The sequence below is a fragment of the Aegilops tauschii genome, chromosome 2 (genome assembly GCF_002575655.3).
Source record: "Aegilops tauschii subsp. strangulata cultivar AL8/78 chromosome 2, Aet v6.0, whole genome shotgun sequence".
Classification (NCBI taxonomy): Eukaryota; Viridiplantae; Streptophyta; class Magnoliopsida; order Poales; family Poaceae; genus Aegilops; species Aegilops tauschii.
The window spans coordinates 230,381,706-230,453,794 of NC_053036.3; the positions used below are offsets into that span (position 1 = coordinate 230,381,706).

Sequence of the window (72,089 nt, forward strand, 5' to 3'; positions counted from 1 at the left end):
TTAAATAATAATTATTTAATTAAACACTAATTAACCTAAACAGTGAATGACAGGTGGGTCCCACTGGACCCACATGTCAGTTGACTTAGTCAACCCCTGTTGATTGCTGATGTCAGCATGACATCATGCTGATGTCATAAATCCTAATTTCGAATTAAATTAAATAATTAATTAAATTCAGAAATTAATAAAATCTTTAGAAAATCATATCTTTTAATCCGTAACTCGGATTAAAATATTTTCAACATGAAAGTTGCTCAGAACGACGAGACGAATCCGAATACGCAGTCCGTTCGTCCACCACACCTCCCTAACCTATCGAACTAGCAACTTTCCCCCTCCGGTCCGTCTGTCCGAAAACGCGAAACATCGGGAATACCTCCCGGATGTTCCCCCCCTTCACCGGTACCACCTACTGTCGCGTTAGGACACCCCTAGCACCGCTCATTGTCATGTCACGCATCGTCATGCTTATGTTTGCATTGTATTTACTGTTTCTTCCCCCTCTTCTCTCCGGTAGACTACGAGACCGACACTGCTGCTGCCCAGTTCGACTACGGAGTCGACGACCCCTCCTACTTGCCAGAGCAACCAGGCAAGCCCCCCCCTTGATCACCAGATATCGCCTACTCTACTCTCTACTACTTGCATTAGAGTAGTGTAGCATGTTACTGCTTTCCGATATCCTATTCTGATGCATAGCCTATCCTTGTTACTATTGTTACTATCTTTACCTGCAATCCTACATGCTTAGTATAGGATGCTAGATTTCCATCAGTGGCCCTACATTCTTGTCCGTCTGCTGTGCTATACTATCGGGCCGTGATCACCTGGGCGGTGATCCCGGGTATATACTTATATACTATATACATGACATATGTGATGATTAAAGTCGGGTCGGCTCGTAGGAGTACCCGCAAGTGGATATTTGTGGCGGAGCAACAGGGCAGGTTGAGACCGCCTAGGTGAGAGGTGGGCCTGGCCCTGGTCGACGTTCGCGGATACTTAACACGCTTAACGAGATCTTGGTATTTGATCTGAGTCTGGCCATTTGGTCTATACGCACTAACCATCTACGTGGGAGTAGTTATGGGTATCCCGACGTCGTGGTATCAGCCGAAGCTCTTTTGACGTCAGCGACTGAGTGGCGCGCGCCGGATTGGACTGGAACGCCACTAGGCTAGGTCTGCTTCCGGCCGCGTACGCAACGTGCAGGTGTGCATAGGGCGATGGGCCTAGACCCCTGCGCGCATAGGGTTAGACCGGCGTGCTGACCTCTCTGTTGTGCTTAGGTGGGGCTGCGACGTGTTGATCTTACGAGGCCGGGCATGACCCAGGAAAGTGTGTCCGGCCAATTGGGATCGAGCGTGTTGGGTTATGTGGTGCACCCCTGCAGGGAAGTTTATCTATTCGAATAGCCGTGTCCCTCGGTAAAAGGACGACCCGGAGTTGTACCTTGAGCTTATGACAACTAGAACTGGATACTGAATAAAATACACCCTTCCAAGCGCCAGATACAACCCGGTGATCGCTCTCTAACAGGGTGACGAGGAGGGGATCGCCGGGTAGGATTATGCTATGCGATGCTACTTGGAGGACTTCAAGCTACTCTCTTCTACATGCTGCAAGATGGAGATGTCCAAAAGCTTAGTCTTCGACAGGACTAGCTTTCCCCCTCTTATTCCGGCATTCTGCAGTTCAGTCCACTGATATGCCTCTTTACACATATACCCATGCATATGTAGTGTAGCTCCTTGCTTGCGAGTACTTTGGATGAGTACTCACGGTTGCTTCTCTCCCTCTTTTTCCCCCTTTCCTTTCTATCTGGTTGTCGCAACCAGATGTTGGAGTCCAGGAGCCAAACGCCACCGTCGACGACGACTCCCACGGCACTGGAGGTGCCTACTACTACGTGCAGGCCGCTGACGACGACCAGGAGTAGTTAGGAGGTCCCAGGCAGGAGGCCTTGCCTTTTCGATCGTTGCTACTTTTGTGCTAGCCTTCTTAAGGCAAAACTTGTTTAACTTATGTCTGTACTCAGATATTGTTGCTTCCGCTGACTCGTCTGTGATCGAGCACTTGTATTCGAGCCCTCGAGGCCCCTGGCTTGTATTATGATGCTTGTATGACTTAATTATGTTGTAGAGTTGTGTTGTGATATCTTCCCGTGAGTCCCTGACCTTGATCGTACACATTTGCGTGCATGATTAGTGTACGGTCAAATCGGGGGCGTCACACAAACCTTCGATCGCCTCACTAACATCTCAAATGAGCTTCAAGCACTTGGTGCCACTGACATCATCGACCATGAGGTGGTGAAGAAATTGCTGAGATCACTTGATTCCTCATTCGATACACTTGCATTGATGATTCAAGAACGTGGAGACTACAAGTCACTAGATCCTGCTGATATCCTCCAGAGGCTAAATACTCATGAGTTCCAACAAGCTGAGAAGAGAGACCTCTATGGGCCAAGCTATGGAAGATCACGTGCTCTGAAGGCCAGGGCAGTTTCTGAATCTGAAGGAGCAGATTCTGATAGCAGCCTTGGTAATCCTGAAGAACTAAGCCAGGAGCTAGCAATGCTCGTCAGGAAATTCCAGAAGTTCTCAAGACGTGGTCGCTTTGGAAAATCTTCAAGAGGTGATGACATGAGATCAGATTCCTCATCCCGCGGTTACAAGAAGAGGACTTGCCACAAATGCAAGAAACCTGGCCACTACATTACTGATTGTGCTCAGTGGGTGAAGGAATCAAAGAAGAAGAATTACAAGGATGACAGTTCAGATGACTCGAAGAAGAAGAAATCTTCAAAGTCCTCATCGTCAAAATCTTCAAAGTCTTCATCTCACAAGAAGAGCAGTCCCAAAAAGGCTCGGGCATTTATTGGCAAGGAAATGGACTATGAAGCTGAATCTGAGGAAAATGAGGAAGAGGAATCTGAGGAGTCAGACTCTAGTGTGGCGAGCCTATCCCTCACTACTGCTTTCGTCAGCAAGTCCATCTTCAACACTGAGGAAAATGACTTCCCCAACACTGCTGACGACGGCGAAGATGACTACGCTCCCATCTATTGCTTCATGGCAGAAGGTGCCAAGGTACTCAAATATCCCTCCTCTGAATCAAGTGAGGATGATTCTGATGAAAATCTCAAACCTAGCTACTCCAAACTTGCTAAGATTGCCGTCAAACAACAAAAGGCTTTTGAAAAGGTTCAAAATCTGCTAGACAAAAGCAATGACCTGTTGGGTGAGGAAATGGATCGAACTCAAACTGATAATCTTCAGCGACTACAGTCTAGGTTTGATAACCTTCAAAGTCATCATAACACTCTCTTAGCCGATCATGAGAAGCTTTCTTATGAATTTCTTCAAAGAAAGCAAGATCCTGAGAAGCTAAGGGTGAGTTATGAAGATCTTCAGAAGGAAAATGATTCATTGCTTGCTCAACAGATCAGTTCCGCTCGGGAAGAATTCATTCCACCATGTTTGAAATGCATTGAACGTGAATCTGCTAATTCTTCACCTGAAAGTTCAAATGCTTCTATTGCTGCAAATTCTTCAACTGCCTCTGTGGTCACAAATTCCTCATCTGAGGATACCTCAAGTATCACTGACGATAATGCAGGGTTGAAGGAATTGTATGTGACAAACATGTACAAAAGCCTCAAAGGGAATCAGGCCCTTTGTGATGTGCTTAAAAAGCAGATCCTCAACAAAAACCCTAGGAAAGAGGGTATTGCCTTTGAGAGGAAACTCAATGCTGATAGGACATACTGGAAACCTGATTATTATCCCAAAACCTCATGGGTTGCTGCAAAAGAACCTCCCGTAGATCCATACACTTTTATCTGGCTTTACATGTGAATCTTCATATTCATCTGATGAGTCATTTGACTCCAACTATAAACTGTTCAAAAATCAGAATGGTGAAGTATTTGCTAGATATGTTGCTACTAACTGTAGGAACGGTCCCCCTATAAAGAAAATCTGGGTTCCCAAAAGGTACCTTGAAAGTCTTCAGGTGAATGTCATCATGAAACCACCTGTGAAGAATAGGAACCCCAGATCAAATTCTTCATATGGACCAAAGTCTTCATATGGATCCAAGTCCTCATGTGGACCAAATTCCTCACATGGATCGAATTCCTCACATGGATCCAAATCCCCATATGAACATCATCGCGCTAACGCTTCTGTTTCGCAGGGAAAATCTAAGAGCTATGAATATGTGCATTATTCTTCAAATCATTATGTTCATAAGTCCTCGAAGAATTTCTCTGCTTATTCATATGCATACTCTAACCCCCCCTTCTATGAAACAAAGTGCACTGGCTTCAATGCCACCATTCTCTTATGGAGCTCGCAGAGTGATGAACTCTTTGCCACCCCTTCGGATGTGGGTGGTGAAGAAAAAGAACTAATCTCTTATGCAGGGCCAGGTCTCCAGACGAACTTGAACGTCTGAAGAATTTGCTGGAGACCTGAATATGCTTGAAAGGACGCAAGCTAATCATGAAGAACTGAATACTCATTTCTCATGTCCTTATATTGCGATATCTGTTGTACTGCTTGATGAAATTTAATCTGATGAATTTGATGTCATATTCTTCACGGATGAAGTATATGAGTTCGTAAGATGCACTAATTCATCTACAGGATGATCAACCCAAAGCTACTGAGTGGGTCCTCGACAGTGGATGTACAAATCACATGACCGGTGACAAGAACTTATTGATGGACACTGCTTTATCTCCATCGCATCTGAAGCATATCACCTACGCTGACCAAGGAAAAAAGCAAGGTATTGGGTCTAGGTAGGGTTGCGATCTCAAAGGATCAACACATGGACAAAGTCATGCTTGTCGAGTCCCTAGGATTCAACCTCATGTCTGTCTCAATGCTTTGTGATCTTGATATGGTTGTCGTCTTTGGCAAATATCGTTGCATTGTGCTCATGGAATCTGACAATTCCAACGTCTTCGAAGGCTTTAGGAGAGGAGACTCGTATATTGTTGATTTCTCGACAGGACCACAGCCTGCCACATGTCTACTTGCAAAAGCTTCAAAAGGCTGGTTATGGCATCGACGACTAGGTCATGCTGGCATGAGGAACTTACATACTCTTGAAGAAGAAGAAGCACGTCATTGGCATCGAGGGTGTCAAATTCCTCAAAGACCATCTTTGCGAGGCTGGAAAGATGACCAAGTCCAAGCATCCCTCGAAGACTATCATGACTACCACTCGTCCTTTTGAATTGCTTCACATCGATCTCTTTGGCCCTACTCATTATGCCACACTAACAAATGCAGCATCTCTATATGGCTTTGTTATTGTTGATGACTATTCTCGTTACACCTGGGTGCATATCATCACTTACAAAACTGAAGTGCATGAAGTCTTCAAACGATTTTTCTCAAGGGCCTCGACAAATTTCGGTGTGAAGATCAAGCACATCCGGAGTGACAATGGGACCGAGTTCAAGAATACTGGTCTTGATGACTATCTTGATGAACTTGGTATTACTCACGAGTTATCTGCCCCATACACTCCTCAGCAAAATGGCGTCGTGGAGCGCAAGAATAGGACTCTCGTTGAGATTTCTCGCACTATGCTTGATGAATACAAGAAGCCTCATCACTTCTGGCCTGAGGCTATTGATACTGCATGCCACATCATCAACAGGGTATATCTTCACAAATTCTTCAAAAAGACCTCATATGAACTCCTCACTGACAAGAAACCCAATGTGAGTTATTTCAAAGTCTTCGGTGCTAAATGTTGGATTAGAGATCCTCATCACAATTCTAAATTTGCACTGAAGCACATGAGGGTTTTATGCTTGGTTGCGGAAAGGACTCACACACCTACAGAGTCTTCAACACCTTTCACCACAAGGTTGTTGAAACTGTAGATGTGCGGTTCGATGAAACTAACGGCTCGCAAAGAGAGCACCTACCTCCTGTGCTAGATGAAATGTCACCTGACGAATCCATCAAGTTCAAGGCTACTGAGGATGTCATACCCACTGAAAAATCTGCTGAAGAAGTCATTCCAGAACGTGAAGAAAATCATGCTGGCGCATCTAAGGAAATTGGCTCTGAAGAAAATGCAGAGCCTAATCAACGTTGTCAACCTACTCATCCTGGCGTTGCAAATGAAGTGCAGATTGAGAAAATCATCGACGACATCAACGCACCAGGTCCTCTCACATGCTCAAGAGCTTCACATTTGTCTAACTTCTGTGGGCACTTTGCGTTTGTCTCTATCACAGAGCCCACCAAAGTTGATGAGGCATTTCTGGAGCCTGAGTGGATTCAAGCGATGCAAGAGGAATTACATCAATTCAAGCTCAACAATGTATGGGAACTTGTCAAACGACCAGACCCGCGCAAGCACAATATCATCGGTACCAAATGGATCTACCGCAACAAGCAAGATGAAAATGGCCTTGTGGTGAGGAATAATGCTCGTCTTGTAGCTCAAGGATACACAGAGATTGAAGGAATTGATTTCAATGAAACTTTTGCACCTGTTGCTAGACTTGAGGCTATTCGCATATTTCTTGCTTATGCTAACCATCATAATATCATCTTATATCAAATGGATGTGAAAAGTGCATTCCTCAATGGTAAGCTTGAGGAAGAAATATATGTTGCTCAACCACCAGGTTTTGAAGAGCCTAAGCATCCTGACAAAGTCTTCAGACTCAATAAGGCCCTCTACGGCCTCAATCATGCCCCTCGGGCGTGGTATGATACACTGAAGGAATTCCTCATGAAGAAGGCTTCAAACCTGGTTCACTTGACCCAACTCTTTTCACCAAAACCTATGATGATGACTTATTCGTGTGCCAAATATATGTTGATGATATTATCTTTGGCTATACTAACCAATGTTACAGTGACAAATTTGCCTATATGATGAGTGAGGAATATCAAATGTCTATGATGGGAGAACTGAAATTCTTCTTAGGTCTTCAAATTCGTCAACAATGCAACAACATCTTCATATCTCAAGAGAAATACCTCAAGGATGTGCTGAGGAAATTCGGCATGCAACATTCCAAAGGCGTCAAAATCCCTATGCCCACAAATGGCCATCTGTGCACCAATGAAAATGGTAAATACTTTGATCAAAAGGTATACCGCTCCATGATACGTCTCCATCGTATCTATAATTTATGAAGTATTCATGCTATTATATTATCAACCTTGGGTGTTTTATATGCATTTATATGCTATTTTATATGGTTTTTGGGGCTAACCTATTAACCTAGAGCCTAGTGCCAGTTTTTGCTTTTTCCTTGTTTTAGAATATCGCAGAAAAGGAAAACCAAACGGAGTCCAATTGACCTGAAACTTGACGGAGCTTATTTTTGGACCAGAAGAAGGCCTTGGAGTAAAAGAGTTGGGCCAAAAGAGTCCCGGGCTCCCCACGAGGGTGGGAGGCGCGCCCACCCCCTGGGCGCGCCCCCCTACCTCGTGGACGGCCCGGAGACCCCCATGACTTGTTCTCGATGCCAAAACCTCTTATATATACAGAAACCTTCGGGAATTAACCTAGATCGGAAGTTCCGCCCCTGCAAGCCTCTGTAGCCACGAGAAATCAATCTAGGCCCTCTCTGGCACCCTGCCGGAGGGGGCCATCATCACCGGAGGCCATGGAGGAGGATCCCGGAGGGGCCATCATCGCCATGAAGGCCAAGGACCAGAGGGAGAACCTCTCCCCATCTAGGGGGAGGCCATGGAGGAGGAAGCACAAGGGGGAGAACCTCTCCTCCTCTCTCTCGGTGGCGCCGGAGTGCCATCGGGAGGGGAATCATCGCCGCGGTGATCGTCTTCATCAACATCACCATCCTCATCTATTTTACGCGGTCCACTCTCCCGCACCCCGCTGTAATCCCTACTTGAACATGGTGCTTTATGCCACATATTATGATCCAATGATGTGTTGCCATCCTATGATATTTTGAGTAGATATCCTTTGTCTTTGGGTTGATTGATGATCTAGATTGGTACGAGTTGTATGTTTTATTTGGGTGCTGTCCTATGGTGCCCTCCGTGTCGCGCAAGCGTGAGGGATTCCCGCTGTAGGGTGTTGCAATACGTTCATGATTCGCTTATAGTGGGTTGGTGAGTGACTGAAACACAAACCCGAGTAAGGGGGTTGTTGCGTATGGGAATAAAGAGGACTTGATGCTTTAATGCTATGGTTGGGTTTTACCATAATGATCTTTAGTAGTTGCGGATGCTTGCTAGAGTTCCAATCATAATTGCATATGATCCAAGAAGAGAAAGTATGTTAGCTTATGCCTCTCCCCCATATGAAATTGCAATGACGCCTATCGGCCTTGTTAACAATTGCCTAGGACAATTCCGCACACCCATCCATCATTATTCCACACTCGCTATTTATAATATTTAGTAGTATATTCTAACTTTATGATAACAGCAACTACTTTTATATTTTAGCTCTCCTATATCATGCAAAGTTATCCTCTTCATACCCACAACATAGTTTTATTTCTCGTTTCTAGTTGGAAGCAAACGTTCGGTGTACGTAGAGTCGTATCAGTGGCAGATAGGGCTTGAGAGAATATTGATCTTACCTTTAGCTCCTTGTGGGTTAGACACTCCATACTTATCACTTCCACCTTTGGAAATTGCTATGATGATTCCCTGCACTTGGGGATTATCAAGCTCTTTTCTGGCGCCGTTGCCGGGGCGTGGGGTTGATATTCTCGTGTGTGCTTGTTTGCTTTCTTCACAAAGTAGATTTTGTTTTAACTTTTCTGTTTAGTTGTGGGTGAACGTACAAAAAAAATTAAATAATGAAAATACAAAAAAAATACTTGCCTCTCATGCCTAAAAAGTTTTTCAAAAAGAGAAGTGATTGGAAAGTTATGCATTGAAGAAGTGAGGGTCGACCTTGAGCACTTGTGTTCATGCTCATGGAAGCAATGTAGAATTTTTCATGGAAGTTTCTCTGTAAATAATTATCCCCTTGTGTATATCCTTTGAATTATAAAATTAATGCGCCAAGCTTTGGTTTTAGGATGATTAGATTGCTTGTTTACTATGTGCAGAACAAAAACAGAAACTTTGGCTGTAGCGCGTGATTTTAATTTTTTTACAGGAAAGTCAAGTGGGTCTGAAACTTTTTGAAAATTACTTATGTACAAATTTTTCAAATTTATTTCATAATTTTTTGAGTTACAGAGGTTTACTAAACCTCCAGATTACTACAGACTGTCCTGTTTTAGACAGATTCTGTTTTCTATGTGTTGATCGCTTATTTTGATGAATGTATGGGTAGTATCGGGGGGTATGAACCATGGTGAAGTTGGAATACAGTAGATATAGCTCTAATATGAAATTGGAATGAGTTTGAAACAGTACCTAAAGGTAGTGATTTGCTTTATTATACTAACGGATCTCACAAAGTTTTTGTTAAGTTTTTGTGGATGAAGTGTTCGAAGAACGAGGAGTTACCGATGTGACAAGAATAAAGAGAGGCAAGAGTTCAAGATTGGGGATTCCCAAGGCACCCCAAGTAAATATTCCAAGGATACTCAAGCATCTAAGCTTGGGGATGCCCCGGTTGGCATCCCATCTTTCTTCTTCAACAATTATCGGTATACCTCAGTTTTTGTATTGTTCACATGATTTGTGTCCTTTGTGTTTTTCTTTTTCTTTAAGAACCATGCTAGTATGAGATAGCCTTTCATTGATTTATAGAATACTTCATGTGCTTCACTTATATCTTTTAAGTACGATCTTATAGAATTGCTCTTTGTGCTTCACTTAAATCTTTTGAGTATGGTTTTATAGAATGCTTCGTGTGCTTCACTTATACATTTTGAGCTTGGATATTGGTTAGTCTATATTATTTGTAGAATGCTCCATGAACTTCACTTGTATGTTTTGGAGTATGAATAATACTATCATCTAAAGTGGGTTTGGAAGAGTGTCAACTTTAGGAATTAGTGATCCCACTATTCCGAATAAGAAGAATTTTGCTTATGTGGAGAGTAGAAAAATTTCTATGCTTGTAGATCATGAAAAGAATGCTTTATGTGATGGTTATATTTTTGAATTCATTCACGATGCTACTGAAAATTATTATGAGGGAGGAATATATGCTTGTAGGAGTTGCAATAATATCAAGTTTCCTCTCTATGTGCTTAAAGTTTTGAAGTTATACTTGTTTTGCCTTCCTATGCTAGTTGATTCTTGTTCCTATAAATTATGTGTTCACAAAATCCCTAGGCATAGGAAGTTGGTTAGATTCAAATGTGCTAGTCATATTCTTCATGATGCTCTCTTTATGTTTCAATTCTTATCTTTTATGTGAGCATCATTGAAATCATCATGCCTAGCTAAAAGGCATTAAAGAAAAGCGCTTGTTGGGAGACAACCCAATATTTACCCTTACTGTTTTTGTGTGTTTACATGATTAAGCTACTGTAGTAATCATGTTTCATAGAATTTTTTTCAATAAAGTGCCAAGTAAGACCTTTGGGAAGACTTGGGTGAGAGTTAATGTGATCTTGCTGTAAAAAACAGAAACTTTGCGCTCACTGGATTAGCTACCATTTTTTACATAAGAGTGATTTTGAGTTGATTCTTTTTGCAGAAGATTAATAGACAAATTCCTCACATACACCAATTTATTTCATAATTTTTGGAGTAGCATAAGTATGGTTGCTGTTCAGATCATTACAGACTGTTCTGTTTCTGACAGATTCTGTTTTCATTGCATAGTTTGCTTGAGTTTCTGTGGCTTATATTTCTCAATATAAATTGTAGAAATGATATGGTACAGTAGGCATTGTGTGAGAACAATTATGAACCTTGTCTTTGACAGTACCAAGGTGAATGGTTTACTCTTTATCATACTAACCTATCTCACGAAGTTCCATTAAGTTTTGTGTGATTGAAGTTTTCAAGCCTTGGGTGAGATATCGATATGAGGAAAATAAGGAGTGGAAAGACCCTAAGCTTGGGGATGACCAAGGCACCCCAAGGTAATATTCAAGGAAGACTCAAGCGCCTAAGATTGGGATGCCCCGGAAGGCATCCCCTCTTTCGTCTTCAAAACTATCGGTATACCTTACTCGGAGCTATATTTTTATTCGTCACATGATATGTGTTTTGCTTGGAGCGTATTTTCAATTTTACTTGATGTTTGAATAAAATCATTGGATCTGAATTATTGAATAAAAAGAATCCTCCCATGGCTAGTTAATTATTTGACTACTCAGTGTTCTTCACTTATATCTTTTGGAGTAGTTTGTCATTTACTCATGTGCTTCACGTATATCCTATGAATAAATGGTTGAATGAATTGAATGTCATAAATCTGAATTTATATATGTTTCATATGCTTATAACATGGGGAGTAATGACTTCACACATAATAAGTATAGGTAGTAAACTCATTGAAAGTTAGCAAACGTAGAATTGGTCACTTGAACAATTCATGAAAGAATATTGAAGGAAGAGAGATTTCATATATAAATATACTATCTTGGACATCTTTTGTAATTTTGAGCACTCATTAAAGTATGACATGATAAAATGTTGATGTTGGACAAGGAAGACAACTTAATGGGTTATGTTTTCTTATATCCGAAATAGTATATTGTCATGGACCATCCAACATGCTGAGCTTGCCTTTCCCTCTCATGCTAGCCAAATTCTTTGCACCAAGTAGAGATACTACTTGTGCTTCCAAACATCCCTTAAAACGAGTTTTGCCATGAGAGTCCACCATACCTACCTATGGATTGAGTAAGATCCTTCAAGTAAGTTGTCATCGGTGCATGCAATAAAAATTGCTCTCTAAATATGTATGATCTATTAGTGCAAAGAAAATAAGCTTTATACAAACTTGTGATAGGGAAGTAATAAAAGCGATGGACTGCATAATAAAGGTCTCTATCACAAGAGGCAATATAAAGTGGCATTCTTTTGCATTAAGATTTTGTGCATCCAACCATAAAAGCGCATGACAACCTCTGCTTCCCTCTGCGAAGGGCCTATCTTTTACTTTTATCTTCTACCTTATGCAAGAGTCATGGTGATCTTCACCTTTCCTTTTTACATTTTATCGTTTGGCAAGCACATTGTGTTGGAAAGATATTGATATATATATATATCCAATTGGATGTAAGTTATCATGAACTATTATTGTTGACATTACCCTTGAGGTAAAAGGTTGGGAGGCGAATCTATAAGCCCCTATCTTTCTCGGTGTCCGATTAAAACTTTGAACCCATAAATATCACGTGAGTGTTAGCAATTGTGAAAGATTAAATGATAGTTGAGTATGTGAAGTTTTCTGAATCAAAGCTCTAACATAGACCCTTCCTGAAAATAAGATGAATTGCAATTGTTTGATGACTAAGAACACTGTTTGATATTTTTCAAGAAAGTTTATGATCTATACTTTAACATGTGAATAGCTTGTTACTTGATCATGAAAAGTTGTATGAGATGAGCTACTGTTATGACATGTATTGATGCTAGAAAAAGTGATTGAAATTATCATTGATCAAACTTAAGCACTTGCTAGCATTCACACTTCATCAATTATTTCTTTTATCATTTACCTACTCGAGGACGAGCAGGAATTAAGCTTGGGGATGCTGATACGTCTCCAACGTATCTATAATTTATGAAGTATTCATGCTATTATATTATCAACCTTGGGTGTTTTATATGCATTTATATGCTATTTTATATGGTTTTTGGGGCTAACCTATTAACCTAGAGCCCAGTGCCAGTTTTTGTTTTTTCCTTGTTTTAGAATATCGCAGAAAAGGAAAACCAAACGGAGTCCAATTGACCTGAAACTTGACGGAGCTTATTTTTGGACCAGAAGCAGGCCATGGAGTAAAAGAGTTGGGCCAGAAGAGTCCCGGGCTGCCCACGAGGGTGGGAGGCGCGCCCACCCCCTGGGCGCACCCCCCTACCTCGTGGACAGCCCGAAGACCCCCCTGACTTGTTCTTGACGCCAAAACCTCATATATATATATATATATATATATATATATATATATATATATACAGAAACCTTCGGGAATTAACCTAGATCGGAACTTCTACCGCCGCAAGCCTCTGTAGCCACGAGAAATCAATCTAGGCCCTCTCTAGCACCCTGCCGGAGGGGGCCATCATCATCGGAGGCCATGGAGGAGGATCTCGGAGGGGCCGTCATCGCCATGAAGGCCAAGGACCAGAGGGAGAACCTCTCCCCATCTAGGGGGGAGGCCATGGAGGAGGAAGCACAAGGGGGAGAACCTCTCCTCCTCTCTCTCGGCGGCGCCGGAGTGCCATCAGGAGGGGAATCATCGCCGCGGTGATCGTCTTCATCAACATCACCATCATCATCACCATCCTCATCTATTTTACGCGGTCCACTCTCTCGCGCCCCGTTGTAATCCCTACTTGAACATGATGCTTTATGCCACATATTACGATCCAATGATGTGTTGCCATCCTATGATGTTTTGAGTAGATATCCTTTGTCTTTGGGTTGATTGATGATCTAGATTGGTACGAGTTGTATGTTTTATTTTGGTGCTATCCTATGGTGCCCTCCGTGTCACGCAAGCGTGAGGGATTCCCGCTATAGGGTGTTGCAATACGTTCATGATTCGCTTATAGTGGGTTGGTGAGTGACTGAAACACAAACCCGAGTAAGGGGGTTGTTGCGTATGGGAATAAAGAGGACTTGATGCTTTAATGCTATGGTTGGGTTTTACCTTAATGATCTTTAGTAGTTGCGGATGCTTGCTAGAGTTCCAATCATAAGTGCATATGATCCAAGAAGAGAAAGTATGTTAGCTTATGCCTCTCCCTCATACGAAATTGCAATGACGACTATCGGTCTTCTTAACAATTGCCTAGGACAATTACGCACACCGATCTATCATTATTCCACACTCGCTATTTATAATATTTAGTAGTATATTCTAACTTTATGATAACAGCAACTAGTTTTATATTTTAGCTCTCCGATATCATGCAAAGTTATCCTCTTCATACCCACAACATAGTTTTATTTCTCATTTCTAGTTGGAAGCAAACGTTCGGTGTACGTAGAGTCATATCAGTGGCAGATAGGGCTTGAGAGAATATTGATCTTACCTTTAGCTCCTTGTGGGTTCGACACTCCATACTTATCACTTCCACCTTTGGAAATTGCTACGATGATTCCCTGCACTTGGGGATTATCACTCCATGATTGGCTCTTTATTGTATCTATGTGCATCTAGGCCAGATATTATGCTTAGTGTTTGCATGTGTGCCCGTTTTCAAGCTACACCAAAGGAATCACACCATAAGGCTATGAAACATATTCTTCGATATCTAGCTCACACTCCAACACTTGGATTATGGTATCCCAAGGGCTCGGCTTTTGATCTCATTGGATATTCAACTCTGACTATGTTGGTGATCGAGTGGATCGCAAGTCTACATCAAGCACATGCCATTTCCTCGAACGATCCTTGGTATGTTGGTCCTCGAAGAAGAAGAACTGCGTATCACTCTCTACTGCTGAAGCTGAGTAGATTGCTTCTGGTTCTTGCTGTGCTCAATTGCTGGGAATGAAGCAAACCCTCAAGGACTATGGCATCAACATGAAGAATGTGCCACTCTACTGCGACAATGAGAGTGCCATCAAGATTGCTCATAACCCAGTTCAGCACTCGAAGACTAAGCACATCCAGATTCGTCATCATTTTCTTCGTGATCATGTGTTGAAGGGCGACATCTCCATCGAACATGTGAAGACTGAAGAACAGCTAGCGGATATCTTCACAAAGCCCATGGATGAGAAGAGATTTAGCAAGTTGCGGTGTGAGCTAAATATCTTAGAATTATCGAATGTTCTTTGAAAGGACACACATCCTAACACTTATGCAAAATTGATGACTTAGATGTGCAACACATGAAGTAACGTTTTTCTTCAATCAATGAAGACTAACCCTCTAAGTGTGAAGAAATTAATGAAGAATTTGATTCTCAGAGCCCTACGGCAGTTGTACGCGGCGTCTGAAATCATCATTCTTATACGGTGGGTCACGCCACCAACCAAAGTTGAAGATCTTCAAATTTGAGTTTTTCTTCATTTTGCAAATTCTTCAAATTTTCAAATTCCTCAATTGGTCAAATTCTTCAACTTTGCAATTTCTTCAACTTTTTGAATGATGCTCTTCATTGACTATATATATATATATATATATATATATATATATATATATATATATATATATATATATATATATATATATATATATGAGTTTTCATGTCCTCAACAGCATTCACTTATTGCTAATTCTTCAAGTTGATTTTCTTCTAAGTGAATGTGATCGGACCCGTTCCCCCTCTATGCTAAACTCAACCCAGTATGTTCACAAATTCTTCATGTGCGTTCTATTTGAAACCCGTTCAAAATCTTCACTGTGTCCTTGTCAGCTGAAGAATTTGCGAACGAAACGTTAAAATTTTCATATCTGAATTTTCGGTTTTTGCCGCTCAAACCGTTTTGCATCCGAGGACAGATTAAACAACTCACCCACGATCTACCATGATCTCCACCTCTCTGTACCTAGGTGACACATGTCGCTAGGATGGCAAGGGTCAGGGTCATGTTCGTCCATCGGACGGGTCAGGGTCAGGGTCATATTTTTATGAGTCCGGAAAAATTAACAATTAACCTCCCGCGCAAATTCTATCCCTAACACTTCCTTTCTTCCCCTTTTCTCCTTTCATATTTTCTGTTTTGGGAGAAAAGAAGGAAGAAGGGGAGAGAGCCCAGCCAGCCTCCCAGGCCGGCCCATCCTGCCCCGCGGCCATTTGCCCCTCCAAGGCCCAGCCCGCGCGTCATAACCCTAGCCCATCTCTCCCTCCTCTCGATCTCTCCCCCTCGTCCATCCTCCATTGCCGCCAGTGCCCGACCCCATCTCCCTCCTCGCGCCCGATCCCCATCTCCCTCCTCTCGCTCCCCTCACTCGTCCTTCCTCCTGCGCCCACGCCTTGCCTCCCATGGCGCCCGAAGCCCTGCTCCCGGTCACCCTCGCCGCCACACGCAGAGAGGAGCAGAGCCCCGCGCGTCGTCCTCTGCCGATGGCGTGCCCGCGAGTTCCTGACCCTGCCGCGGCCACCTCTCCTCGCCATGTACCCCGCCGCGGTTGCTGCTCTGCTCCTGCCCCGCCGGTCGCCTCTGCCTCGACCCCGCGTCCTCGCCTCCGGCGACCGTCACCGCTCCGTGCACCCCGGCCCCCTCCTGCCTCAACGGAGCAGGTCCCCGCGCCCCACGACTTTGTCTGCGTCGTCTCCTGCTCCTTGCCTCGAGCACCGACGCTCCAAGGCCGGCCTCCTGCAGTTCGTCATTGCCGGAGCTCCCCACCACCAGCAAGCAGCCGACCTCGCCGCCCGTCGCCATCAACCCCTCCACCTGCGTCCTGCACATCGCTGCCCCGAGCGCCCCTGTCCTCGAGCACCTGTTGACTTCGGTTACTATCAAGCGCTCTGACCCGTTGCTGCCATGGCCTTGCATCCATCTGGCCCTGTTGTGTTCATGGAGCCATTGTACCATGGCCAAGACCGAGACCCGTGAACGTCAAGTTCTTCCACGACGCCCGAACGATTACAGGCCGAAACGCCAAGTCCCACTTCAACAAGTGTACCTCTACTTCGGATTCACCAAGTACCCCTTCGGATGCGCCTAGTTCGACTACATGTACCACCAAGTTCCTCTACCGGCGACCCGAACATCTACGAACCGTGTACGTCTACCGTCGCCGTGGATCCGACAAGATCCGTGTACAACTACTACCCCTACGACACGTGAACAACTACTTCCACTTCGAACGCGTTCCGCCCTGAATGCACGCTTCGAAGGTATAACCCCGAGACGACGTCCGTGGACCGAATGCATGTGTGTTGTATGAGATGCTCGTGGTTGCACCGTTTCCGAGTTGTCATTCCATGTTCCTCCTCGATTGCCATGCCGCCGTCTTGTGGGACACCCGGTAACCGGGATCACCCCACCATCTTGCATGACACGCTCACGCCACGCTTCCTTTTGCACCGGAATCTCTGTGAGCTACCGGAACCGATATGTCGCCGTGGCATCATTTTCGTTATCGTTGCCGTGGCACCCTTTTTCGATCCACCACGGTAACAAATGCTTCATAACATGCTCATGTCCATGTTTTCATAAAATTGCTTAAAAACTTGCATATGTCATTCGCATCATGATAACAACATTTAAATGCCTATAATTGATGTTTGCATTAAAATTGCTAAATGACATGGGGATTTTTCCGGAATTGTCGTTTGTTATTTCCGGCCTCATTTAAACTTGCCTACATAGGTTGTTTAATTATGCTTCACCTCTTGCCATGTTAATCAACATGTAATATTGTTGGGTACATAACCGGGAGAACTAAACAATTGATGTGGTGTTTCGTCAATATGCAACTCGTTGCATATTGAGCTCCACTTAATTTGTAGTATCGTTTGTTGCATTTTCCCATGCCATGCCTCTTTAAACCGGACATGCATCATACTTGTTTGTGCATCATGCCATGTGTATGTGGTGGTTGTTTACTATGTTGTTTGTTTCTTTCCGGGTTGCTTCTCTCATTAGCTTCGGTTTCGTTCCGGAGTTGTGAGGATTCGTTCGACTACGTCCGGTTGTCTACTTCGTGGACTCGTTCTTCTTCCTTGTGGGATCTCAGGCAAGATGACCATACCCTCGAAATCACTTCTATCTTTGCTTGCTAGCTGTTCGCTCTATCGCTATGCCGCGCTACCTACCACTTGCTTATCAAGCCTCCCAAATTGCCATGAACCTCTAACCTTTGTCACCCTTCCTAGCAAACCGTTGTTTGGCTATGTTACCGCTTTTGCTCAGCCCCTTATAGCGTTGCCAGTTGCAGGTAAAGATGAAGTTTGCTCCATGTTGGATTATGTTTATGTTGGGATATCACAATATCTCTTATATTATTAATGCATCTATATACTTGGTAAAGGGTGGAAGGCTCGGCCTTATGCCTGGTGTTTTGTTCCACTCTTGCCGGCCTAGTTCCGTCATACCGGTGTTATGTTCCTTGATTTTGCGTTCCTAACGCGGTTGGGTGATTTATGGGACCCCCTTGACAGTTCGCTTTGAATAAAACTCTTCCAGCAAGGCCCAACCTTGGTTTTACATTTGCCTTACCTAGCCTTTTTCCCTTGGGAGTCGCGCATCCCGAGGGTCATCTTATTTTACCCCCCCCCCCCCGGCCAGTGCTCCTCGGAGTGTTGGTCCAAACTAGAGCCCTTTGCAGCGCCACCTCGGGAAAACTTGAGGTCTGGTTTTAGTTGTACGGACTGCTCATCCGGTGTGCCCTGAGAACGAGATATGTGCAGCTCCTATCGGGATTTGTCGGCACATTCGGGCGGCTTTGCTGGACTTGTTTTACCATTGTCGAAATGTCTTGTAACCGGGATTCTGAGACTGATCGGGTCTTCCCGGGAGAAGGAATATCCTTCGTTGACCGTGAGAGCTTATAATGGGCTAAGTTGGGACACCCCTGCAGTGTATTATCTTTCGAAAGCCGTGCCCGCGGTTATGTGGCAGATGGGAATTTGTTAATATCCGGTTGTAGAGAACTTGACACTTGACCTTAATTAAAACGCATCAACCGCGTGTGTAGCCGTGATGGTCTTTTCTCGGCGGAGTCCGGAAAGTGAACACGGTTTCTGGGTTATGTTTAACGTAAGTAGGAGTTCAGGATCACTTCTTGATCATTGCTAGCTTCACGACCGTTCCGTTGCTTCTCTTCTCGCTCTTATTTGCGTATGTTAGCCACCATATATGCTTAGTCGCTGCTGCAACCTCACCACCTTACCCTTGCCTACCCTTAAGCTTAAATAGTCTTGATCTCGCGGGTGTGAGATTGCTGAGTCCTCGTGACTCACAGATACTTCCAAAACAGCTGCAGGTGCCGATGATACCAGTGCAGGTGACGCAACCGAGCTCAAGTGAGAGCTCGATGAAGATCTTGTTCGTTGTGTTACTTCTTTTCATGTTGATCAGTAGTGGAGTCCAGTTGGGACGATCGGGGATCTAGCAGTTGGGTTGTCTTCTTTTATTTTGGTTCCGTAGTCGGACCTATGTGTGTATCTTGAATGATGTATGAATTCATTTATGTATTGTGTGAAGTGGCGATTGTAAGCCAACTCTTTATCCCATTCTTGTTCATTACATGGGATTGTATGAAGATGACCTTTCTTGCGACAAAACCACAATGTGGTTATGCCTCTAAATCGTGCCTCGACACGTGGGAGATATAGCCGCGTTACATTTATGTAGGAGTAGCAGAGATAGGAGTGAAGAGGCAGTTAGAAAATTGAATATCATTGGTCACCAGCGTTCCTTGTTGCACACCACCATCCCCATCCTGCCGTGCCGTCTCATACATACACCACCTTGCACCCGGGCACAGCGGCGCGCAGTCCGGATATATATACACCTCAGTACCTCACCAATGCTATACCAGGACTAACACACAACAGACATGTCTCGCCCTGTACTCATGTAACTGTACGGTCTCTACACACAACAGACATTCTTCATCATGCAACCAACGTCCGTATTCACCTTGGCCGGTCATGAGCTGCTCCTCAACCTCTCCAGTCTTTCAAGGTGAGACTTGAGCCATGCAAACTCGTGGCCCAGCTTCTCCATGTGCGCCTCCGCCATGTGCATCTCCTCGCTCAGTAAGCTCACTCGCTTCTGCAACCACTCTATGCTCTCCTTGCTATATGAACCCAAGCCGCTCGCAGAAGCCTCGGGACTGACCATGAGGACCTTGGGGGATCTACTGAGCAGAACGATGATTGTTACCTGTGATAAATACAGTGTCACAATAGAGCAAAAACTGAGCATTCCCCATGATAGGATAGGCCACCAAAAGCCTTGAATACTTGCCTGCATTAAGATAACGATGGCCACCAGCATCACTCCTAAAACCGGACCAAATTGACTAGACCTCATATATGAGGCGAGTGAGCCCCAGAATTCTTGTGAAGTGGATGCCAAAGTGCCTACGCTTTGTTGACGATGTTCAATGGGAGGAACAAGGCTACTCAAACCAGAATCGTATGGTGCCGAAGCCATGTATGCGACTGTATTTTCCAAAGGACCTTCAATGTTCAGACTAGGCCCTGATTCAACATCAGCGTTCATGGTGATGGAGGCTCCTGCAAGAATCAAGTCATTCAATTGTTTCAGAATTAGACATTTGCTGCGTGCGGCCTAGGATGTGATTTGGATCAAACAAGCCAAATCACGGCGAAAGAGTTGGTAAGTGGTAGAAACTGCAAATACAAACCTTTCCGAGAGATGCTATCCTGCTTCAAAATATCATGGGCCTAAAACACGCACGTGATGAGAAGGATTTTTACAATTTGAAATGTAAATACCACTGAATAGAAATATGTTCCAGGGATTGCAAGAGACGTACAAGCTTGATCCAGAGACCAAAAACCTCACGGCATTCATCCTTTGTTGATTGCTCTATTTTCCCTGTAATATGAACATGATAATATAAGAAGAAGCAATGTCTTGAATTCTAATAATGAAATGCTCTTGGGAGTAGAAATAAGCTAATCACACTACAGACACAAGAAACAATATCTTAGAACTAATTCCATATTTAAAGTAAAGATGTAATTAGGAAATAAATTTGATCCACCCTGAGGCATAGGTGTGTGTTGTTTGGGGTTTTAGTTGGCCTTTTCCTATCTTCATTATGGAAAAGCCCTTCTTCACCGCCCAGAACTCCGGTACATTATCTTGGTTTCCTGCTTAATAAAATGATGTGCAAAGCATTCGGACGTTCTCTAAAAAGAATCAGTACACAACTAAAGACATCTGTGCAGAGAAGTCTATTAGACAGCAATGAAGAGGCCTTGGTTTAACTGCCACCAGAAACATGATAATCCACCAACTTGTTAGATAATGTTTATACGTAGCTTCTGTGTATACTTTTTCGAGAAAACGCAAAAGCTTTGCGTTTCTTTTCATTGAAAAGGGGAAGGTTCAGTTACAGTCATCCGATGGTGCGTAGGTTACAGCCGGTTTTTAGTGTACATCCCAGGTTTGAGGCAGCACGAGTCGGAGGCCAGGTGCCCCAGCTGCCGCCCAAGAGCGGGCCTCGTCCTTAATGCTATCTAGAAGCGTGTTGAGGGATGGCGTCGCATTGTCGAAGACGCAGCTGTTCCTGTGCTTCCAGACCATCCATGGCATGAGCAACGCGACAGATTTCAGGGCCTTGCGTAAGATCGGCGGCGTGTCTTCCTTGGCATTTTTTCACCAGTCCGTAAGCGACAGTTCCTGCGTGGGGATCGGGGCTGGGATGCGTAGCCAGGCCAGAGTCTCGTGCCATGCCTGTCGGGCGAGGGGACATTCCATCAGCAGATGTCGCACCGTTTCCGGCTGCTGGTCACATAGGAGGCAGCGTGGGTGATGCTGGAGGCCGTGGCAAGCCAGCCTCTCTGCAGTAAAGCATCGGTCCTGGTTGGCCAACCAGTGGAAGAACTTGACTCGCGGCGGCGCCCAGCATTTCCAGATTAGCTTCCAGGAATAGCAGGCTGTTGATCCATGGAAGGTGGCCATGTAACAGGACTGCGTGGAGTAGTTGCCGCTCGCCGTCCATCTCCAGATCAACCTGTCCGGTGTGGCGGAGAGCTCGCTGCGCTGCATGATCTGCCAAAGCTGCAGATACTGACCAATCTCGCGGAGAGTTCTGTGTATACTCTGTATATTGTATTTGTACACTTCGTGTACCCTTATATATATGAGATAGCCACACCCGTATTGGGTGTCTGAGCAGTTTCCCACAAATCATAATTGTTTATCAGATTAGGTTACGAACATGTCTTCCGCCGCCGCTAGTGTCCCGATCCCATCTGCCGCGGCCGGTGCCGCACCAGCCGCCGCCGCCGCCGCCGCCGCCCCGCCCGCTGCTTCTGGTCCACGGCGCTCGGGCCAGCGCTGTCTCTCCGTTCCTGGCGTCACCCCCACTGGCCTTCATCGCGGGTGCCGCCCGCGACAGCTGCTGCGTGGGTCGCCTCGCAGGCCGCTACCTCCATGCATAGCCAGCCGTGGCTGATTCCCTACGAGGCCACCTCGCAAGCCCATGCGGCTCCCGCCGCGCCCGCGGTGCCATCCCAAGCGTCGCCCGCTGTCTACGGTATGTGGTCAGCAACCTCTTACGGCGCATGGCCTCCGGCTGCATACGGCGCAGCACCCGCGCCTGGGTCGGCTAACCTGGCTCCACACGGTGCGTCTTACACGGCTTCCTACAACGCAGCTGCCGCTGCTACGTCGCCCTACAGCACTGCACCGGCGATCTACGGTGGGTACCAGCCGGCTCCTCCGATCGAGCCGTACTATGGTTCTTCCCCGACACCGTATCCTCCACCAGCTGCGGCTCCTTCGACGGAGCTCGTTCACATCTCACTGACGTCTGGTGGTGGTCCGCATCAGGGCTACTACGCGGCTACTACGCACTGCCTCCGCCAGATCATGTCACCGCTGCTGCACCGTTTTACTTCACGCACCTAATCCTGGTGAAGCTCACGACGGATAACTACCTGTCGTGGCGGGCACAGGTGCGGCCGCTTCTCTACAGTCGCTACTTGGAGGGCTTTGTTGATGGTACTCTATCGTGCCCTCCGCCATATCATCCGGGGCATCATGCGTGGGTGGCTCAAGATCAAGCCATCCTCTCTGCCATCCAGTCCTCTCTCACGGAGGGAGTCTCGTCGCTGGTCATCTTCGCCGCTGCGTCTCGGGACGCGTGGACAGCTCTTCATACCAGTTTTGTTTCGCAGTCTCAGGCGCGGGCTCATGATATTCGCACTGCGCTTGGGGAGGTGAAGCTTCATGATCTCACCGTCACCGACTACTTCAACAAGGTGACGGGTATGTCTGACACACTTGCCTCCATTGGCAAAGCTCTTGGTCCAGAGGAGTTCACCTCTTACGTGCTCAATGGACTGAGTGACGACTATGATAATTTGGTGGAGAATATCAATGGTCGTGACACCCCCCCTCACCCCCATCCAGCCACGTGAGTTGTATGCGCGCCTTCTTGCCACGTAACAGCGCGTCCAGGCTCGTCGCTCTACGCCGAGTTTCCCTTCCGCCAACGCTGCAACGCATGGGAAGGGCAAGCCCTACAAGCCACCAACTGGTGGCAAACCTCCGCCGACCGCGCCTAACTCACGGAACACCACTACCTCCACGGGAGCTCGAGTCCGTGCCTGCTGCCCTTCATGTGGTGCTCAAGTCCCCTGCCAGCTGTGTGGACTTGACAGTCACCTTGCCTCTCAGTATCATCGTCGCTTCAAGCAGGATTTCTTGGGGATCGGGAACAATGGCAAGGGTAATGAGAAGCAGGCTGCCCTAGCGAGTCATGAGCAGGGGCATACTCCTTCCTATCCGGTTGATGCATCTTGGTACATGGATATGGGAGCTATCAATTAGGGATGAAAACGGAGCGGAAACGGATGGAACTGAGTGCTACCATATTTGTTTTCATATTTTTTTGCAGAAGCATAAACGAATACAGAAACCCCAAAAATGAATACGGAAACAGATAGTACCGGAAACGGACATGGAGCAAATACAAAGGGGACGCGGAAACAGAAGTGTGTGTTCACCGGAACTTAAAAAATCCTTGAATCATAGATAAATACACACAAAACACAACCAAATTTAATGAATTGTTAACATGGCTACAAAATAATATCATTATGTTAGCAACTTAGCATAGTATTGTAGTAGTACTGCACAATTGAGTATAGGGTCAAGCTGAGTACATGTGTGGTAGTAGAAGTTGGGCTCAAATGATCCATTCTACTCATTGTATAATTGTGTGTTGTTTGGTGGTTGGACTACAAAACAGCCATAGGTCCATAGTAACACAGGAAATTCCATATTCACGGAAATGGAAAGTTCCGTTTCCACGCCTGTTCCACCGGAAAACACCGTTCCGTTTTTGTTTCCATTTACACATTAAAAATTCCACTTCCACTTCCATTTTGCAAATTTCCGTTTCCAATTTCGTATTTCCTCTCCGTTTCCATTTTTCCTCCGGAAAAAGGAAAGTTTCCACTCCATTTTCATCCCTATTATCAATCACCTGACGAGTGAGATGGGCAAGCTCTCTACACAGGAGCCCTACCGTGGACACGATCAGGTTCACACCGCTAATGGAGAAGGTATGCACATCTCAGATATTGATGAGGCATCACTTCTTACACGTCGATCCACACAATTACGTCATCTTAATGTCCTTCGTGTTCCCTTGTTTCACGTAGTTTGCTTTCAATTCCTAAACTTACTCGTGATAATAATGTTCTTGCTGAATTTCATCCTTTTCATTTTTTTGTTAAGGGTCGAGACACGAGGGACGTACTCCTTAGAGGTCGACTGCGCCATAATGGTCTCTATGCACTTGATGTGCCACCAGTTCCTAGTGCTTTCAGTGGTGTTCGTGTGTCTCCATCACATTGGCATGTGCACCTTGGTCATCCTGCCACTCCCATTGTTCGCCATGTACTTCATTGTCATGAGCTTCCAGTCGTGTCCAATAAACATGTTGATGCAGTTTGTGATGCCTGTCAGCAGGGCAAGAGTCGTCAGCTTCCTTTTTCTGAGTCGAGTCGTGTAGTCAATAAACCGCTTGAACTTGTGTTTTCGGATGTATGGGGCCATGCCCAAACCTCTGTTAGTGGTCATAATTACTATGTCAGTTTCATTGATGCTTATAGTCGGGTCACTTGGCTTTATCTTCTTAAACGCAAGTCTGATGTGTTTAATGTTTTCTTACAATTCCAAGCGCATGTTGAGCGTCTGCTCAGTCATAAAATCATTCATGTGCAGTCCGATTGGGGGGGCGGGGGGGGGGGGGGGGGGGGGGTAAGTATCACAACCTCAATGCATTCTTTAATAAGCTTGGAATTACACATCGTGTGTCTTGTCCTCGTACACATCAGCAAAACGGTGTAGCTAAGCGTAAGCATCGTCATATAGTTGAGACTGGTCTTGCTTTGCTTGCCCATGCGTCCGTTCCTTTTCGGTTTTGGAGTGATGCATTTTCCACCGCATGCTTTCTCATTAACGGACTCCCTACACGACTCCATCGGATGAAAACACCACTTGAGCTCTTGCTGAATGAAGTTCCTGATTATACGTTTCTCAAGGTCTTTGGGTGTGCGTGTTGGCCACATCTTCGTCCATATAACCAACGCAGGTTGGAGTTTCAGTCTCAACAGTGCTTGTTTCTTGGTTATAGTTCTCTTCATAAAGGGTACAAGTGTCTTCATGTTCCCTCTAACCGCGTCTACATCTCACGTGTTGTGGTGTTTGATGAGAATGTTTTTCCTTTTTCCGCACTTCCGATAACCTCCACCACTCCCACTACACCTGAGAAATCTGTTTTACCTTTGCCTGGTCAATTTGTTGATGCTGCATATGCCCCCTTGTTGCTACCTAACCATGGTGCAGGTACCGGGCGTGGAGCACGCCTCAAGCTTCTGGATGAGCAGCCGCCTACGTCCCCTTAGACGTTCGCCGAGCCCGCTCACGGCGCTCCTCCGTCACCTGGCTTGCCGACGGGGCTGGTCGAGCCGAGCCCTGCTTCCTCGGTCCAGCATGGGGCTGGCCACGCGCTAGCCGAGTCGGCTGAGCCGGTCGAGCTGGCCGAGCCAGCTTCGCCCGAGCCCGCCTCTGCCGCCGGGGCCGAGCCGGTGTCCCCGCCCGAGCCAGCCTCTGCCAAACCAGCGTCCACGCCTTCCTCGTCGGGCCGGTCGCCTGGCGCGACTGGCTCTGCGTCTGGGGAGCGGTCTGCATCGTCATCGCCATCTTCACCAACCCCGTCTCCGCCGCCACCTCCGCCGCCTACCGCTATTCTGCGTCCTCGTACGCGCAGTCAGAATGGTATTGTCGAGCGCACTGACGGCACGGTTGCGTGGATTGTGGCGTGTATGGCACGGACAGATGCTAACCCCACGGTTGAGCCTCGGCATTTTCAGGCGCTCTTCGGATTCCTCATTGGCGCAATGCCATGGAGCAGGAGTTTCAGGTACTACTGAGGAACGATACTTGGCACTTGGTTCCTCTTGTGTCTGGTGTCAACATCATTGACTCCAAGTGGGTGTTTAAGGTAAAGAAGCATGCTGATGGTTCTATTGAGCGATACAAGGCACGGTTGGTGGCTAAAGGGTTTAAACAACGGTATGGTCTTGATTATGAGGATACCTTCAGTCCAGTTGTCAAACCTACCACCATTCGTCTGCTTCTGTCCTTGGTTGTTGCCAAAGGGTGGTCTCTGCGTCAGCTTGATGTTCAGAATGCTTTTCTCCATGGGGTCTTGGAGGAAGAGGTTTACATGCGGCAACCTCCAGGTTTTGTTGACCCTGCTCGTCCACACCATTTGTGTCGTCTTGTTAAGGCGCTTTATGGACTTAAGCAGGCTCCTCGTGCATGGCATGCCCGACTTGGCTCGGTTCTTCGACGTCTTGGATTTGCTCCGTCCACTGCTGACATGTCTCTGTTCATGTTCCATCGTCCTGAGGTTACTATGTCCCTGCTGGTTTATGTTGATGACATTATTCTTATCAACTCCTCAGTGACTGCCGCTGATCGTCTACTGTCTGCTCTGAGTGGTCATTTTGCTGTCAAGGATCTGGGTGCTCTCCATTACTTCCTTGGTCTGGAGGTTTCATGGTCCCCTGCTGGTCTGACTCTCACTCAGCATAACTATTCCTTGGACTTGTTGCGACGTGCTGGTATGTTGCAGTGCAAGCATGCTACCACCCCTATGTCTGCGACTGATCGGTTATCAGCCTTGGATGGTGCCTTGCTTCCTTCAGATGATGCTACAAAGTACCGCAGTATTGTTGGTGGCTTGTAGTACTTGACTATCACACGGCCGAACTTTTGCTCTCATACTGTCTCCATGGCTTGCATCTTCGGTCTTCCTCGAGTGCTCTCTCGGCGTTCTCTGATGCAGATTGGGCTGGGAGCCTGGATGACCGGCGATCAACGGGGGGCTATGCTGTCTTCTTTGGTCGCAACTTGATCACCTGGAGTGCGTGCAAGCAGGCCACAATATCTTGAAGTAGCACTGAAGCAGAGTACAAGGCGGTGGCCAATGCCACGGCTGAGCTCATCTGGGTACAGTCTCTGTTGAGAGAGTTGAGAGTCTCTCAAGAGCAGCCACCGGTTCTTTGGTGTGATAATATTGGTGCGACGTATCTTTCATCTAATCTAGTTTTTCATGCTCGTATCAAGCACATCGAAGTTAACTATCACTTTGTGAGGGAACGTGTTGCACATAAGCTTCTTCATATCAAGTTCATCTCCTCCAAAGATCAACTTGCTGACATCTTCACGAAGCCACTTTCACAACCTCGGTTTGAAGGTTGTAGGCGCAATCTTAACTTGCTTTGTACTTCAAGCCACAGTTAAGATTGAGGGAGGGTGTTAGATAATGTTTATACGTAGCTTCTTTGTATACTCTGTATATTGTATTTGTACACTTCGTGTACCCTTATATATATGAGATAGCCACACCCGTATTGGGTGTCGAGCAGTTTCCCACAAATCATAATTGTTTACACAACTCTGGGTCCACAAGGGATTTCATTTCAAGAATATTACCAAAGGGGAGTATCCCCGAAGGTGCTAGGAGCTAGTCTGCGGCAGACCGACACATAACACCTAAGCGTCTATTAGGCGGGACAAGGTGGGTCTAGGCAGAAGGCTAGGCAGACGCATGTTAGAACACTGCCAACAGGAGTCACTGCCCACCGCAGCAAATTTATTGGGTATCAAAATTACATTCAGGATTTAGAAACAGAAAAAAGTTTGAACAACCCCAGGAGAGACTAATTTAACATTGTGCTCATGCTTTTTACCACCAAGAGTGGGTTATTACTACCCTGCTTAATTAAGTCGTGCTATTTATTACTCCCCCAGTCCCATGATATAGTGTGCATTGGTTTTCGCGAAAGTCAAGCTACACAAACTTTGACCAAGTTTATAGATAAAATGTTACATATCTACATTACCTGATATATACCATATGACAATATATTTCATGATACATATAATGTTAATGATTTGGTATTTTAGATGTTGATTGATTCAATAAATTTGGTCAAAGCTTGCAAGGTTTGACTTAAAAAATATCTAATACGCACCATATTTTATGACAGAGGGACTACACTGGTTTAACCATTTTATGAAACTGAATACTTTTCGGCACATTTAATCAACTTTAGTGAATAAAAATTACTCAAGGAAAGTCGTCCTGCCTATTTTAGGAGAAGAGAACTAACATCTGTACAACACTTCTACAACCAAAACTCTCAAAGAGTTTATTTGGCCTGAAGCTTATCAACGTATAAGCTGAAGTTTGAGCAAAGCAATCAGCTGGTAGTTGGCCTAATTCTGTCCCCTTTGACTGTAGCATACTGAGTTAAATTTTGAAAGCACTGGAGCACCATTCAGGATACAATGGATACATCTTACCTCTAAAAATGGTCCTCTTCGAGAACGCTACATTAGTATATACCCTGAGGTGGCAACTGTTCTCATCTACGCTATCTTGTTCAACATCCCAGATTCCCTGCAAGGTAAATAGGCCAACAACAATTCCAGGAAGTGCACAAAACAAATACAAAAACAACAAAATACTTAATAGCTCGCTACACAATATTGGCTTTCCTACAATGACAAATATATGTTTCTGTATGTGTAGAGGACATAAGTAAGCATCCATAACACTCGCCATTTCTAAAATTGAAATCCTTATATGCCCCTAGGCACACATGTCATAGATGCAGGGTGCCCCATGTACCCACATGTGTCATAAACACAGGAGGTTCAACTTTGCAGTGGCATATGAGGATTTAACTATTTATTGTAATAAAAGCAAGGTTCATATTTCAACATTAGTCATTTGTAACAACAATAGGGAGTTCATAGAAGCTAAAAAGGAAGTTTCAAAATTCAAAGTTCATATTTCATTGCCAAAAGACGAAGCTTGGATCGACGTTTGAGACAATGTTTGTTTTTAACCTGTTTGATTAAGGTGCAAGGTATTGCTTTGTTTTTGCTTAACTTGGATTCCACATTCATGTCCATGGTCCTCAAATAGGGAGGACTAGTGAGCAGCATCTGCCACTATTTATATGCAACGATGATAAATAATGTTAAGGTTTAAAAAGAGATCACAAGTTCAATCACATGTTACTTTATCATGAAATATTACAACAGCCTGTGACACTTTATGCCGCTATGAAATACCTCTTCACTAAAAATTAATTAAGGTATATTTCAATTAAATGTGTGGATTAAGATAATCACAAAACTGAAAACGCTAGATCATGTACCCTAACGCATTAATAATTGAACAGATAGAGCTATGTGAACTATATTCGTCATGCTGAGTTTAGTGGACAGAAGTGATTTCAAGCTACATGAAGCAACATTGTGACTTGTTTCCTGACCTCAACAATGAAATGGTCCCCGTATGGTGCATCACCAATTTCTTGAGATGTCTGAATCACAACATGACTGGTCAAGTAAACAAGAAAAAAGAAACATCAGCAAGTCTTAGCATGAACCATTTATTGCGGTAAAACATAAAAGCTCTTTAGCACGTATAGCAAGATCACAGAAAAAGGAAACTGTCCACTGTACTGCTCTATAGTACTGTGTTTGTTTACTTAACCCCATCGATCTTTTAGGGGTGATCTTAAATCCCTGGTCATCGAATGCCGGATCACTTTACTCCCAAGGCCAGTTTGAGAAGAGCTTTGCAACTGTGGCATCACACATCGGTGTTCACTCCATCTTCCACATATACTCTTTTGCTCTCTTCCCTATCTATTTATCACTCTCTTGGGAAGGAGTGATATTTGGAGGGCGTAAGATGTGGGGGCATGATGTCCATTGACAGTATTCATGTGTGCTTAGAAGTGGCAAAAAAGACAATATGTACCATACAATCGTTTACGCTATTAATCCGAGAGTTAATAAAATGGTAATGGAACATTGGGGAGTTAAGTGCACTAAAAACTGGGACTTAAGCAGATAGATGTGGTAGTCAATAACTCAATACCACCCACTGCTAGGCAAAATCAAACTTGGGTCAAGTGCAATCGCAAAACATATCTAAACTCAACGAGAAAGAAAAGTACAGCCTCCGTTCCATAATTCTTGTCGTGGAACGGAAGGAGTAGGTGATAAGCAGCATAATCATCTTCACATACAAATGACATGGATTATCATTAATACAAGAATTGGCACTGTTAGAGTTATATATATATAGCCATGTAACCTTTCGTATTTACCCTATTGTATAAGGGGTTTCCTGCATATATTCCACAACTGTACATGTATATATACTGGCCTATGGCCACCTGGAAATACAAGTTGCATATTCTTATCATGGTATTAGAGCATAGGTTTTTTTTAGCACTTGCAACTCGTGCTTGATCCTCTTCACCGCCGCCGCCGTGTTTCCTCTGGTCCGGCTGCCGGTTTCTCCTCTCTCTCCCCGCCGCCAGGCCCGCTCCCCCCGCTCGCCATCGCCAGGCCCGCTTCTCCCGTTCGCCCCGATCGCTCGAGCAAGCAGCGCCCGATCCCGCTCACCAGGCGCATCCCGCATCACCAGGTCCGCCGTCGCCAGATCACTCGCCTGATCCCGCTCGCCAGATCGCTCGATCCGGCCACGCCCGACCCGGCTCAGATCGCCCATCGCCAGGTCCTCCCGCTCGTCCTCCCGCCTGACCCGGTTCAGGCCCGTCGCCAGGTCCTCCCCGCCGCCAGGCCCGCGGGAGAGCTGCATCTTTCCAACAAAAAAAATGTCTGCTGCATCGGGCTATGTTGCTGTTCCTCGTTGTCCGGTTATTTTTTATGGCACTAACTACACCGAGTTCATTGGCTTCATGCGCATTCATATGCGTGGCATCCGTCTATGGGGCGTTCTTTCTGGCGAGGTCCCCAGTCCGCCGTGTCCAGTTCCTCCTGTGGCTCCTACTCCGCCGACGCCACCGGTTCTTGCTGCTGACGCTGATCAGGCTGCAAAGGATGCAGCTAAGCTGGCTGATGACGCTGCCGTTCTTGCTTATGATGAGCAGGTTCAGACCTATGAGGACGCACTTTAGACTTATCATGCAGCTCTGTCTGCTTACACTCAGTGGCTTGATGATGATGCTCGTGCCGCAGCTGTTTTGACTGCTAGTGTTCTGCCTCAGTTTGCCTCTGAGTTTCTCGGCCTCTCTACTGTATTTGAGATGTGGACTCGGCTTCGTCAGCGCTATCAGCCCTCTAGTGATGCCTTATACCTGTCTGTGGTTCGTCAGGAGCATGCTCTTCAGCAGGGTGACTCCACTGTTGATGAGTTCTATGCACAGAATTCTGCTATCTGGCGTCAGCTTGATTCTCTCCGCACTGCTGGTTGTCGTACTTGTCGGTGTTGCCAGGCTGTGCGGGCTGATTCGGAGTTTCATCGTGTCTACGAGTTCTTGTCTCGACTCTGTAAGGAGTTTGAGCCCCGGCACGCTCAGTTGTTTGCTCGTGGTCGTATCTCCCTCATGGAGGCGCTTTCTGAGATCCGTGCTGAGGAGACTCGCCTCTGTGGCGCTGGTTTACTTGAGGTTCCCTCTGTGCTCGCTACTCGAGTTCCTGCTATGCCTGCTGCACCGACTCCTTCCCACTCGAGTGCTCCGCCGCTCTTGCCTACTCCTACGGGCGGCGAAGGTCGGTCTCGTCCTCACTGCGGCTACTGCAAGATGGATGGTCATGTTGAGTCTCAGTGTTTCCAGAAGAAGAAACACCTGCGTAAGGCGCGATCATCAGCTTCAGGGACTTCTTCTACTTCGACATCTTCAGCCACCGCCTTGACTGAGCAGGATATTCTGCGACTTAAGCGTCTGCTTGCCGCTTCAGGTTCTCCTTCGACGGGTACTGCAGGTTCTGTGACTGATGCTTCCCGCACTGAGCAACCACCCTCTACACAGTCAGGTACATCCTCGTGGGTTCTGGACTCCGGAGCTTCTTTTCATATGTCTTCTCATTCTTCAAATTTGTCCTGTCTTAAATCGCTTGATTTTCCTGTTCATGTACTCACTACTGATGGTACTCCTCTTTCTGTTGCTAGTCGAGGCAATCTTTCCACACCTTCTTACTCTGTTCCTGATGTTGCTCATGTTCCTCGACTTAACATGAATCTTTTTCTGCCGGTCAACTTACTGATTCTGGTTGTCGCGTCATCCTTGACGTTGACTCTTGTTCTGTTCAGGATCGTCGAACGCACACTTTGGTTGGGACTGGCCCTCGCCGCCGTGACTCTCAGGGTCTTTGGGAGCTAGACTGGCTTCATGTTCCTTCCGTTGCCACCACTATCGCCAGTCAATCCACTTCTGTCGCTTCAGCCACCGGCACCTTCCAGCAGTGGCATCATCGACTTGGTCATCTTTGTGGGTCTCGCTTGTCGTCATTAGTTCGTCGAGGTCTTCTGGGGTCTGTCTCAGGAGATGTCTCTTTAGAGTGTCAGGGCTGTAGACTAGGAAAACAGATTCAGTTACCGTACCCTACTAGTGAGTCGGTGTCTCGGCGTCCTTTTGATTTGGTCCATTCTGATGTATGGGGTCCGGTCCCTTCGCTTCGAAAGGGGGCCATCGATACTATATTATTTTCATAGATGATTTCTCTCGTTACACTTGGCTTTATTTTATGACTTCTCGCAGTGAGGTTATTTCCATCTATAAGCGTTTTGCTGCCATGGTTCACACACAGTTCTCTTCGCCTATTCGTGTGTTCCGTGCTGACTCCGCTGGCGAGTATATTTCCAAGATGTTGCGTGGTGTTCTTGCTGAGCAGGGCACTCTTCCTCAGTTCTCTTGTCCTGGTGCTCATGCTCAGAATGGCGTGGCTGAGCGAAAGCATCGCCACCTTCTTGAGACGGCTCGTGCGTTGATGATCGCCGCTTCTCTTCCACCTCATTTTTGGGCCGAGGCTATATTCACCTCCACCTATCTCATCAACCTTCAGCCGTCCGCTGCTCTCCAGGGTGGTGTTCCTTTCGAGCGTCTCTTTGATCGTTCTCCTGATTATTCGACGCTTCGCTTGTTTGGTTGTGTTTGCTATGTTCTTCTTGCCCCTCGGGAACGCACCAAACTGACCGCTCAGTCTGTTGAGTGTGTTTTCTTAGGCTATAGTGATGAGCATAAGGGCTATCGTTGTTGGGATCCTATCGGTCGTCAAATGCGTATTTCTCGGGATGTGACTTTTGATGAGTCTCGTCCCTTCTACCCGTGTCCATCTTCCTCGACCTTTTCTGTGGAGGATATCTCTGTCCTCACTTTTCCCGACACACCTATCACTCCAGTTGAGCCCTTGTCTCTCCGTCCTGCTCACTCTACTTCTCCACCGCTTGCCGATTTGCCGCCACCATCTCCCATGGTTTCCTCACCTCGCATGTCACCAGATTCTGCACCTTCATCCCCGGTGATTTCTTCGTCTCCACCTCCTGATTCTACCTCGGCTATTCCTCCTCGTATTCTTCCATCTTTGCCTCAGTATTACACTCGTCGTTCACGTAATGTGGATGTGTCAGCTGACGTGCCGTCCTCCTCGTCTCAGCCTACCTATGGCTTGCGTCCTCGTCCGCTTCCGCCTGTTGATCGCCTTGGTTTTTCAACCGTTGGTGTTGTTGTTCTTGAGCCGACTTCTTATCGTGAGGTTGTTGTTCATCCTGAATGGCAGTTTGCGATGGCAGAGTGTCACACCCTGATTTTCATGCCACAACACTTAAGCTAATAAATCATGATAAATTGTGGTTTGACAAAAACTTTTGAGTGTTTGGTCTTTGCTTGATTTGATTTTTGTCTGCTGTTTGCAAGTGCTCTAAAAATCAAATAAATCCTCCAACTCTTATACTCCTTCTCCTTGATCCAAAACCTTGCCCAATGATCATGCCATGTGTGTAGGACATAAAAATAATTTCTTGCGAAAATATTTTGGCCAAAAAGTATTTTCTAAATTAGGTTTTCCAAAAACCCCTGAATTGAGACTTGAACTACAAGTACTTAATTAAGGGTGTGAAAAATCTTTAAAAAGGTATATTTGAAACCTATTAGGTATAGGACTCCCATAAACCACAAAAATATAATTTTAGAAGTTATTTTCCTATTTTATTTAAAGGCTTTTTCTTAAGGCCAGAAATGTTCTTTAATAGGTTAAAATTATTTTAAAGCTTCAAAAATATTTGATAAAAATCAGGGAAACTCAGTGGACATATATTGTCCATATATATGAGTTTCAACACATGGTCATGTTCAAAATATTGGTCAAATCCCTCAAAAACCCTTTCTGCATATTTCAAGCTTTTGAAATATTTACAAAGGAAATTTCTTCATTAATTCCAAGAAAATTCTAGCACGTCACATATGACATATTTGATGATCTTGCAAAGCCTCATGCCTTGAAGATCAAGAAAACATCATCAAACCCCCTCAAAACCCTTTCTGTCCAGAACCAAATTTGAACAACTCTACATTGCCAAGTGTGTCCTTTTCATCTGAATTTTTGTGGACATGTTCAAATCCTCAAATGATGACACTACACCAAGTGGTGCATCAAGGAGAATAGATTTGCATGACTAAATCTTGGTAAAGCCATTTCTGCTGATTTCTAGGGTTTACCAAAGTTACATTGGCTACTTTGCCCAAATGAGCTCAAACTTGGTGGAACACCCTACTTCTATGTGCCATTTCATCCTGTTAAGTTTCATGTCAAGTGAAATTAAATTTCTTGCCCAAACCTACATCAAACACCTTCTGGTAATTTTTAAAAGTTGCTGTTTTCACCTCTTTCCTTGCTCTTCTTGAGCCCAACTTTTTACCAGAGCCTCTCCTAGTTCTCCTTTACCTCTAGTAAGTTTAGCATGGCCATGGCTCAATCATTGGTGGGTGAAACCCTCTCCTTCTCTCTCTGGACAAGCCCATTTCTCTCCCTTTCTCACCTCCCTCCTCACTCCAGTGGCCACCAGGGCATCCAATGTCCCTCCCCTCTTCTTTACTCCCTCCTAGAGCTACCAGACATTAGTGGCCGCGCCCACAAGGCATATAAAATGCCATGGCATGCCATTTGCACGCTCTGGAGCGCGCTACAGTTCGCTCTAGCACTGTAGCCGCCCCCTGCCAACCACCTCTGGCCACCTCGGGCCTCCCCAGCACGCCCGACGATGCGCCTCGGCGTCCACAGCACGGCAGTTGGTCGGCCCCCTCCTTCTCCCTCCTCTTGCCCCAGCTCGCACGCGCGCCGGCCGCCCGAGCGCACCAGTGAGCACGCTCACACGCGCGGTGCCTCTGGCCCCCCTGCTCTCTCTCTTTTCACTCCCCTCGCCCTGGACCGACCCCACAAGCACCCCCGACACCTCGCTGTGAGCCCCCGTGGCTTGCAGCGACGGCAACAGCCTCGCCGGCGCATGAGCTCACGGTGCACCTCGCCCCCTTCCCTTAAAGGCCACCCCGAGCCCTCTTTGGCTTCCGATGGCTCTCTCTCCCTCCTGCGCGTCATCCCGACCGGCTCACTCCTCTCCCCGCGCCCTCCATAGCCCTCCATGGCCAGAGAGCCGCCGCCGGCATCCACCTAAATTCAGCCGAGCCCGAGCTCTTCTCCCTCTCCTCTCTCCACCAGCAGGCTCCCCTGAGCAAGGCGGAGCTCCCACGCTCTTTCCCTCGTCCGAGGGCGCACCGTAGCGCCATCTCCAATCTCGCCCGACGCCACCGTCCGCCAGCGTCCAAGCCGCCGTCGCCTCGACCATCCCCGGCAGTCGTGGCATACATGAATGGATGCGGCGTTCGGCGCCGAGCTCATCCATAGCCAGGGCGTCGCCGGAGGTGCTCCGTAGCGCCGGCAGTCGCCGTCGGGGCTCTCTGCTCCCTCGGCTAGGCAAGCGCGCGGGAGGAAGACGAAGACGAAGGCCCTGCAAGGCGGGCCCCGCTCGTCAGTGGCCCAGCCACCGGGCCACGCTGGCAAGTGGAGGCGGGTTCGCCCTCTCTCGCGTCCCCGCGGTGAAGGCGCACTCCGCGTGGGCGCCTTCGACGTCGCCTCTGTCGCCCCGTGCGGCCATGCGGCTGGGCCGGCCCACGGTCTATCTGTCGCCTCGTGCGCAAGATAAGGTTAAAGCCTTATTTCCTTTTTCTTTTTCCGGTCAACTTCAAAAATCCATAAATAATTCAACAAAGCTCCAAATCCAATGATTCAAATATCTAGTAGTTTCTAAATTCATGCCCTATCTCATGGTGCTATTTGAACATTTTTCCAGAAGTATTTCTTTCACAAATAATTATCAAATCCCATTTTTCCATTTCTGTCATAAACTTTAGAAAATCACAGAGGGCTCAAATTTGATCCAAATGCCATGATTCAAATTTCCAGATGCTTCTAAGTTCATAACTTAGTTTATGAACATTTTTCTTAATACTTTCCGTGCCACACAATATAATGAGCCATTTCTTCATATTTTTCAACTTTGCAAATTCATAGGAAATTCATTTGAACTCCAAATCCAGTGAAACCAACTCCTAGATGCTTCTAAAATCATGGTTTGTTAAATGGGTGCCTTTGCTCATTTTTCAAAAATATATTTCTGTACACTTCTTGCAAATCCATAAACCCCTTGATTCCATCATATCAAAATGTTTAGAAATATCCACTGACCCAATTCCAATGAAACCGGTCTGGTTATTTTTCATATAACCAGTGGTGTCCTAGAAAAGTCAAATTAATATTTTTAGAGCACTTTTATTTCCTGCCTTGTTGTGTTGCTTACTATGATTGTTTCCGACGTTAGTTGACGAAGTAGACGAAATACTCGGAGATGGACCAGAAGATTTGAAGACTCTGATGAACCAGGCAAGCAGCCCTTTGACCATGTCTATGAAACCCTTTTTATGCATGTCATACAGCACCATATTGTTGTTGCAACGGATTCATGATGAGGTGGTAACCACTTTGATGGTTCGCCTCCGCTACTTCCTCGTTGGTACTTGCATTGTGTATGACCCTACCTTCTTATGAGGGTTATGCCAGTGGGAGTATATAGGATGCTAAAGTAGTTGCTACGCAAAAAGGGACGGGAATATGCATGGTGATGGAGACAAAGTATTTCCAAAAGACTTTTCGAAAACCCCAGTGGGTGCCACTGATGCCCTGGGAGATGATGATGAACTAGGTCACTACTTGGTGGAGAAGTAGTGTACCGAGGCTTGACAAAAGTGTTGTTTACAGAGACGGATTAGATTTAAGATTTGTCGACTGTCCCAACCTTACATGCGCAACCACTCTACCCTTATATGGGAAAGGGCATTATTGATTACCTAGGTCGATACTAGCTTGGAGCCCGCATTACTAGTGACGGGAGAGTCGTTGTTGCGCTCTCTCGGGACGGGGTCGTGCCAGGTAGGGCGGCCATGACTGTTTTCACAGGGCACCGGACACACCGTTGGTACCCCGTGCTTGTGGTATGTGATGAATATGGGAGCGAGGCTCCACAATTTTAAGATGTGAAATGTTGGGCACGGGGGTTACTACCAATCGAGTGGACTATGTTAGTGTCGTCTAAGGAAAGGTAGTGATCGGGTGCTTACCCCGGGTACTTGAGGTACCGCGGGTAGTGGATGACACCGAAGTTCCCCGGATCTTGTGGGTAAAGTGTGCAACCTCTGCAGAGTGTAAAACTATTTGAATAGCCGTGTCCACGGTCAAGGACAGTTGGGTCGTGCTGCTTAGACTACGTCCATATGTTTCTGACAAACAACACGGTCTGGTAAATCTGTTGACGTGATTCGTGAGGAAGTCACGATGAGCTTGAGCATGAGTTGTTCATGACTCTCTCTCGATGTTGATGTCTGTAACCTCCTGATACTTGTTGCAGATGCATTCATATCCTTGATAAATGTTGATCATACTTGCATGAGAAAAACTAGCTTTCCGCAAAAATGCCAATTTAGCAGTAGTGCTTTGCATAATTATTCTGTTATCACCCTTGGGTTGCTTGCGAGTACATTCAAAGTACTCATTGGCTTGCCACTGGTTATTTTATTGGCCAGGCATGAAAGAACAGGATATGATGAAGAATACTTCGGTGACGAACATGCGAGCTAGGACGCTTCCCAGTCAGAATGCCTGTAGGGTTAAGGCAGATGGCATGGGTCCAAGTTATCGACGAAGATTTCCGCTGCGATGTTATACTCAAGACTTGACCATAATGGTCCTACTTGTGTAATACGGTATGTATGGATGTAAGACTCTTGTTATTCAGCTTCTGTGTGTTCAGTGAGCATTGATCTCTGGGATCACTGTACACATGCATTCAGTGATCACGACTTATGAGTCGGGGTCCCCACACAGAGGAGATTGCTGCTCTTGAACGCATTGGTACATGGGATCTTGTTTCTCTTCCTCCAGGTGTCCGTTCCATCACTTGTAAGTGGGTCTACAAGGTTAAGACTCGCCCCGATGGTTCTCTTGAGCGTTACAAAGCTCGTCTTGTGGCTCGTGGTTTTCAGCAGGAGCATGGTCGTGATTATGATGAAAGCTCGTCTTGTGGCTCGTGGTTTTCAGCAGGAGCATGGTCGTGATTATGATGAGACATTTGCTCCTGTGGCCCATATGACCACTATCCGCACACTTCTTGCCGTGGCCTCTGCACGCCACTGGTCTGTATCTCAGCTTGATGTTAAGAATGCCTTTCTTAACGGTGAGCTGCATGAGGAGGTATACATGCAGCCACCACCTGGGTATTCTATTCCTGATGGCATGGTATGTCGTCTTCGTCGCTCTCTCTATGGCCTTAAGCAAGCCCCCCGCGCCTGGTTTGAGCGTTTTGCCTCTGTGGTGACTGCCGCTGGTTTTTCAGCAAGTGCTCATGATCCAGCATTGTTTGTCCATCTTTCTCCTCGTGGTCGGACTCTTCTTCTTCTCTATGTTGATCACATGATTATCACTGGCGACGACCCCGAGTATATTTCCTTTGTAAAGGCCCGTCTTAGTGAGCAGTTTCTTATGTCCGATCTTGGACCTCTTCGCTACTTTCTTGGGATTGAAGTCTCTTCTACCTCTGATGGCTTTTTTAAATCCCAGGAAAAGTATATACAGGATCTTCTTGTTCGTGCTGCTCTTACCGATGAGCGCATTGTTGAGACTCCAATGGAGCTCAATGTTCACCTCCGTGATACTGATGGTGATCCCTTGCCTGACCTGACACGTTATCGTCATCTTGTTGGGAGTCTTGTCTATCTAGTTGTCACTCGTCCGGATATCTCTTATCCGGTTCATATTCTGAGTCAGTTTGTCTCTGCTCCCACTTCGGTTCACTATAGTCACCTCCTTCGTGTTCTCTGACATCTTCGGGGCACGATCTCTCACCGTCTATTCTTTCCTCGCTCCAGTTCTTTACAGCTTCAGGCCTATTCGGATGCTACGTGGGCTAGTGATCCCTCCGATCGCCGTTCACTTTCTGCTTACTGTGTTTTTCTTGGTGGTTCTCTCATTGCCTGGAAGACGAAGAAACAGACTGCAGTTTCCCATTCGAGTGCAGAGGCTGAGTACGAGCTATGGCTCTTTTGACGGCAGAGGTGACTTGGTTACGGTGGTTACTTCAGGATTTTGGTGTTTCTGTTACTACACCTACTCCGCTCTTGTCTGACAGTACAGATGCTATTAGCATTGCACGCGATCCTGTGAAGCATGAGCTCACCAAACATATTGGTGTTGATGCTTTCTATGTGCGCGCTGGTGTGCAGGATCAGGTTATTGCTCTTCAGTATGTGCCTTCCGAGTTACAGTTGGCGGATTTTCTGACGAAGGCCCAGACTAGAGCGCAGCATGGCTTCTATCTCTCCAAACTCAGTGTTGTTAATCCACCATGAGTTTGAGGGGGGGTGTTAGAGTTATATATATATAGCCATGTAACCTTTCGTATTTACCCTATTGTATAAGGGGTTTCCTGCATATATTCCACACCTGTACATGTATATATACTGGCCTATGGCCACCTTGAAATACAAGTTGCATATTTTCCTATCAGGCACTAGTAAACCCAATTATCAAGTTAGGGCATGTGTATAGACTGCCACGATGGGTTGAGTAACTGAGCTAACATTCTATTCCAAATAATCATTCGGATTAAACAAAAAATATTCTGGTACGAAGAAAATTCTAGGCCATGTCACTAGAAACCACCACCAAGAAGTTCATGCAGAAGAACAGAAATTCACATGAAATAATAGGTAATATCACAGCTGAACTTTGACTTCGTAACCTTAGCGATCGTTTGACTGCCTGCAGAAGTATGTTAAACTTAAACTAACCTGTTTCTGTACAGACGAAGCTTCTGAACCTCCTGACATGTCCCAAATTTTGCACCTAAACACAATTTAGAGTTATCAACATAAATGTTACGACAACATAAAGTAATTAAGGCACACGGTGACATATGAAATGCAAATTATTATATCCAGTAGGCACGAAGTTCTAGACATACCAAGATAAATTTTAATTGGGTGCAAGAATGAGACATCTCTTACAAGTCCTCCTTGCTCATACAAACGCCAATTGGAACAACGAAATTCTGCAGGTCATCTAGGTATCAATAGAATATATTACTGACAAGATGTGTTAACTGGAAAGGGGGGAGAATTGGGTATTAACCTTTGTCACCACACTTTTTGTGGAGATCATCCAGAAAGCCAAGGGCGCCATCAGAGAGTAAGACATTAAAGAAAACTTCCACAGGCACCTAACATCAGAATGTTAGTTGGGCAAAGTTACGTTAATAGTCATAGCAGTACAAAATAAGTGAAATCTGGCAAACCTGAAACTTAGACTCCGTGATCAAAGTATATGATTCAGGTACTGGAAAAGGGAAAGATATGCAGACAAGAAAAATAGTTAAGTAACAAAAAACTAACGGGGTTAACAATGTCAAGAAAGACAAAGAAAAGAACAATTCAAACAAACCATTAGGAGCATCATCATCAAACGGCTGCAAGTTGAATGGGTTAAGAGATCCAGGGTTGTCCTCGGTTCCATCCACTGGCGCTTTTAAGAATCTTTTAGAAGTACTGGCATCTGGATCACCACAATCAGTACTACCCCCGATGATAGCTGTAGGATTGGCAGACCTACATTCAAAATACCCAACTGAACATTCACAGATAATTCATGAAGGACAAAAGTCCATTTGAGCTAAACTAACGAGAGGGTCAACTTAGTTCAGCCTGTAAAGATAACCTGTTCGATGGCGACGAACCTTCATCTTGTTTAGATTCTTTTCCTTCTTCCAATAAAATGTAACCATTTTCGTCACTGCTGCTTGCTGACTTTGCATCCTACGGTGCAGCAAAAGAGCAAGTACAGACAGCCTATTAGAAATGAACTTCTTTATAACTTGTTAGAACAAAAGAGTTCAATAGAAACTAGTTTACCAACCTGACGTTCAATGAGCAACCTAGCATCGCTAACATGCTGTTCCCAACCATCTACTATAATACGATAAGCTTCATCGCGCACCAAGAAAGATCCAAAAAAATGCTGCAAGTAATCATACATGAGTGAGTGACATCTTATATATACTAGAAATTTAGGCAGTGATATCTTCCTCACCCTCTTCGCACCAGCAACAATTTCTATGGCGTTAGGAAAAATAGCAGCTGTTTTTGCTTTACGAACATCAGTGACATCCTGTAAAGGTATAGTTTTCTGCAGAGAACAATATCAGAGTAACATAGTCAATAATAAGTTTTTGATAGTACGAGCAGTACATATATTGGTAAAAAATTATTATATGCAATGACAAGATACTTAATGAGCAATACTATAAGCATATAAGTATTTAACATCAAGTAACAAACTTAATTTAGATATTCGGCATTGAATAATTCCAATGTGTAACAAAAAGCTAACTTCGTCAGCATGTAAATCAGTAAATATGCGAGTATATAGTAACTTAGTTGGAGAACCACACTTAAAATTCCAGTCCCAGTCCAACTAACTCTCCATTCAAGCTGTTAAAAAATGTCACAGGAAGCAAAAAAGCATGATATTTAGTACAATGACCACAGAGAAGATGGAAAGTACAAAACGAAACTAGCAGGAATTCAGGTTTAACAAATATTATTAAAGCATTGATGCCTATGAGACTTCCAAGATGATAAAAGTTTAAACTTATTACAGAACAGAAACACTGCAGAAGATAAAAGCAGACTTGCAGAACATAGTGCTCATGCTGTTTGTGATGGAACACAGCAATAAAAATTTCATAGCAGATTCAAAGAATAATATAGACACATAGCTCCCAATACATTTCTCAAACAAATCTTTTGAGGGCAATGTATCTTTATATGAAGTTAGTGCCAAGACACGTGTCAAATGATAACAAGAATCTTCGAGCAATGGTATCTGTCAAAATTATGATTTGACAATATTTGTGAACTACATAAATCAATTCGTTATCAGCAAGCGCAATTAAGCAACCAAAAAAAGTATACATGATGGAACTGTCTTCAGATCATTTATTAGTTATTACCTTCGTCTCGTATCCGAAAATGTTAGAATAGAAGCATATATGGTGTAGAAATAAATACATATGCCCCTGCCAAACAATGTATATTTGTTAGAATCAGAAAATTGTGAACAAGGCTACAACAACAACAACAACAACAACAACAACAACAACAACAACAACAAAGCCTTTAGTCCCAAACAAGTTGGGGTAGGCTAGAGGTGAAACCCATAAGATCTCGCAACCAACTCATGGCTCTGGCACATGGATAGCAAGCTTCCACGCACCCCTGTCCATAGCTAGCTCTTTGGTGTTGTGAACAAGGCTGAAACTAAATATTTTCTCCAGCAAAATGAAATAACCAAAATTACAGTACAATTCCAGCATTTGCGGTTGGCAAGAGTGTAGAGAATTTAGAGACAAGCACAAGCTAAAGCACTAACGGCACTAAATTATCGAATATGTGGTTTTTTCAATGAAGAGAAGAACGAACAAAGGTAAGACAACAAAGATGGTAACTAGCACCAGCTCCTTTAATTGCAAAGCACATGCCTTTTCCCAACTTTCGGCACTTAGTAATCTACGTAGGTATTTATTTTAAACAAGCTCCAGGGAAATCTCTCATTTAATAAGGACTACAATTGACATATTAACAGGAGAAGCAGAAATTCCCTCACAAGTACTCCCTCCGTCCTAAAATTCTTGTCTTAGATTCGTCTAGATACGGATATATCTAATACTAAAACGTGACTTGATACATCCGTATTTAGAGAAATCTAAGACAAGAAATTTGGGACGGAGGGAGTAGAAGTTTGATGGATTTACAACTTCCATTATGTATGTTCAAGCATGTATATTTTATGTATGTCCATGCATATATATTTTATATATCAATGGCACAAACTTGAATTGACTTTTGTTGGGCTTACATGTCTGCAAGCAAGTTCAAACAGAGATAAATCTAGACCAACATAGTTGCACGCAGTGTGAGTTGCGCCAATTATAACTAGTCCAATTCCAATAAAGTTGATTGTTGGACTATGCATGACCGCTAAATACAGGCAACTTATGCTCAAGGGAGTATCACAGAGGCATATACTCTAGTTTAATTTGGGAGAGGAGCACATAAGAAGTTGAAGCGAAGAAAAGAAAAGAAAACCTGAAGAAGAATATTTTCTTGGAGGGCGCAGTTAAAATCTTGCACAAGGACCTGCAATAACACAATAACTAATTAACATCCTAACATTAAATTGATGAAATATCATGCGAGATCACTTGTGACTATGAGCGGGTACTATCCAAAGCATGGTTACAAAACTGGATAAGGTGCTCTATTCAATTCCAAAGAAAAATCCAAATTTTACCTTGCGACCAACCATAAACAATCGATTAACTTGCTAAATTATGTCCTGATCAAAAGATAAACTTGGCATCTTACTGTGATAGGACATGATAGGTTGACATTTTGGGGCTTGTTTGGTTGCCCGCATCCAGCCCAACCAGGCCCGCGCGGGAAGGGAGAGGCCTGTTTGGTTGCCTGGCTTTACTGTTGGGCCTGCATCGCACGCTTCTCAAAGCAGCCCAGAGCCTGGCTCGCTGGAAACGCTCTGATCGGCAGTTTCTCGCGAGCCAGGCTGAGTGCGGCGCGAGGTCGCACGGGCGGGTGCGACGCGAGGGCGAGGGGGGGTGGCGGGAGATGGAAATCTAGCGCGCCGTCCCGGCGCCAAATTCACCCCCCTTTCACTCGCTCACCCATAGCCACTACCCCCCTTTCTTCCCTACTGCCTCACCACCGGCGGCGGCTGCGATTTCAGATCTGCGCTAGAGGCGGCGGCGGCGGCAGAAGAGGCGGCGGCGTTTGCGGCCGATCTGGTGCTTCCCTTGCTGTTGGCCACCGTCTGGTCGACCTAGTTTGTGCCATGGCTCCCCCTACGCCGTCCTCGTCTCCGATGCCGGTAAGCAGCACCCCTCCCCCCTTTGTTAGCTCGGTGGTTAGGCCGTTAGGCTAGGTGTAGGATCGATTTCCCATTGAACGAACCGTCGATGTCGACTAGGTTATGGACGCACGGATGAGGCTGATAATCCAGGCAGCAACACTGATTAGTGTGATTCAGGCATAGGTCATGTTCATGCACCAGAGAGCTGTTCGTCGTGCTGGAGACCTTTGATCCGCTATGGTCCATTGTTTCTCCGGGAACAGGAGAGGATCCAAAATCTGAACTACATCTACAACTGCAATGACGTCGAGGCTCTGTGGATGCTTCGAATGAAAAGAGCACCATTTGCCAGGCTTGTCGAGACCTTCAGGAGCAGGGGGCTGCTACAAGATTAGCATCAACACCAGTGTCGAAGAGCAAGTGGCCATGTTCCTCCATGTTGTTGGCCATAACCAGAGGTTCAGGGTCATTCACAACACGTTCAGGAGACCAATGGAGACCATCTCTAGGTACTTCAAGCAGGTGCTTTTTGCTATTGGGGAGCTTAGAGGAGAGATGATCAGGAGACCATCTGGTCAGACTCCACCCAAGATTCGCGGAAGCCCAAGATAGTATCCATACTTCAAGGTGAGCATTGACAATATACACTTTTCATGGCTTGATATGCTTGTATTGTTCAAGTTGAGCACTAACACAGGCTTGTGATGCCATTTTCAGGATTGCATTGGGCCAATAGATGGTACTCATGTCACTGCCAGAGTTCCTAGGTCACAGTCTGCGGCATACAGGGAGAGAAAGCACTACACAAGCCAGAATGTGCTTGCTGCTGTTGACTTTGATCTGAAGTTCACATATGTGCTGGCTGGCTGGGAGAGGTCAGCGCATGATGCTAACATTCTCAGTGACAGCATGAGTCGACCTGATGGGATCAACATCCCCGACCAAGGTTTTTGAGTCGCGACTTGGCGAGTCGCCGCGAGCCCTGCGGCTCAGCGTATAGTCGACGAAGTCGCTGTATAGTCGCCATAAGTCGCTGTATAGTCGCGAGTCGCCCTGATTTTTGGAAAGCGACTTGGCGATTAGTCGGCGACTATACAACGACTAATCAGCGACTCAAAAACCATGTCCCCGACGGCAAGTTCTACCTTGGAGATGCTGGCTATGCATGTCGGTCGGGTATTCTTCCACCCTTCAGGAAAATCAGGTACCATCTCAACGAGTTCTCTGGTAGGAACTATCCTAGGACTGCACAGGAGCTGTTTAATCTCAAACACTCGAGCCTCTACCTTATCAATTTCTGGCAATATTATTTCTGTTTTTGGAGAGTAATTGTTGAGAGGGCATTTGAAGCTCTGAAGAATAGGTTTAAGATCCTGGATCAGAAGCCATTCCACCCATACTCCACTCAGGTTAAGCTTGTTCTTGCTTGTTGCATTCTGCATAACTGGATCCTCCAATGGGGCTTTGATGAACACGTGCCTGAGGAGGAAGAGGTCGAGCCTGACGATGTTGTTAGCTCCGGTCATGGTGTGGAGGCATTTGACAATGACGCTTGGAAGAACAAAAGGTTGGAGTGGGCAGAGGCAATGTGGCTTAATAGAGGTCAGTGCAGGATTTGAAGATGGAAGAAGAAGAAGCGGAAGAGGAAGAGGAAGATCTGGTAGCAGCAACACCGATGAACTATTCCCTATTTAGCCAATGGCTCTTAATAATTTGAACTGTCATTTGATAGTAGTTAGGATGAACTGTCATTTGTTTAACTAGCTGGCGCTACATGTTCAGATTGTGTGTGGTAAGCTCACCACTAGTTAGAAGTGGTGACAACACCTTATGCAGGTTGCAACCAAACACCATGTCATATGTGCGCCTAATGCAATGCGGGCAACCAAACGCCGGGTCAAAAATGATTGTCTCATGCAACTAGGGGCATGCATGCAACCAAACTATGTGCATCTGGGGTTTTTTGGCCTGCATCCCCTCAAACCGGCTCACTAGAGCCAGGCTCGCCGGGCCAGGCTGGATTGGCAATGTAACCAAACACGCCCTTGGTTCCCCGAACAGTACGATCACGTGAAACAAATTAAAATAATCACTCAATTAGTTATCAACCGTAAGATCATGAAACCACAAACTGACTACTGAATCCACCACATACAGAAATGGCTATTGAATCCATACATAAAAAATGGCTGCGATACCAACGCGGCAAATCCGCCAGCTACAGCGAGTGGGACACAATTTTGGCAAGCTATATCAAATTCATCAATAATTGAACCATCACCAATAATGCACATTTTATAGAAGGAACCAAATTGGCACGACAAACGTTGCCCTTAAGTAAGCAGAGCGAAGATTAAAGTACGAATTTGTTAGTTTTATCCGTGGGGAATCTTCCATATAGAATGAAATCCCCTCAACCCCAGTCCAACCACTTTGGTACACAAATTCCCCTAGCACAACGCATCACAATCAGAAGCCAACAATTAGATCGAACAGAGGAAGCCACCAAATGTGAATTACCTCGTCCGGTGGGAGCCGGAACATCAGCCTGTACTCCTCGCTCCTACTAGCGAGGAACGGGCTCTGCACGATCAAACCGCGCGGCATAAAAAACGAGAGAAGAAAAAGGAGGAGAAAGCAGGAAAAGTCCGACAAGCTCCAATTCCGAAGCAGGCCACCCACCGAGACATCGCAGGCGGAGAGGTCCCCGGAGTGGGCGGATACCGGGGAGGAGACCGCGGACGCGTCCACGCCGGGCGGCGCCGAGGCGAGGCGGCGCGGCGGGGAGGCCGGCGAGGGCGCGGTGGTGTCAGCGAGGGCACGGGTCGGGGAGGCCGCAACGGTCGGGGAGGCCGCAGCGGTCGGGGTCGCCATGCGGGCGGCGCCGTGCTCCGGGGAGAGGAGACGGCGATGCGGCGGGTGGTGGGGCTAGGAGAGGAGGCGAACGGTAGGTGAGTGAGGAGAAGGAGTAGAGAGAAGAAGGGGGGTTTGAATAATGAAAGTGGGGGGCGGAGTGAACGGTGGCGGTGACGTGTTCCGGCCTTCTTCGGGTTGGCCGACTAGCGGTAGCGGTGGTGGGCTCCGCCGGTGAAGGGAAGGAGACGGGGAGGAAGGGTATTCTTTTTCTTTTTATTAGGCAAGGAAAAGTACCGATTAGAGAAGGAACAAACCAGAACGGTTAAAAATTACGGATGTTATCGGTAACGTTGTAAATCTGACGCCGGAATTTTTATTATGGAAAATCGAACGTTTTTTATGACGATAAGAATTTGCCATACTTGTTGTGGGATAACATCTGTAAGAGGGATGAAAATGATGCTTAATCTCACAAAACGTGGGATATGAGTGAAGTCCATCTGAGTGAGGATATGTCCTTTTCATTATGAGCCCACTAGTTTAAGTCTCCCCGGCCTAGCGCTCTGCGCCTAGCGCTTCCCGCCACTCGCCACTCCGGCGGCGGCGTCCATCCTCCCACCACCGCTGGTCACTCCGACCCCGGCGTCCACCCTTCTCCCGCCGCTGGTCGCTCCGACCCCGGTGTCCACCTTCCCTCGCCGACGGTCGCTGCGACCTCGGCGTCCCCTCTTCCATAGCCGGTCGCCCAGATCCAGGCTATGGCCAACAGCCCCTTGCCCGTCACCTCCACCTTCAGGCTCTTTGGGGAGCGGCCGATCATCTTGGGGCTTGGCATCTCCTCCAGCTCTGAGGCCTCGGGTGCGCATGGCACTACAGATCCGCTGCTCGGGCCGGACGCACCGGCCGCGGTGGTGCCATGGGAGCAACCTCGGCCTTCCAGGAAGGAGCTGTGGAGGCGCCGCCAAGCTTCCAGCGCGACCGTGAGCCCTCATCGTGGGCAGCCTGCGGCTCGGGCTTGCCTGCAGGTTTCGCCGGAGATGGATGGATTATGCTACAAGTGCTTTGAGGAAGGGCACTACAAGAAGGATTGCACCAACCAAGTGGTCTGCTTTCGCTGCAAGCTGCCAGGCCATGAGTCCAAGGACTGCAAGAGGCCGCAGAGCCCCTCACCGGAGGAAGAGCTCAGGAGGATGACGGCGGCCAATGTTGCGCGTAGGGAGGCGCCTCCGCGTGCTCTAGGCGGTGGACCTTCCAGGACGTCGCCGCCTCCGCCTCCCCCTCCTCCATCCATGGCTGATGCCCCAGCCGCCTGGCCAAGCCTCTGTGTCCCGCGCCTGGAGCGTTCGGCGCCTGAAGATATAAGCTCGCATGAGCTCTGTATCGTCCGTCGCACCAGGAGCATGGCTGACCTTGAGAGAAGGCTGCAGTTCGCCATGGTGGCGTACGTTGGAGGGGGGCTCGGCACGACATCAGGCCGGAGTTGTCCTGCAAGCACTGGGGGCAGTGGCTGGCGCCGAGACGGAGTGGGTGTCGGTGCACTGCTTCAGGCCGGAAGACTTCTTGGTGGTTTCTGCGATGAGTTTCAGGGAGTTCGCCTCTTCTTCAGGCAGTGGAATTGACAAGTGCAAGCAGTTCATTCGCAGCTCAATTACAAGGTGTAGCTCGTGCTGGAGGGTATTCCGCCGCATGCTTGGGAGCGCGAGGTTGTGAAGATCTACTGGGCACTTCTTGCCTGGTGGATATGGTGGCGTCGGAGTCCAGCTCGCGACGGGATCTGTCGGCGTTCAAGCTCACGGCATGGACGGCGGAGCTGGATTCAATTCCCTCACTTTGATGGCTGGCAATTCCAGAGTCGGGACTGGTGGTGCCTCTGATGCTACCACCAATGCTGCAATACAAGGTACTAATCCATCTGGACTCTGTGGCGGATTACAGTGATTGGGATGAGCCGCTCTTCCTGGGTGTTTCGTCGGGCAGTGATCAAAGTGGAGTGCCATCAGATGGGAGAATCAGTGGTGGTGCTGATCCTGATGTCGTTCCTCGCCGTCTTCCATGGTGGTTCGGAATGCGAGATTCTTGCGGTCAAGGGGTTGGTGGCTCGTCTGGTGCGCCGCCGTGCACGCCGGCCGCTGCCGGCGACAACTGGCACCTCCCGCCAATGGAGCCCAGGACGATGGTGACAGTGGGGGGTGCCGTCATACCGATAAGAGATAGGTTGTCTGTCAAGGTATCAGCTTTTGACCAGCTGTCCACGCAAGCTGGGGTGGCTTTGGACGCGGTGGGGCTCCAGATTTTGAATTTGAGGCCCAGCAATGAGGGGACTGAGGCACGACGGCCAATCAGCGAAGCAGAGGCGGATCACTTGATTGCTCCAGCTAGCTACCTGAGTCCGCCTGAGGGACCCACAGATGCTTTGCCAGCACGTGAGACTGAGCCTACAGGTGACCAGAACCCTCGTGATGGTACGGCAGATACTTTGGGAGTAGTGACAAATGATGAAGCAATGATGCACATGGGAGAAGCGGCCGTGGAAGAACCAATACCATGCCCAATGATTGAGCATCTGCAGCCAGCGCCAGTGGGCGTGGAGGAACCAACACAGCTCCCAATGATTGAGCATCCGCAGCCAGTGCCAAGCATGCAACCTGATGTGGGTCTAGGAGCCAAACCAGCGGATGTGGAGCAAAGGCGACAAGCACATCGATATGGCTTCCCAGGATGGCCTGGAGCTGAGTGAAAATGCAGAGAGGGGACAAGCATCTGGCGGTCAGGAAAGCGACCAGGAGGGTTGTGCTGCTCCCAAGCCAGCAGATGGGCCCAGCGCGGAAATCCTTGGTGCACCAACAAAGGAGACAAGAGATAATGCGCTGCCAATTCTTAATGAAGTGTAGCCACAGCCAATGGAGGGCGAGAACGTGTTGGCCTGCAACTCGCTGCATGGCACCCTGGATGTGACCACGTCCCGCGTGGCTACAAGCAACATGCACCTGGAGGCGAACGCTCTTGAGAGCTGGCCATGCACGGAGCTGGCCATGTATGAAAGGGAGATCCTTTCGGAGGTCCAAGACTCGGTTCAGCAAGGGATGACAGCTCCAGAGGCGATTGCATTCGCTAAACTCAAGGCTTTTTGCTCATGCATCGTCAAGAAGCTGGCTCCCCCACTTCTGAAGGAAATCCAGGCTTTGTCCCTACACCCGACTGTTGAGCCATGCACGCCTAGGCGCACCACACGCGCCACTAAGCGCACCATGGGGATAGGAGCATCCAAAGCATCGCCTGCTGAAAATGTGCTACTCCGAACGCTGGGACTTGCTGCAGAGGATCTCGCAGTTGATGATCGAGCTATGGAAGAGCTTAAGGGGCTGTTTGACTCACCGCTACGCGAGCAGCACATCCGGGTAATTGCAGCTCTGTTTGGCAAAACCACGCCCATCGGAGGGGCTCTAGCCCCACTGGACTCGGTGATTGTGGGAGCACAATAGGCCCCGGAGTGAGATGGAGTTGGTGGCTGCTTGATCATCTATGGATCCAAGCCCATCAATCATATGCTGGAATGTGAGAGGGTTGAACAACCCAACCAAAAGAGATGTTGTGAGAGGTTTCGTGACCACCGTTAGGGCGAATATAGCTTGTTTGCAGAAGACTAAACTTGATGTAGTTGATCGCTACTCAGTAATGCAATGCTTGGGGCCGTCCTTTGATGGCTATGCTTACTTGCCGTCTGTTGAGACTAGAGGAGGAATCCTACATGCATGGGACTCATATGTGGTGGATGGTGGATCAGCTCCAGCTGGACACTAACTTTATAACAGGCATGATACACACTAAAGCAGGAGAACAATGGTGGCCAACGGTTGTATATGCACCACAAGGAGATGCGCTTAAAACAGCCTTCTTGGAGCAGCTAAACATGTGGAGAGAGCTCTGTCCGGGGCCATGGATGGTCTTGGGCGATTTTAACATGATCTTGTGTGCGTCTGAGAAAAACAATGCTAACCTAAACCGAAGCATGATGGGGAAGTTTAGGGCTTTCATGGACAACAATGAGCTCAAGGAAGTTTACATGCATGGGCGGAGATTCACTTGGTCAAATGAGAGGGACTCGCCCACCATGACCAAGATCGATAGAGTGCTAGTCTTTGTGGATTGGGAGCTGGCGAACTGGATTGTCTTCTCCAAGCTTTATCTTCTGGCGTGTATGATCACGCCCCGCTACACCTTCTGTCCTTCACACCGTAGCCCTGTTTTGCCCTAAAAAGAGATTTCGGTTTGAACTATATTGGACAAAGTTGGAGGGCTTTGATGATGCTGTGCGAGAGGCATGGGTTTGTGAAGATAGCATAGTAGATCCCTTCAAGAGACTTGATGCATTATATAGGAACACGACGCCCGCGTTGCAAGCATGGAGTCAAAGAAAGACAGGAAACATCAAAATACTCATGGCGGTTGCAACAATGGTGATCTTTCGGTTTGACTAAGCGCAAGAGAGTCGCATTCTCACGGATCAGGAATTGTGGCTTAGGCGCACCCTCAAACCTGCTCTGTTGGGTATGGCATCTCTTGAACGGACCATTGAGAGGCAGAGATCATGGATGGGATGGATTAGGGAGGGCGATGCAAACACAAAACTGTTCCAAGCTTTTACTAATGGAAGGCAAGCAAAAAAATTCATACCACGCGTCAGAGTTGGAGATGCAGTGTATACGGAACAAAGTCAGAAGGAAGAGGTGTTCATAGTTGCGTTTGAAACCCTGCTTGGGACAGATCAGGACAGAGATTTCACGATAGACTTGGAATACCTGGATGTCCAACCTATTGATCTAGCTGAACTAGACGCCATGTTCAGGGAGCAGGAAGTGCTTGATGCTATAAATGATCTGCACCCCGACAGAGCTCCGGGTCCCGATGGTTTCATTGGAGCGTTCTATCAGAGAGCATGGCCTATCATCAAGCACGACATTATGGCAGCGGTGCATAAGCTCTACGTATGTGATGGAGCAGGCTTTGTAAAGCTCAATCAAGCCTTCATTATGCTCATTCCGAAGAAAAGCGATGCCGAGGAGGTGGGAGATTTCCGCCCCATCAGCTTGACGCACAGTTTTGAAAAGTTGTTCATGAATATGCTCACGACCAGAATAAGGAAACAGATGAAAGCCCTACTTAATGCCAATCAATCAGCATTTATCAAGGGGAGAGTGCTCCATGATAACTTCATAATGGTTAGGCATGTCGCAAGGAGAATTCATGCTAGGAGAGCTCCAGGTGTGTTTCTTAAATTGGACATCTCGAAAGCATTCGACACACTCTCCTGGCCATTCCTCTTCCAAGTGCTAAGAGCCAAAGGCTTTGGTCCAAGGTTCATTTGATGGCTGGAAATTATGCTGCAGACTGCGAGCACTAAGGTGATAGTAAATTGATGTCTTGGGAAGAGATTTTATCACAGCCGAGGGTTGAGGCAGGGAGTTCCAAGTTCGCCGCTACTTTTCGTCATAGCTATGGACATTCTTATAGTAGTAATTGGAAAGGCAGCAAGCGAAGGGGTGCTCTCATCCTTCTCGGGCATTAAAGCCGCACAGAGGCTATCCATTTTTGCCGATGATGTGGCCCTGTTCATTTGTCCATCTACCTCTGACCTGGCTTGTGTGAGAGAGGTGCTCAACATTTTTGGGATCGCCTCAGGATTACAAATCAACTACAGGAAGACTTCGGCCATACTAATACGTGGAGATCAAGATGACAAGGAAAGGGTGATAAGCTTCCTGGATTGCCAATCTGGGACATTTCCCTGTAAGTATCTCGGGTTGCCGCTTGCCACAAACCAGCTCACGAGGATTGATTGGCAGCTGCTGCTATCCAGGTTAAGCAATTCATTCTAGCATGGCAGCGAGGCCTTATCCAGAGACCAGGCGGACTAATCCTTGTCAAGAGTGTCATAGCAGCTAGACCAATACACCATTTGCTCGTACTGAACCCACCCCTCTGGGTGTTTGAAGAAATCAATTCTTGGATGAGGTCGTTTTTCTGGGCCGGAAAAGACAGAACCAATGGAGGGCAATGCCTGGTTGCATGGAGCACCATATGTAGACTAACCAAGTTTGGAGGTCTCGGCGTCAAAAATCTGCAGCTGCAAGCACTAGCTCTACAAGTCCGCTGGGAATGGCTACGCCGAACTGACGTTGAGCGGCCGTGGCATGGACTGACTAATGATATTGATGAGGAGGCGCGAGCAGTGTTTGACAACACCATCCAGATCACAGTAGGAAGGGTGACAAGGTGCTTTTCATGACTGATCGATGGATTCAAGGCTTCGCTGCTACGGATATTGCACCCATGATTGTGGCATCAGTTGATGTGCGCATCAAAAATAGAAGAACGATTCAGCAAGCTATGATAGACAATGCATGGACCCATGACATCCAAGGTGATCTATCTTTCATGGCTCACATCCAACTTATTCACCTCCAACATGTCATTGCTAACACCTCACGAGATGTCAATACCGAGGACGCCTTCCGATGGCCATGTGAGCCATCTGGTGCATACACGACCAGGTCCACGTATGAGAGGCTATGCCAGGGACTGGTGAGATCAAGCACGGCCTCATGCATTTGGCGAAGCTAGGCGACCCTTAAGTGCAAGATCTTTGCATGGCTGACTGTGCAATATCGCATATGGACATCAGATCGCAGAGCTCGACATGGGTTGCAGGATGCGCCTTTGGCATGCTATACGTGCCTGCAAGAAGAGGGTAATGTGGATCATATCTTGGCACAACACGTCTACGCGAGAGAAGTTTGGCACCAATGTTTTCTTGTTATGCAGGTAAATATGGAGATCCCATACGCACTTAATACTTTCCAGGAGTGGTGGTTGAAGACAAGGTGCAACTTTCGACAACCATACAAGCGAGGGTTTGACACTTTTGTCATTGTTGCTGCATGGTTGCTTTGGAAGCAAAGAAATGCAAGAGTGTTCAACCGGGTCGAGCAAGTTAGTTCTCCCACTAGGCTAGCTCAACAAATTCTAGATGAGATCAAAACTTGGAAGCTTGCGGGAGTGGGTGTGGTAGGTTTGAGTAGATTTGTGAGAGAGTAGTTGCATCATCTAGTTGGAGTTGGAGTTGGTATAACCTCATCGATGTTCGCATCATTGTAGGGATCTTGTAAACTTTTTGCTTCCTTCTATAAAAATACTGTATGCTATTGGCGTACTCTCGGAAAAAAATTATGAGCGCAGTGACAAAATTCTCTTCAACCGTAACCCATCTCAACTGACAAAAACCGATCATCATGGGTCTACCTGGTGGGAGATGACCTCGTCATTAGCCCTCGAGGCCATCAAGATCTTGGGAAGTTGAATCACACAATTCATTGGACCTCGGCTAAATATTCATGAAAAACAGAATCCCAAGTGATCGTTAAATCTCAATGAGCCGTGGGTTTTCTCAGAGAAAGATCCTGGTGGATTCTAGAGAGCAAGAACTTTCATGGCCCTAATTATCACGAACAAGTTTTTGGGAAATGTTCAGTGATACTCAGTATCTTTTAGGAGAGGCTAGCTAGTGATTCGAGTGAGGATGTGTCATAAAATTCAAGTGTTGGTTATGGTGTTTGGACTAACTCTCTCAGAGAGATGCCAACCATTATCCCATAGGAATACCAATTCCTCATCCACTTCAGATCCAAACTTGCAGTTTTGATACTTTGTCTCCTAGAGAAAGGACCAAACCATGCTACGGAAGGTATCAAATTTGCCCCTTATTCAAGATGTTCCCGAGTGATCTTGAAATCTGAAAGAAGGGATCATCGGTTCATAACCTTGTAGAATTGATTTGCAAAGAGTGATTGGTCACTCGCCCTTTTCTTTGCACTAGTTATGCGGAAAATTTGGTTTAAGATTTTCCCAGTCGATATTGTTTCATCTGGCTGGAATTAATTCGTTTAGTGGCTCGTTCAAATGGATCAGGGGATATATTGTGCGTGTTGCCGAAAGATTCAGAGCGAGATCAAAAGGAATTGACGGGAGAATTTCATAGGAAAGCTCCTTGGTTCCCACGCTTGACCTCCTTTGACTAGTGTGAATAGTTACCAGTGTGGTGAAGGGGCCCAGACAACGCCTTAGTTATTGCATCCCAATTACTCCACTTGCCAAAATTTATGCCATTACCTTGGACACATGTCGAGCTGATCTGGTGAATGAGAGGCTGAGGTCACACATTGGTTTCTACTCCTCTACCATATATAAATAAACAAAGGGATCAAATCCTGCCATTCTCTCCCCAATTCCTCATCTCCACCGCGGTCTCACTGTTGCGCCCATCTTCTCCATGCGCAATCTCTCGCCACCTCCTATGTCTTTACAACAAGCTCGAGTAGAAGAAGAAGAAGAACAAGAAGAATGCGTCCTCCTCAAGTGTGCTTTTGCCTGACTGGAAGAAGGGCGATTGGTTGTCGTCCATGGTGATGGAGCAAGCGTGCATCGAGCTTGTCGCTGATGGGCTCCTGCTAGCAGAGGGATGGAGGGTTCCCTATCCAATAAGATGAAGTCGAACCCACATCTAGATGAGGGGGTACTCCTTATCTCTCATTAAATACGGTTTGAAGTTTATTTTGAATTTTGCCTTTGTTGAACTATTTTTAAATTCAAATTTTAACCTGTTCAAATCTAAATTATGGTGAGCTAAGTTGAAACTATAATTCACTAATTTTAACTTTGCAAAAAGATTCGATTTAATTGGATTTATAATTTGCAAGTTAGACCCTATTGTGACGCCCGGATAATTAGGCTACAGTAATCCCACGTTAACGATGCCATGTCACCCCGGTTACTGTTGATAAACTCGCGTTAGTTCAAGACGATTCAAATTCAAATTTAAAATATAGGCAAACAATAAATGTTTTCAAACATAAAAACTAAAATGTTCTTATTGTGGCAAATAATTCATAGGATATATTGGTGGAGAAATGACACCTTTATAAAATACTTAAATACTATTAGATGAATAAAACAGTAGCTAAAACCAATAATTAAATTCCTTTTATAATGTATAAAATATTAAACTAATTTGTTTGGGTGCCCAAGTTATTGTGGCAGAGGTATATTTAGTAATGCAATTTGGGTGTTAATTACATATTTTACAAAAAAGTAAATATATTGGGAAATAAAATAAAAACAGTAAAAGAATAATAAACAAAAAAGAGAGTAAAAACAGAAAAGAGAACAGACTCCGGCCCAACTGGGCCATCTCCCAGCCAGGCCGGCCCACCCCGGCCTACACATACCCCCCCCCACCGAACCGAACCCTAGCCCCGCACCCCCCCACGATCCCCATCTCTCCCCTCGTTCCCCTCCACCCAGCGCAGCCACACACGACACACACACACACGCATCTTGCCAGGGAGAGGGGCGCCCCTGTTCGTTCCCCTCCTCTCGGCGCGCCCGCGCCCGAGGACGGCCGCCGCCCGCCGGCGCCGAGGGCCGCCTCCCCGGCCTCCTACTCGCCGCTCCCTTCCTCTCGCGCCTTCCTCGTCGGCTCCGTCCCCGCGGCTCCCTCAACCCGCACCTCTACTTCGCCCTCGCGCCAGCCAGCCCGTCCAGCCGCCGGACCTCGCCGGCAGGGTCCCTCCGGCTCCCCTGGGCCCCCCTACACGTTGCAATGTGAGCCTCCCCTTCGCCTTGCCTCCACCGTGCGTGCTATTGCGGATCGACCTCCGCCGAGTTCGGACCCCGCCGCTAGCCACCTGTCCCCGCGTCTTCCCTTCGCCTTGCCTCACCGTGGTCGCCCCTGCCCGCCCGCGACCTGTGCCTCGCCCCGCGCGCATCGCCGCCCCGGGCGCGTCCTACTCCGCGCGCACGCCGCCGCGCCTCCCTGCGCTCCGGCTGGCCTTGCCGCGCCGCCTCGCTCCGGCCACGGTCGCCGCGCTGGGCCTCGCGCCGGCCCCCTTCACCACTGGCCGCAGCGCCCTATCGGGTGGGCTGGTGCCCACGCCCGCTAGCGATCAAACCCGCCAAGGCCCCTAGGGCCAATGACATGTGGGGCCCAGCCCACAGAACGTTTATATATAAAAAGAATTTAAAAATAATAAATAAAATAAAAATAAAAATAAAATAATCAATTAATTAGTTAATTAACCCTGTTTAGATTAATCTAATTTAATTAATTAGTTAACCCTAATTACCCTAATCTGTCTATGACATGTGGGACCCACGTGTCAGATGACTGCTGACGTCAGCATGATGTCATGCTGATGTCATCGCAACACTGTTTTGGATAATGTTGAATTAAATAATTAATTAAAATTCAGAAAATGATTAAATCTTTAGAAAATCATATAAAATAATCCGTAACTCGGATGAAAATACTTTCTACATGAAAGTTGCTCAGAACGATGAGACGAATCCGAATACGCAGTCCGTTCGTCCGCCACGCGTCCCTAGCATAGTGAACCTGCAACATTTCACCTCCGGTTCATCTGTCCGAAAACGTGAAACACCAGGGATACTTTCCCGGATGTTTCCCCCCTTCACCGGTATCACCTCATACCGCGTTAGAACACGTCTAGCTCTGCCTGTTGTCCTATTATGCACTTGCTTGCTATGTATTTACTGTTTCTCCCCCCTCTTCTCTTCGGTAGACCCCGTGACGATGCTGATGCCCCTGTGGTCGACTACGTCACCGACGACCCCTCCTTGTCTGAGCAACCAGGCAAGCCCCCCCCCCTTGATCACCAGATATCGCCTATTCTTCTCTATACTGCTTGCATTAGAGTAGTGTAGCATGTTACTGCTTTCCGTTAATCCTATCCTGATGCATAGCCTGTCATTGTTGCTACAGTTGTTACCCTTATCTGCTATCCTACTGCTTAGTATAGGATGCTAGTGTTCCATCAGTGGCCCTACACTCTTGTCCGTCTGCCATGCTATACTACTGGGCCGTGATCACTTCGGGAGGTGATCACGGGTATATACTATATACATTATATACATGACACATGTGGTGACTAAAGTCGGGTCGGCTCGAGGAGTACCCGCAAGTGATTCTGATGAGGGGGCTGAAAGGACAGGTGGCTCCACCCCGGTAGAGGTGGGCCTGGGTTCCTGACGGCCCCCGACTGTTACTTTGTGGCGGAGCGACAGGGCAGGTTGAGACCACCTAGGAGAGAGGTGGGCCTGGCCCTGGTCGGCGTTCACAGATACTTAACATGCTTAATGAGATCTTGGTATTTGATCTGAGTCTGTCCATTTGGTCTATACGCACTAACCATCTACGCGGGAGTAGTTATGGGTATCCCGGCGTCGTGGTATCAGCCGAAGCTCTTTTTGACGTCAGCGACTGAGTGGCGCGCGCCGCATTGGACCGTAAGCTCGCGCTTGTATTAAGGGGGCTAGGTCTGCTTCCGGCCGCGTACGCAACGTGCAGGTGTGCATAGGGCGATGGGCCCAGACCCCTGCGCGCATAGGTTTAGACCGGCGTGCTGACCTCTCTGTTGAGCCTAGGTGGGGCTGCGACATGTTGATCTTACGAGGCCGGGCATGACCCAGAAAAGTGTGTCCGGCCAATATGGGATCGAGCGTGTTGGGTTATGTGGTGCACCCCTGCAGGGAAGTTTATCTATTCGAATAGCCGTGTCCCTCGGTAAAAGGACGACCCGGAGTTGTACCTTGACCTTATGACAACTAGAACTGGATAGTGAATAAAATACACCCTTCCAAGTGCCAGATACAACCCGGTGATCGCTCTCTAACAGGGCGACGAGGAGGGGATCGCCGGGTAGGATTATGCTATGCGATGCTACTTGGAGGACTTCAATCTACTCTCTTCTACATGCTGCAAGATGGAGATGGCCAGAAGCATAGTCTTCGACAGGACTAGCTATCCCCCTCTTATTCTGGCATTCTGCAGTTCAGTCCACTGATATGCCCCTTTACACATATACCCATTGCATATGTAGTGTAGCTCCTTGCTTGCGAGTACTTTGGATGAGTACTCACGGTTGCTTTTCTCCCTCTTTTCCCCTTTCTATACCTGATTGACGCAACCAGATGATGGAGTCCAGGAGCTAGAGATCCCGAGGATGATTCTACATGGAGTTCGGCTTCGAGGAGTAGTTAGGAGGTCCCAGGCAGGAGGCCTTGCCTTTTCGATCGTTGCTACTTTTGTGCTAGCCTTCTTAAGGCAAACTTGTTTAACTTATGTCTGTACTCAGATATTGTTGCTTCCGCTGACTCGTCTATGATCGAGCACTTGTATTCGAGCCCTCGAGGCCCCTGGCTTGTATTATGATGCTTGTATGACTTATTTATGTTGTAGAGTTGTGTTGTGATATCTTCACGTGAGTCCCTGATCTTGATCGTACACATTTGCGTGCATGATTAGTGTACGGTCAAATCGGGGGCGTCACAAGTTGGTATCAGAGCCGACTGCCTGTAGGAATCGCCCTTTCCACACTCCTTGGCCGAAGTCGAGTCTAGACATTACAAAACTTTTACTAACATGACTGTGTGTCTTACGGGCCCACGTCGCCATTGGGTGGTATTAGGATCTTTTTCTCCTTGTCTATACTCTGGGACTCTGAACTCTCTCCTATTCGGGTTAAATGATTTTGCTAAAAGGGCTAACTGTAGGTTCTCGTAAATACTTTCTCCCGGAGAGCCCTTTATCACAGATGGTCGCCGACTGCACCAGAAGATGTTGAAGATACTCTTCGATCATTCCCGAGACCCTTGTGCTCTCTGCCTTTTCAATTCCCTACTACCGATATATCCATATGGATAACAACATACACTTGTTGTTCATACAATTACTCTGAGTTTCTCGTGTTATTACCAGATACATCGAATTGCTCTCCGGCTTTTTAAGAATCCTTTGTACCACTGCCTTGCAGTTCTTTTCCACCTGAATACCCCTACGAATAATTTCTCGCACTTATCGAGTATCCGCTCATCCCCAAATGATTCATGTATTTCACAAAGTCTTCGAAATACCATTCGATCTTCCGAAAATCATCAGCAGCCTGTTGCTCTTGAAATTCTTGCTTACTAGCATTATGATTAATCCCATAAGTCTCGAAATCTTATTGGCACCCTTTGTCATTATCTTTTGGAGTCCATTGATTCAATATGTTGCGAATGCTCGCAATCCTCAATCAGATCCTAGAATTCATCCTTCCGGCTCAGACATCTTTAACATGAGCTGGATCTCGACCAATCAAATCGTCATCGATTGTACCCCTAAGGCTATTCAACTTATCCATCCCTAATCAGAGCATTGCTTCTGATCCCTTGTCTTGGAATTCATAATTCCTTTGCATTTGAGCTTGTGAGTTAGTCAGTTGTTTCTATAGTCTGATCTCCTTGCATTCTTCTTCCTCTGGTTGAGTACTGATGCTCACATCAGATCCCTTGTGGACCACCAGACCCTTTTGTCAGATTTTATCCGACAATGTCCTCCATATTAAATAAGCTGGTGAGCTTTTCCTCGGATACATAATGCCTTTGGTAAATTGTATCCTCTGCTTTGTCAACCATGCTCTAATTTTGAGCTTGTGTTAATTACTCCTGAAGTTTGTAGTATATCTTTCTACGATGCCCCGATGGGTTGAACCTATGCCTTCCTTAATCTGTGTGAACCCGAAAGATTTCGCGGGACATACTTATCTGGTATTGCACCAGGTAAAACTTTCGACAACTAATGTCATTATCAAAATACGAGAGGCGAATGGAAGGTTATGCATTAAAGAAGTGGGAGTCGACCTTGAACCTTTGTGTTCATGCCCATGGACACGATGTAGATCCTATCATGGAAGCTTCTCTTATAATAATTACCCCTTGTAATAAGTTCATCTGGTATCCGTGGACGTGGTTCCGACCATGTTTCTCCTTGATTCCGTTTCTCGTGCAAGTTTAAGCACTTGACTTCTGTAGAGCAATACCCAATCCAACCTCTATTTTAATCTGTCGTCGAGTATTACCCCCCTGGTATCTCGAGATTATCACGGAACTGCATAACTTCTTATGAGTTCTCCATCAAGTATTACATTCTCATTGAATCCAATTGTTCACGGGCTCCGAGTTATTAAACACTCAAGGACATCGATAACTGAATCGAGTCCGCATCACGATTAAACAACTCTTAGTAATCTCTTTTGCTTACGAGTTCGTACTCGATCACGTCATCCCTAGCTTGCTCAGCTATGTCATTATCGTGCCGATTTTAACTGTGCTACCTGGTCCTTCCCAGCGCACAAATTTCGACAGTGAGCTAATCTTACGTCGATTTTCCTTGCCATATCATTTAGCCTTGAACAACAACTTGATTTCGAGTTTGTGTCGTACCCCTGGTTCCAATAACCTTCTGCTTCATCATTCCCTTGACTTGATGTCATCGCCAATCGATTACATCTTCATGAATTCTCTCGACAAACAGCATTCCGAGCTCTTCCAGGATATCAATGGAATTCATGATGAGAAAGACCATCCTTGCCCTCGATGATTAGTATTATCATCGACCACTCTACTACCTTTCCTCCAACACAAACTTGTTCTTGTTTTGTGTTATACCTTGAGTTCCTTGCAATCCAGCAATTGTTCTTCTTTACACTGGAGTATTACCATCTTTTATGTCAAGAATGTCGTGAGAGTTTCACCACCTCTTAAGAAATTCTTGATACAGTGATGCTTCTCACCATCATCATTCTTCTCTTGGTCCCCGTGTTGAGTGAACTCTGTTATGAGAATTTAATATCTCTAGCAACCTTGTTACTTCAGAGTTAATGGACAATAATTCCAATGTAGTGTGCTGGTTGCTAAATTTCCATTCCGACGTTGGTCGTGCAACCCAGCCCATATTTCGGGTGCCCCTTTCAACCAATGTTTAATTGTGTATGTTTTCCTCGAGCATACCTCATTATATCATTTGATCTGACAAATGTTATCTCCTTGTTCACATAAGTGTGGAAATCCCTCTTTTTGGAAATCTCGAGGAATTGTCGCTGAGTCCATCAGCCACCCCCTCATCCTCTCCTTGGTTTAATGATGAACTCTTGTTTCGGAACTCGCTTCCATAGTTCAATTCTCGAGAATCTTACAATGTCATCTCGACCATTTGTGTTGCACCTTTCTTCTCAGGCATCCTGAGTCTGAGTTATCCTGACACCAATCAGATCTGAATCTCGGTCAGATATGATGGTTGGAACATATTTCCAAGAGTTATAACATTGGTCCTTATAAGACCCGGTAAGGTGATGCCATGCTTAACACACCTGTCCGGGGGACCTATTGTTATAGTTTCCTTTTTAGCAAGGTTAGCCATTCTTCCATGAGGAAATTGTAAGACTTATTCTATAAGTTGTTCCTGATGGATCCTTTTTGTTTCCAAAGTCTGATCTTCACCTGTTGACCATGTCAATGCTATCTCGAAGAATGTCTATGGTACTCCGATCTTCAATAAAAACATTTGTAGCCCAAAGCTAATTGTTTCCTGCTCAATTATCCAGACACCGTTGTATGGGTAATGACATGAAATTTCTCTCCCCTTACCTAAAGGGTTTTCTACATTATATCCTGTCATGGATATCATGCTCTGCTTGACCTTGGGAAGGTTATACCCTTGAAATATGTGTTTAAACACATTTTCCTTTCCATTGTTCTGTTTACTCTGATAATCATATTTTCCTTTCCATTATTTTTGTTTAACCTTTCTTGTAATCTGACTTAGCTGAGCAGAGATAATTCCCTGCTTAGTTGAGCACCTCGTTGTACCACTCTCTCAGTAGACCATGTTACTATTGTTGATGACATTCCGGTAGCCACCGATGGACGAGAACCTTGCCTATTGGTCCGCCTCGCTCAACGAGCAGGAAAATGGTTCTCTTCATCCCTCGCCCTTGGTACCGACGTTGTTGCCGACATAATCGACAGGCTACCCTCTGACATGCCTTGCTATCATGACCGTGCAAGATGTCACCGCCCTTCCTACTTTTAACCCACATGGTGGGCCCATAACCCACAGTTCCACAGGATCGACACCTGACTCTCCTATACACCCTGTTGCCGAAGTTATTCCTCGAGCTTGACTTCGTATGTGATTCACGGGCCACCTGCCTAGCGATCTATTCAAGTACCAGACGCAATACTTTCCCATTTGCTCTGAACCCCTGTCACATCTCGTATCAGGCAACGAACGGTTGTCTATGCGCTTGAAACTTCTGTTTTGCACCTTCTTACTTGCTCTCGATAATGTCTTAAGTTTCAATTCGAGGGTTACCTCCCGCCACCTTCCCTGATGTTATCTACTAGATAAGCAAACATTGTAGCGGCCCGTTTATCCGTAATGCCCCTTATCCTTCCGTAAGTACGATGGAGTTCCCGAAGAAAGGACGACGACTTCATCATGATGCCTTGGAATAAAGAATTGAAGACATCAACCAAAGGATTAACTTCTTCGAGAAGATCCGTTAGAATATCGTAACCAGAACTTTCCCCCTTACTCCCCTCTTAAATCTCGGGACGAGATTTCTTGTAGTGGAGGAGAATTGTGACGCCCGGATAATTAGGCTACAGTAATCCCACGTTAACGATGCCATGTCACCCCGGTTACTGTTGATAAACTCGCGTTAGTTCAAGATGATTCAAATTCAAATTTAAAATATAGGCAAACAATAAATGTTTTCAAACATAAAAACTAAAATGCTCTTATTGTGGCAAATAACTCATAGGATATATTGGTGGAGAAATGACACCTTTATAAAATATTTAAATACTATTAGATGAATAAAACAGTAGCTAAAACCAATAATTAAATTCCTTTTATAATATATAAAATATTAAACTAATTTGTTTGGGTGCCCAAGTTATTGTGGCAGAGGTATATTTAGTAATGCAATTTGGGTGTTAATTACATATTTTACAAAAAGTAAATATATTGGGAAATAAAATAAAAACAGTAAAAGAATAATAAACAAAAAAAGAGTAAAAACAGAAAAGAGAACAGACTCCGGCCCAACTGGGCCATCTCCCAGCCAGGCCGGCCCACCCCAGCCTACACATACCCCCCCACCGAAACGAACCCTAGCCCCGCACCCCCCCCACGATCCCCATCTCTCCCCTCGTTCCCCTCCACCCAGCGCAGCCACACACGACACACACACACACACACGCATCTTGCCAGGGAGAGGGGCGCCCCTGTTCGTTCCCCTCCTCTCGGCGCGCCCGCGCCCGAGGACGGCCGCCGCCCGCCGGCGCCGAGGGCCGCCTCCCCGGCCTCCTCCTCGCAGCTCCCTTCCTCTCGCGCCTTCCTCGTCAGCTCCGTCCCCGCGGCTCCTCTTCCTCCGCATGACGGCCTCCCTCAACCCGCACCTCTACTTCGCCCTCGCGCCTGCCAGCCCGTCCAGCCGCCGGACCTCGCCGGCAGGGTCCCTCCGGCTCCCCTGGGCCCCCCTACACGTTGCGATGTGAGCCTCCCCTTCGCCTTGCCTCCATCGTGCGTGCTATTGCGGATCGACCTCCGCCGAGTTCGGACCCCGCCGCTGGCCACCTGTCCCCGCGTCTCCCCTTCGCCTTGCCTCACCGTGGTCGCCCCTGCCCGCCCGCGACCTGTGCCTCGCCCCGCGCGCATCGCCACCCCGGGCGCGTCCTACTCCGCGCGCACGCCGCCGCGCCTCCCTTCGCTCCGGCTGGCCTTGCCGCGCCGCCTCGCTCCGGCCACGGTCGCCGCGCTGGGCCTCGCGCCGGCCCCCTTCACCACTGGCCGCAGCGCCCTATCGGGTGGGCTGGTGCCCACGCCCGCTAGCGATCAAACCGGCCAAGGCCCCTAGGGCCAATGACATGTGGGGCCCAACCCACAGAACGTTTATATAAAAAAAAGAATTAAAAATAATAATAAATAAAAATAAAATAAAAATAATTAATTAATTAGTTAATTAACCCTGTTTAGATTAATCTAATTTAATTAATTAGTTAACCCTAATTACCCTAATCAGTCTATGACATGTGGGACCCACGTGTCAGATGACTGTTGACGCCAGCATGATGTCATGCTGATGTCATCGCAACACTGTTTTGGATAATGTTGAATTAAATAATTAATTAAAATTCAGAAAATGATTAAATCTTTAGAAAATCATATAAAATAATCCGTAACTCGGATGAAAATACTTTCTACATGAAAGTTGCTCAGAACGATGAGACGAATCCGAATACGCAGTCCGTTCATCCGCCACGGGTCCCTAGCATAGTGAACCTGCAACATTTCACCTCCGGTTCATCTGTCCGAAAACGTGAAACACCAGGGATACTTTCCCGGATGTTTCCCCCCTTCACCGGTATCACCTCATACCGCGTTAGAACACGTCTAGCTCTGCCTGTTGTCCTGTTATGCACTTGCTTGCTATGTATTTACTGTTTCTCCCCCCTCTTCTCTTCGGTAGACCCCGTGACGATGCTGATGCCCCTGTGGTCGACTACGTCACCGACGACCCCTCCTTCTTGTCTGAGCAACCAGGCAAGCCCACCCCCTTGATCACCAGATATCGCCTATTCTTCTCTATACTGCTTACATTAGAGTAGTGTAGCATGTTACTGCTTTCCGTTAATCCTATCCTGATGCATAGCCTGTCATTGTTGCTACAGTTGTTACCCTTATCTGCTATCCTACTGCTTAGTATAGGATGCTAGTGTTCCATCAGTGGCCCTACACTCTTGTCCGTCTGCCATGCTATACTACTGGGCCGTGATCACTTCGGGAGGTGATCACGGGTGTATACTATATACATTATATACATGACACATGTGGTGACTAAAGTCGGGTCGGCTCGAGGAGTACCCGCAAGTGATTCTGATGAGGGGGCTGAAAAGACAGGTGGCTCCACCCCGGTAGAGGTGGGCCTGGGTTCCTGACGGCCCCCGACTGTTACTTTGTGGCGGAGCGACAGGGCAGGTTGAGACCACCTAGGAGAGAGGTGGGCCTGGCCCTGGTCGGCGTTCGCAGATACTTAACACGCTTAACGAGATCTTGGTATTTGATCTGAGTCTGGCCATTTGGTCTATACGCACTAACCATCTACGCGGGAGTAGTTATGGGTATCCCGGCGTCGTAGTATCAGCCGAAGCTCTTTTTGACGTCAGCGACTGAGTGGCGCGCGCCGCATTGGACCGTAAGCTCGCGCTTGTATTAAGGGGGCTAGGTCTGCTTCCGGCCGCGTACGCAACGTGCAGGTGTGCATAGGGCGATGGGCCCAGACCCTTGCGCGCATAGGTTTAGACCGGCGTGCTGACCTCTCTGTTGAGCCTAGGTGGGGCTGCGACATGTTGATCTTACGAGGCCGGGCATGACCCAGAAAAGTGTGTCCGGCCAATATGGGATCGAGCGTGTTGGGTTATGTGGTGCACCCCTGCAGGGAAGTTTATCTATTCGAATAGCCGTGTCCCTCGGTAAAAGGACGACCCGGAGTTGTACCTTGACCTTATGACAACTAGAACTGGATAGTGAATAAAATACACCCTTCCAAGTGCCAGATACAACCCGGTGATCGCTCTCTAACAGGGCGACGAGGAGGGGATTGCCGGGTAGGATTATGCTATGCGATGCTACTTGGAGGACTTCAATCTACTCTCTTCTACATGCTGCAAGATGGAGATGGCCAGAAGCGTAGTCTTCGACAGGACTAGCTATCCCCCTCTTATTCTGGCATTCTGCAGTTCAGTCCACTGATATGCCCCTTTACACATATACCCATTGCATATGTAGTGTAGCTCCTTGCTTGCGAGTACTTTGGATGAGTACTCACGGTTGCTTTTCTCCCTCTTTTCCCCTTTCTATACCTGATTGACGCAACCAGATGCTGGAGTCCAGGAGCTAGAGATCCCGAGGATGATTCTACATGGAGTTCGGCTTCGAGGAGTAGTTAGGAGGTCCCAGGCAGGAGGCCTTGCCTTTTCGATCGTTGCTACTTTTGTGCTAGCCTTCTTAAGGCAAACTTGTTTAACTTATGTCTGTACTCAGATATTGTTGCTTCCGCTGACTCGTCTATGATCGAGCACTTGTATTCGAGCCCTCGAGGCCCCTGGCTTGTATTATGATGCTTGTATGACTTATTTATGTTGTAGAGTTGTGTTGTGATATCTTCCCGTGAGTCCCTGATCTTGGTCGTACACATTTGCGTGCATGATTAGTGTACGGTCAAATCGGGGGCGTCACACCTATTGAATTTGAATACATTTTTTTTAATTTGAATACATTATTTTTGAATTTGAATTTCTAAATTTTTCAAAATATAAATTTATTGCTTCAGGTTTAAGTGTATTTCCTAAGGATCATTTTGCAAAAGGTTTCACTTGATTTAGACTCCCTCGTAAAAACTTATAATGGTTTGAATATTTAGGGTTTTTTTTGTAAAAGTGCCATTCTAATCCAGTGATTTAAATTAAAACGTGATATGTTTTTGTATAAGGCTAGGACACGTGGGAGCTTCTGATTGGTTGGTATCGGTTAAGTTAAAATGTGGATCATCGGATTTAGATTTAATAGTTGTCATTGCGTATCGATTCGGTGACTTAACTAAGTGCGCATGGTGCATTGGATCTAAATCGAACGGCTGAAAAAATTGAGGCTCGCCGCGGTGGCTAGTTCATTGGAGACTCACCGGAAAATGTGAAGACGGCGGTGTGGTTCTGGGAGTCAAGGGTTTCAAAGCTTGTTGGAAATATGCCCTAGAGGAAATAATATTTGTATTATTTATTTCCACATTTATAATTAAGTATTATGTTCTATACTATAACTATCATGATTCTTGAGTATGTGATTCAGAGGAAAACTCATTAGCACGTGTAGAATGATAAACTCATTAACCTGATTCCTAGTCTTGCCTCTAGGACTAGCTCAAGCGTTGTATGATGATTATGTTTTCCTGATCATAGGCATTTGTTTACTTTAATGAGGATGCCAAAAACATTGAGAGTAGGATGTTATAAGAATGATCATATTGAATTGACCCAACTTGTTTGTCTTACTTAGAGATGTTATCGTCGCAAGTCTATAGTAATAACACGAAGAGTTAATGTATGCCTAGTTCCTTAGACCATGAGAGTATCCAGTGACTTCATAATGGACAGTACACCTTTCGGGTTGCTCCAACATGAGCTGTAACACAATGATCATAACGACAACTTATAGGTTTATCAAAAAGTATGAAAAGGGGCTAGATAGCACAAGAGTGGGATTTGCTGCTCCGATAGTGGAGAGATGTTCTTATGGCCCTATCGGTTTGACGACATCCACCATCGTTTGTCCAGACACATGTGACTAGGTCACAGGGATGCCGGAACATGACTACGAGAAAGAAGAACAAAACCGGTAACGAGGAGACCGGTATAGTGAGCATGTGTATGACTCGCAGGGATACCGACATATCTCACCTGAGTTTTGTAACTTATCGCAAAGCAAAAGGAATATCATTCGTGTAAAGATAGGGGTCAATATGGATGTCCACGGTCCCGCTATTGACCATTGAATGAAAGGTGTTTTCGTTCATGTCTATGTTTTACCAAACCTACAGGGTCACATGCTAAAGGGAATTACGATCTGTTGAGTTTTATTGGATTCAATATGAGAAAATATTCCCCAGATAGTTTCAGGAATGATAGAAATAGTTTCGAGAGAAACCGGAAGCGTTTCGGAGTTACCAGAAGTGTTTCAGGGAATACCAGGAAATGATATATAGGCGGAAATTGTTTTGGGGGACCTAATATAAATAATAGAGGGCTTAGATAATTATCAAGAGTCCCTAATATTTATTTAGAGTCAATTGGCTAAAGAAAATATCAATAAGGCCTGGTAGGGGAGAGTTATTGGGTCATAAGACCCAATAAGAGTGGGGCGCCTCCGTTAGCTTGTTGGAGAAGCTTGGGGTGAATTCGGGTTGGAGGAGGACTCCTCACATGTCTCCGTCGTATCTATAATTTTTTATTGTTTCATGCCAATATTATACAACTTTCACATACTTTTGGCAACATTTTATATGATTTATTGGACTAACCTATTGATCTAGTGCCTAGTGCCAGTTCATGTTTGTTGCATGTTTTTTGTTTCGCGGAATATCCATATCAAACAAAGTCCAAACGCGATAAAAGTTTATGGAGAATTATTTTGGAATATATGTGATTTTGGGGAGGTGGAATCAATGCAAACGGGGGCCCACAGCCACCACAAGACACCTGGGCGCGCCAGGCAGCCCAAGCGCGTGGTGATGGGTTGTGCCCTCCTCGAACATCGGTTAGAGCTCTACTTTGGGTGCAAGGAAGCTTATATTCGAAAAAAAATCGTGTTAAAATCTCAGCGCAATCGAAGTTATGAATCTCCGGGAATTTAAGAAACGGTGAAGGGCCAGAAAACAGGAACGTGGAACAAAAGAAAATAGAGAGACAGATCCAACCACGGAGGGGCTCTCCGCCGCCATGGAGGCCATGGACCATACAGGGAACCCTCCTCCCATCTAGGGGCAAGGAAGAAGAAGGAGGGGGGCTCTCTCCCCCTCTCTCCCGGTGGCGCTGGAGCGCCGCCGGGGCAATCATTGTGACAGCGACCTACTCCAACAACTTCGCCGTCGTCACCACCAACTCTCCCCCCCTCTATGCAGCAGTGTAACACCCCTTTTCTCCGCCGTAATCTCTACTTAACCATGGTGCTCAACGCTATATATTATTTCCCAATGATCTGTGGCTATCTTATGATGTTTGAGTAGATCTGTTTGTCCTATGGGTTGATAGATGATCATGATTGGTTTGAGTTGTATATTTTATTTTGGTGTTGTCCTACGGTGCCCTCCGTGTCGCGCAAACGGAGGGATGCCCGTTGTAGGGTGTTGCAATATGTTCATGGTTCCACACGTCGACCGCTATCCAGCAAGCATTTAGAGTATTAAGTTCGGAGTAACGCCTTAAGTACGATGCCATGATGTAGAGGGATAAACTCAAGCAATATGATGAAAACCCCATATTTTTACCCTTGATGGCAACAATACAATATGTGCCTCGCTACCCCTATTTGTCACTGGGTGAGGACACCGCAAGATTGAACCCAAAACTAAGCACCTCTCCCATTGCAAGAAAAACCAATCTAGTTGGCCAAATCAAACCGATAATTCAAAGAGAAATACAAAGATATCAAATCATGCATATAAGAATTCATAGAAGACTCGAATAATATTCATAAAGAATCTGGTCATAAATCCACAATTCATCGGATCTCGACAAACACACCGCAAAAGAATATTACACCGGATAGAGCTCCAAGAACATCGAGGAGAACATTGTATTATTGGTCAAAGAGAGAGAAGAAGCCATCTAGCTACTAGCTATGGACCCGTAGGTCTGCGGTAAACTACTCACGCTTCATCGGTAGGGCAATAGAGTTGATGTAGATTCCCTCCGTGATTGAATCCCCCTCCGGCAGGATGCCGGAAAAGGCCCCAAGATGGGATCTCACAGAAACAGAGGCTTGCAGCGGCGAAAAAGTATTTTGTTGGACCCTTTTGTTGGTTGGGGAATATTTCTGAATTTATAGGCCAAGAATTAGGGTTGGAGGAGCTCCGAGGGGCCCACAATCCCTCAGGGCGAGCCCCTGAGGCTTGTGGCCGCCTCGGGACTCCTCTGACTTCATCTCCAGGTCTTACGTGTGTCTTCTGGTCCAAGAAAAATCATTGTAAAGTTTTATTCTGTTTGGACTCCATTTGATATTCCTTTTCTGTAAAACTCAAAAACAAGGAAAAACAGAAACTGGCACTGGGCTCTAGGTTAATAAGTTAGTCCCAAAAATAATATAAAATAGCATAATAATGCATATAAAACATCCAAAACAGATAATATAATAGCATGGAACAATAAAAAATTATAGATACGTTGGAGACGTATCAAGCATCCCCAAGCTTAATTCCTACTCGTCCTCGAGTAGGTAAATGATAAAAACAGAGTTTTTGATGTGGAATGCTACCTAACATATTTATCCATGTAATTTTCTTTATTGTGGAATGGATATTCAGATCCATAAGATTCAAAACAAAATTTTAATATTGACATAAAAACAATAATACTTCAAGCATACTAATAAAGCAATCATGTCTTCTGAAAATAATATGGCCAAAGAAAGTTATCCCTACAAAATCATATAGTCTGGCTATGCTCCATCTTCATCACACAAGGTATGTCATCATGCACAACTCCGATGACAAGCCAAGCAATTGTTTCATACTTTTGGTGTTCTCAAACTTGTTCAACTTTCACGAAATACATGAGCGTGAGCCATGGATATAGCACTATAGGTGGAATAGAACATAGTGATTGTGGAGAAGACAAAACGAAGGAGATAGTCTCACATCAACTAGGCGTATTAACAGGCTATGGAGATGCCCATCAATAGATATCAATGCGAGTGAGTAGGGATTGCCATGCAACGGATGCACTAGAGCTATAAGTGTGTGAAAGCTCAAAAAGAAACTAAGTGGGTGTGCATCCAACTTGCTTGCTCATGATGACCTAGAGCAATTTGAGGAAGCCCATCATTGGAATATACAAGCCAAGTTCTACAATGAAAATTCCCACCAGTATATGAAAGTGACGGCATAGGAGACTCTCTATCATGA

The 72,089-nt window shown here is 46.3% G+C and overlaps 1 protein-coding gene across 1 annotated transcript; it reads right to left on the reverse strand.

Annotated features, from left to right (window-relative positions):
• Nucleotides 1-19,406: 19,406 nt before the first annotated feature.
• Nucleotides 19,407-47,626, reverse strand: LOC109774144 (protein VASCULAR ASSOCIATED DEATH 1, chloroplastic). The gene is made up of 18 exons (XM_020332858.4): nucleotides 47,284-47,626; nucleotides 47,122-47,184; nucleotides 43,824-43,874; nucleotides 42,689-42,754; nucleotides 41,767-41,862; nucleotides 41,593-41,694; nucleotides 41,395-41,492; nucleotides 41,122-41,285; nucleotides 40,976-41,016; nucleotides 40,813-40,900; nucleotides 40,646-40,732; nucleotides 40,473-40,527; nucleotides 29,595-29,661; nucleotides 28,615-28,711; nucleotides 20,531-20,592; nucleotides 20,399-20,438; nucleotides 19,996-20,267; nucleotides 19,407-19,911 (listed from the first exon to the last, which is right to left on the reverse strand). Exons 1-18 carry the CDS (start codon nucleotides 47,473-47,475, stop codon nucleotides 19,675-19,677), a joined length of 1,878 nt encoding a protein of 625 aa, XP_020188447.1. The 5' UTR covers nucleotides 47,476-47,626; the 3' UTR covers nucleotides 19,407-19,674.
• Nucleotides 47,627-72,089: the final 24,463 nt, after the last annotated feature.

Excerpts from the sequence above, each read along its gene's own strand:
- LOC109774144 (XM_020332858.4), bottom strand. The coding sequence starts at position 47,475 with ATGGCGACCCCGACCGCTGCGGCCTCCCCGACCGTTGCGGCCTCCCCG. Across the intron at positions 43,875-47,121 it reads TCCGGCTCCCACCGGACGAG|GTCCTTGTGCAAGATTTTAA; the intron begins GTAATTCACATT and ends GTGTTATTGCAG. Across the intron at positions 40,733-40,812 it reads CAAAAAGTGTGGTGACAAAG|AATTTCGTTGTTCCAATTGG; the intron begins GTTAATACCCAA and ends GATGACCTGCAG.